This window comes from Rhinoraja longicauda, chromosome 22 (genome assembly GCF_053455715.1).
Source record: "Rhinoraja longicauda isolate Sanriku21f chromosome 22, sRhiLon1.1, whole genome shotgun sequence".
Taxonomy (NCBI): Eukaryota; Metazoa; Chordata; class Chondrichthyes; order Rajiformes; family Arhynchobatidae; genus Rhinoraja; species Rhinoraja longicauda.
The window spans coordinates 16,630,468-16,702,556 of NC_135974.1; the positions used below are offsets into that span (position 1 = coordinate 16,630,468).

Below are 72,089 nucleotides of genomic sequence, written 5' to 3' on the forward strand. Positions count from 1 at the left end.
GTCCCGTCCCGTCCCGTCCCGCCCCCCTCCGAGCGGCAACCCTCCCCCAATTGCACACGCGCGGATCCGGCGGCCATCTTATGTAAGTATTAAATCAAAAGGTCCCACTGCGCGTGCGCGGACGCGGACCGCTGGGTTCCTATTGTGACATCAAAGACGGACAGACGGAGGTAGCCAATCAGGACGGGCCGGACCCCACGTGGGGGGAGGTGGTAGAGGCAATCAAATTTATTAAAGTTTAAAAAGTGTTTTTTTTTTAAGTTTAAAAAGCCCCCAAAAATTAAAATATAACAATCATTTGAACCGCAGGCCAATGGTAAGTAAGGCGGGCCTAAAATTGTCACGGTATAGTGTACCGTTTTGGCTGTATTTCGAAAACAAATATATCCACAATCCACAAACATATTGGGAGTTTCAGTAATATAATAAAAAGATAATTGACCCGCCCCATCATTAATATTAAACAAACCCCTCCCGTCATTAACATTGAAATCCACTCCTTCCCCCTGTATTTATATTCTGGAATCAGCCATTAATGTTGAACGTTCATTAATATTCAGTAGTGCGGGTCACGTGGCAGGCGAGGAGGCGGGAACTCCAGCCCCGAGGAGAGCGCAGAGGGGATGCGCAGATTCAGTCGACGTCAGTGGAGTCCGCCGATCACGTCATGGGTTTTGTGGAGTCACGGCGTGAGTTGAGCGTTTAAATGTAAACAAGAGGCCTCGGGGGTTATCACAGACAGTGGCGGTAACGGGGGCGGGCCCGCCTCCCCCTCCCCCTCACGGTAAAGGCCCTGACTGCCCGGTCTGGCGTGTGAGGGGGGCGAAGGCAGGCGCCCTTCTCGTCCCTGCCCTTCGTAGGCCCCAGGCCCCGCGCCTCCGGACACCCCGGACTGTCGGGCCCGTTTGCCCAGCGCTCGGCCGCTGTCGCACGCCCGAGGAGACGGAAGGTAAGGCGGCAGCCCTGGCTGCAGGGAGGGGGGGTGTCACTGCCTTCGCGTGATCGGTGGTTCTCGGCCCTGTTCCTGCCCGGGAATCCTGACTCCGCGCGCTTGGCGGCGAGGGTAGGCGGGTGTGTGGGCGAGGGTAGGCGGGTGTGTGGGCGAGGGTAGGCGGGTGTGTGGGCGAGGGTAGGCGGGTGTGTGGGCGAGGGTAGGCGGGTGTGTGGGCGAGGGTAGGCGGGTGTGTGGGCGAGGGTAGGCGGGTGTGTGGACGAGGGTAGGAGGATGTGTGGGCGAGGGGTATGTGGGTGAGGGTGGTCCTGTTGGTGGGGTGGGCTAATGTGTGGGCAAGAATGTTTGGGTGAAGGCCTGGTGCGTGGATCAGTGTGGGCTAGTGTGTGGGTGAGGGGGTGTTTGGGCGAAGGTGGATTGGAGTGTGGTTGAGGGGTGTGTGAGCGAGCCCCGGCTGATGAAGGGTCCCGGCCCACATTCTCCAATGTTGCCTGACCCGCTGAGTTGCTCCAGCACTTTGTGTCCGTTTTGCTAACAGATTCCAACATCTACTTCATTGCTGTGTTGTTTATTTCTGTTCTGGCTTTGATTATTCATGCCCTCTTTCTGATAAAAAATTTTTTTGGGGGGGGGGGGGGGGGGTTCAATCAACTTATTTCAGCATTTTATAGAAACAAGGAACTGTTGATACTGGTTACAAAAATGACACAAAACTTCATGTTCTCTGGAGATGCTGCCTGATCGGTTGACTCCAGCACTTTGTGTCCTTGCTTCTGTATTTTCTCAGCTCTGATGAAAGTTTAGGGTTTTTATTGTCATGTGTTCTGAGGTACAGTGAAAAGCTTTATCTTGCATGTTATCCAATCAAATCAGAATTGCAATACATATACAATCAGGCCAAACTTGTGTATAATGGGTAGAGTAAAGGGGAAGACACAGAGTGCAGAATATGGTTCTCAGCATTCATATCATCATCATATATATACAGCCGGAAACAGGCCTTTTCGGCCCTCCAAGTCCGTGCCGCCCAGCGATTCCCGTACATTAACACTATCCTACACCCACTAGGGACAATTTTTTTATTTTTTTTACATTTACCCAGCCAATTAACCTACATACCTGTACGTCTTTGGAGTGTGGGAGGAAACCGAAGATCTCGGAGAAAACCCACGCAGGTCACGGGGAGAACGTACAAACTCCTTACAGTGCAGCACCCGTAGTCAGGATCGAACCTGAGTCTCCGGCGCTGCATTCGCTGTAAAGCAGCAACTCTACCGCTGCGCTACCGTGCCGCCCTTCAGCATTGTAGTTGCTGAAGACACACAGTACTCAAGTAACTGGAGAATCTCTGGAGATCATGGATAGGTGACGTTTTGGGTTGGGATCCTTTAGACAGCATCAGCAGTTCCTTGTTCTCCAGGGCCAGAGAATCTGTGTATTAAATGAAATGATGCTAACATCTCCACTTTTCATCTCTATCTAGTGATTTGGAGAAACTGGCCATTCAGAAGCAATAAATATATATTTTTTCTTTTTATCATTCTCATCTATTCAAATAGTTTGATATATAAGGACTTCAGATGGGCTGTAAAGCTCTTCCCACCACAACAATTGAATTGCAGGAACAACAAAAAGAGCTGGAAAAACTCAGCAGGTCAAGGGTTTCCACAGATCACGATTCCAGCATCTGTAGTTTCTCGTGTCTGCTTTCTCAGATGCTTCCTGACCTCCAGAATGTTTCCAGCACCTTTATTCTGTGGGTTGCTTTTCCTCCCAGTTAATCCAGCAATTCTGGTCAGAGTTGAACTTTGACAGGCTGGGTGATTGTGGACACAAGAGACTGAAATCTGGATTAAAGAACAAACTCCTGGAGTGACTCAGCGGGTCAGGCAGCATCTGTGCTGGCGGGGTGCTTGACCATCTCTGTGCCAACTGCCTGGTCCCCTTGTTTTAACATTTTGTCAGCTCTGATGAAGTGTCTTTGATATAAAATGTTTCCATTTCCACAGATGCTGTCTAATCTCCAGAGTGTTTCCAGCTCTTTTTTGTTCATTTTTATTCTGTGGCCATCCAATTGCTTGTGCCACTTAATCTGGCAGTACTGGCTGGATTTGAGAGTTGACAGACTGATTGTGGAAACATTAGAGGCTGGAATCTGGGGCAAAGAACTAAGTACTTGAGGAACTTGGCGAGTCAGCAAACATCTGTGAAACGAAACGGCCAAGTGTGCGTTGGAACCTTTCAAGGCTGGAGTAGAGAGGAGATAGCCGGTTGAAAGAGGTGAGAAGAAAGGGTGAACTGCTGAATTCCTTCACCAATTTTGATAAAATGATTTTTTGATTTTTTTTGCTGCAATTCAATTGAAGTGGTGGAAGGGATCTGCATCCCATTTGAAAACTTTGTCCATCAAGCTATCTGGTTAGGCGAGGTGGCTGGGGAAAGAAATTGTTCATTGCTTCTCAATGGCCATCCAGTTCCCACAGATTACTAGAAGAGAAGTTAGCACTTGAAATGACCTATTGGTAATTGTTCTCAGAGTGGTGGATTCTGAACCATAATCCTCCAGATATTATAAAATGGATAAATACACCTTTTTAAGGTTTCTTATAGAGTAGCACAGTTTAATTTGATTGGTATCATTTATTATTGCTTGATTATTGTAAGTCCCCATCGGGGACATGTGATTAATTTCTGGAAAAAATTTGAGCTGGTAGCTTTTCTCACTTCCATTTACCAGACAGCATTTGTCCTCAATTGGAGAACTATCGCTTTGAGCTTCATTTTAGAGGTTAGCATGAATCATCTAGTATTGATGTTAGTTTGTTATTGTCCGTGTACTGACATACAGTGGAAGAAATATAATGCATCATGTCGTGCAAAATAGAAAAAGGCAATGTGACTGTAGATGGAGTCGATGGGGGGAGCATTGGTTTGTGTGATGAACTGGGCTGCGTTTTCTATTCTCTAATTTCTAGAAGCCTTGGGCAGAGCATTTGGTGTGACACATGTGGATAGGATGTTTTCTGTGGCACAGCTGTATAAATTGATAAGTCTTTGGAGGCATGCGGACTTTATTTAGCCTTCTGAGGAATTGGAGGCCTATACTTTCTTGGCCTTAGCGTCAATGTGGTTGTATCAGGACAAATTGATGATATTTACACCTGGGAACTTGATGCTCTCGACTGCCTTCATTTGTTGACTGAGCGAGTACTCCACCCTGCTTCCTGAAGTCGATGACTGGCTCCTTCATCTTACTGACATTGAGGGAGGGATTGTAGTCTGGACACCATGTTGCTAAACTCTATAATCCTTCCTGTGCCCTGTTCATTATTCAAGATCTGGCCAGTTGCAGTGGTGTCCTCTGCAAACTAGTAAATGGATTAACACAGCCTTGAGTGTATGGGGAGGATACTAAGAAGCTGAGGAGGCGGCCTTGTGATGCACTAATGTTGAGAATTCTCATGAAGGATTTTTGTTGCCTCACTGATTATGGTCTATAGGTCAGGCAGTTATGGATCCAATTACAGAGGGTATGTTGAGACCTAAGTCCAAAAGTTTAGAGATGGATGGAATTATGGTGTTGAGGTGGAGCAATCTCAATAATAGGAGTCTGACGTAGGTGTCTTTGTTATCCAGATGTTTTGAGGGTGAGTAGTGCCAGGGAGATGCCATCTGCCATGGACCTCGCGGTGGTAGGCCGTGGATTAAAGCTGTTTTTTAAGGCTGGATCTGATGTGTGGCATGACCGAGATGGGTGGCACAGCTAGTAGAGCCTCACAGTGCCAGAGACCATGTTCGATCTAACCTCGGATGCTGATTGTGCGATGTTTGCACATTCTGTAACCCTGATATCCCCCCACATCCCAAGATGTGCAAGTTTGTAGGTTAATTGGCCCTTTAAGGTGACCCTGGTATGTAGTCGGAAAGTGAGATAGCAGAACTAGTGTGAATGGCTAGTCTACAGTCGACGTGGGCTGTAGGGCCTGTTTCCATGCTTTATCTCTAAGCTAAACTAAACCAAACCTGCCTCACAAAGCTCATGATGGTGTATGCCAGAGCCATTGGCCATGTCATTGAGGCATGCTGCCACATTTCTTTTGATAATGAGATGGCAGTAGTCTTAAAGCAGATGGGTACCTCAGATTGTAGGTTAAATATGTCCATGAATATTCCTGCCAGCTGGTCAGAGTGGTTTCCGAGGACACGACTAGGGGCTCCATCCGGGTCGGTCATCTTCTGCAGGTTCGCACTCACAATGTCCAATCTGATGTCTGTGACGGTGATACTGGGTGCAGGTCTGCCAGAAGCTGTCAGAGTGAGAAACAACCATTCACTGAATGAAATGAATAAGTTTATTGGCGAGGTATGTGCATATACACGGAATGTGCCTGACTTACTGTTCTGAACAAGCACAGAATGCATTGGGCTCTAAATAGGTGCTGCTGGTCGGTGGTACTTTTTGAGATGATTCATTTATACCACAGCCACATTTTTTGTCTCTTGGGTGAGTGAAGATTGCCTGGGATTATTTGAAGACAAACGGGAGTTCTTTCTGTGTTTATCCTTGCGTGGCCAAAAAAAGTTGTTTGATTAGGGAGGGAGCAATCCTTTTGCATCAGTTAATGAATGTAAGCACGTATGCAGGTAAGAAGAAAAACCCTATGTTTTTAAGCTTATTTTTGTACAATCCAGCAATTTCTGCAGCAAAGAAAATGCCTCTACTTCCTCAAGAGACTTGGGAAGTTTGATACATCTGCCTGCATGCACAGATGCATTGTAGAAAGTACCTGATCAGGATACATCACAGCTTGGTTTGGTAATGGCTCTGCCCAAGCCAGCAAGGAATTGCTAGAGTTGTGGATATAGCCCAGTCTATCACATAAGCCAGCCTCCGTACTGTTGCCTCCTTCTGCACCACGCTGCCTCAGGAGAGCAGCTAACATAATCAAGAACCATTTTCATTATCTCTTCTCCCTGTCCCATCAGATAGAAGACACAAAGGCTTGAAAGCATGCCCCATCAGATTTGGGAACAGCTTCTTCCCTGCTTCTATCAGACTACTCGACAGTCCTCCCATAAACTAGGGTGTAGTCCCAATCTTCCAATCTACCTCATTCTGGACTGTGCACTTTTGAAATTGTACTTTCTCTAACTATAATGCAACAATGCTCTGGCACTATATTCTGCATTCTGGGTTTTGTTTCTTTGTACCTGTTGTCCTTGTGATTGACTTAAGTATACTCGTGTTTAGTATGATTTGCCTGGATAGCACCAAACAGCCTTTCTCTGTATCTCGGTACACATATCTATAATATACCAATACCAACAAATATATCCATCACTAATGAAATGGCACAACATTGAGTTTTCAATTTTTTTTTGTCTTTGTCTTCCTATAATTAATTGGCTTATGTAAGGTCTGCATGGGCTATTTTAAGTGGTTGTACCAATAGATAAGCAATGATTTGATTTCCTTGCATTATAGTTTTGCAATTAAATCGGTTGCATCATGAAAAATATGGCAAATGTAGAAATTGAAAGTGGGCATAGAGTCACAGTGTGAAACAGGCCCTTTGGCTCAACTTGCTTACACTGGCCAACATCTTCTCTTTGATATTCTGTATTCACTATTAGTGCTAATGTGCTGTATTTAAATTTTTTTGTTTTGTGTTCTTTCTGTAAGTCTTCCAGTCTGCCATGTTCATAATTCATGTAAACTTGAGGCAAGGTCCATGTTTGATGTATTTATAGTATAATTGCATCCCTGTCTAGACTTAATTGAAGGGCTGTATTAAGCACATTCTATGTAAATTAAGATCATCATCATCATCATCATCATATATCTACAGCCGGAAACAGGCCTTTTCGGCCCTCCAAGTCCGTGCCGCCCTGTGATCCCCGTACATTAACACTATCCTACACCCACTAGGGACAATTTTTACATTTACCCAGCCAATTAACCTACATACCTGTACGTCTTTGGAGTGTGGGAGGAAACCGAAGATCTCGGAGAAAACCCACGCAGGTCACGGGGAGAACGTACAAACTCCTTACAGTGCAGCACCCGTAGTCAGGATCGAACCTGTGTCTCCGGCGCTGCATTCGCTGTAAAGCAGCAACTCTACCGCTGCGCTACCGTGCCGCCCATGTAATGGAAATTTGAATTTAGTATGGTCAACATTTTTTTCAGTCATTTGTGAAATGAATGGTTGAAGGAATATGAGATGGGAACAGGTGGCAGAGTAATCGATGAGATTGGAGGAATACTGGTAAGATTAGAACTGCTAACTGCTTTCAAAGGAAATGGCTCCATACTATCTTCAAAGGTTCATCGTTGTTGTTGTTAGTGGGATCCTGGTGTATCAATAGCAGCAGCAAAAGTCAGGAGATCGACACCTCCAATCGTTGGTCACGAGGAAATTATGAGATGGTAAAAATTAAAAATATAACAAAATGATGTGGATTGAGTGGGTAAGTGGAGCCATGGTTTTGAATGGTGGGTTATGATCCATGAGTTGTATGGATGACTCCTGCTTCAAGTTGTGTTCTAATTAATGTTGTGGAGGTTATGGTCTCTCTTGTGGAAAATGTCATTGCTGTTTACCAGCATGGTGTCATTATTACTCTCAGATTGAGTCTGTGCTGTCTAGGCCTTGCTGTGCATAGGCACAGATTGCTTCATTAGCTAAAATTTAAAATATGTTGAGAAATACATAAGACATGTAGAGGGAGAAAACAGCTAATATTTCGCAGTGTCTTTTCCTCAGAAATGAAAGTTAAAATGAAATATGCTTCAGTATAATTTCTGTGCATCCTATTTGAAAAGGTAGGAATGGAAAAGAATGTCATGTACTTATCAACAAACATCCTGCTTCTGGTTTTATGATTGAGGATTTGTCATTGAAGTAGTGTCATTGGTAAAGGAACTGAAACAGTATGGCATGGGATAGTACCTTGCAGAATGTGACTGGGTTTAGTTTAGAGATACAGCGTGGAAGCATGTCCTTTGGCCCACCCAGCCCACACCAACCATTGATTATTATACATATATATGTGTGTATATATATGTGTGTATACACGTATGTATATGTGTGTATATTTGTGAGTATGTACACACACTGAACAATTTTTTCCCTCTAGTTTATTATATTATTTATAATGTACTATGTTACATATTCTGTTGTGTTGCTGAAAGTAAGAATTTCATTGTTCTATCTGTGACATATGACAATAAAACGCTTGACTCTCTTGACTTGATCACCTGCACTCTAGTTCCATGTTATTATTTTGAGAGGGCTTATACAAAAACAGAGTGGATGTGGAGAGGATGTTTTCACTAGTGGGAGAGTGTGGGACTAGAGGTCATAGCCTCAAAATGAAAGGACATTCTTATAGGAAGATGAGGAGGAATATCTTTAGTCAGAGGGTGGTGAATCTGTGGAATTCTGCCACAGAGGGCTGGAGGCAATATCAGTGGATATATTTAAGGCAGATATAGATAGTATGGGTGTGAGAGGTTAGGGGGAGAAGGCAGCAGATGGGGTTAGGAGTGAGATCAGTCATGATTGAATGGCAGGGTAGACTTGATGGGCTAAATGGCCTAATTCTACTCCTATCTCTTGTGATCCCATTTTCACATCCTACACACTATGGGCAATTTACAGAAGCAAATTAACCTACAAACCTGCGTGTCTTTGGAATGTGGGAGGAAACTGGAGCACATGGAGAAAAGCGTTTTTGGCAGCACTGGGCCTGTGCTCGCTGGAGTTTTGAAGGATGAGGGGGGACCTCATTGCAACTTACCAAATAGTGAAAGGCCTGGTTAGAGTGAATGTGGAGAGGATATTTCCATTAGTGGGAGAGTCTAGGACCAGAGGTCATAGCCTCAGAATACCTTTACAAAGCAGATGAGAAGGAATTTCTTTAGTCAGAGGGTGGTGAATCTGTAGAATTTGTTGCCACAGGTGACTATGGAAGCTAAGTTGATGGACATTTTTAAGGTGGAGATGAACAGATTGGTGATTAGTAAGGTGTCGGGCGTTATGGGGAGAAGGCAGGAGAATGGATTTGAGATGGAAAGATAGATCAGTCGTGATTGAACGATGGAGTAGAATTGATGGGCCAAATGGTCTAATTCTTCTCCTGGAACATGAAATATAGAACCCACATGGTCACGGGGAGAATGTACAGTTTCCACACATGTAGCACCAGTAGTCAGGGTTGAATCTGGCGCTGTGAGGCAGCAGCTCTACCACTGTGCCGCCCAGTTATTGGATTATCTATTTACACTAATATCATGGCGGTGCAATGCAAGTCAATAGAGAGTTTTGTTTAGCAAGATGTACTGAGTGGACAGTTCAACTTGGCTTCCTCGTGAGATTCAATGACAGAAGCCAGTCTTCAGCAAATTGCATTTGCTTCGATCTAAATCAAAAAGTGGTCTACTGAGAGCACTAAAAATAGCAGCAGTAATCAGACCAGACAAGAACCTCTGTGGTACTGAAGAGAAATACTCCCGAATTAACCATGATTCTAAGTACAATCTCAAAGTTGATATCTGCCTGATAAAGTGGAAAGTTGCTTCTGTCGATCCTAACTCAAAAGCAAGATAAATCCAGTCTGACTGATTTCTGTGCAGTCAATCTAGACTCAATCATAAGCAAAGTGATGGAAGGTGCAATTAAGAGTACTGACGGGCAGTATCTGCTGTCCAATATCCTGCTTACTACTTTATTTTCTTGTGCTCCTTGTGTTAATTATGTGAGAAATCTAAGAAATAAAGGATGATGAAGAACTAACACAGTAGGGCAATCGAGGCCAAACATAAATCAGCCATGTTTATAATGAATGACAGGGCAGGCTGAAGGCCCAGAGGCCTATTCCTGCCTTTGCTTGTTGAGGCTATTCTAACAGTAGCTCTCAAAAACCAAGACCAAAAAGAGAAGCTCAGCAGGCAAAAGATCACCCTGACCTGTGCTGAATGCCTTGCCTTTGCCTGCACATTCACCAAGTCTCGCAAGAGTTAAGAGAGTTTAATGGTTTTGCATACCGGCAATGGAACCATGACGTTCTTGCTGCAGCTTTGCAGGCCCATAACACAAGCACAATACAAGCATCTTGAAGCGGGACACGAGTGTCAACCAAAGCCAATGAAGCGGGACACGTGTCAAGCAAAGTTTTCTTTATTCCTCAAGCACCACACAGCTCCCCAAACCCCCAATCAGTTCAAATCCTCCTGGAGCTCCACTACCAACTGCCACTCCTCCCCATGCCAAGTTCCGTGAGCCCCCCCCCCCCCCCCCGAGCTGAGGGTTTGCACCACGCGTGACTCATCATCAGGGACTGCCACAGAACCCCCCCCCCCCCCAAGAACCAGAGGCACGGAACCGAACGGGAAGATGAACGAGGTGGCCGGACCTCATGCATACGTCCCCACTCACAGGGGTCACGCCTGGTACGGACGAATTTGGGAGCATCCGGGACGGAGGGCGTCCCTGACAACGAGGCTGGGCCACTCGCACTGGCTCGCTAAGGTCCAAATCGGATGGCTTCAAACGAGCCACAGACAGTCTCCCGCCGACCACCCATGTCCAAAACAAAAGTAATGGGCCCATGCTGCAGCACCTGAAAGCGACCCTCATATGGGCGCTGCAAAGGCGACCTGTGGGCGTCGCGGAGGAGAAAAAAATCCGAAAAGTTCATGAGAGCCGGGGGCAGGTGGGTAGGGTGCCGACCTTCTCCCGCAAACGGACCAACACAGATGACGGCTGCTCCCGGGACGCACCAGCGGCCAGAATAAATTCCCCGGGAACAGTGAGCGGGGTGCCATAGACTAATTTGGCTGCGGACAAAGCCAAATCCTCCTTTGGGGTGGTCCAAATACCCAGCAAAACCCACGGCAACTCATCCATCCATTCTGGGCCTGTGAGGCATGCCTTCAAAGCGGCTTGAGATGGCGGTGGAACCGCTCCACCAACCCATTAGACTGGGGATGATACGCCATCATGTGGTGAAGCTGTGTGCCCAACAGATGAGCCATTGCGGGCCACAGGCAACTCAGACATGAACTGGGCACCCCGGTCTGAGGAAATGTCCAGCGGCATCCCGAAACTGGCAATTCAGTGGGCCACGAGGGTGCGAGCACACGACAGGGCAGAAGTGTCTACGAACGGAATGGCCTCCGGCTACCGCGTAAAATGGTCCTCCACCGTCAGAAGATGCGAGGCACCCCGGGATGGAGTTAGCAGCCCCACGATATCCATGTGAACATGGTCAAAGCGCTGGCGAGGCACGTGCACTGGCGCCCGGACGTGCCACTGCACCGTTGATGTTTGGCACGGAATGCACGCCTGGGCTCAACGACCAACTTGCTTCCGCAACCCATGCCACATGAAACGTGCAGCCACCATCGTGACCGTCGGAAAGGAAAGATGGGTGGGCCAACCCATGAATGACGTTGAAAATCCGGCGATCGAGCGAACTTCCGCCCTGCCACCTGGTCAGCCACAGCTCGTGCAACCACGTTTTGTTGGGCCTGGTTGGCGGCAACGGCGGGCCGAGCGCTGGCGGCGTCCATTATTGTGATTGCCTATTTCAGACCGTCGGGTCACTAATGAAGCGGTACACGAGTGTCAAACAAAGCCAATGAAGCGGGACACATGTCAAGCGAAGTATTCTTTATTCCTCAAGCACCACACAGTTCCCCAAACCCCCAGCCAGTTCAAATCCTCGTGGAACTCCACTAGCAACCGTCACTCCTCTCCATTCCAAGTTCCGTGACCCCAACCCCCGAGCCGAGGGTTCGTACAATGGGTGGCTCACCACCAGGGACTGCCACATCCTCGTGTAGTTAGCGTGTTTGATTTAAGCCTTTTGGAATAATCCGCTTGTTCTTTTAGTACCAAAGCTTGATTTATCCGTTGGTATTTTTGGAATAATATGTTCAAATTTACTGCTGGCAGCATATTTGCGTGTATATTTAATTTGCACGTTTTTGAATCACACATTGCTTTTCAAGCGCATAATCACCACATAAAACACGAGGTGCTTGTAAATATACAATTATCAATACTACAATAAATTAATCAGTAAAACGAGATAACCAAATCATAATAGTGCAAAACCAAAGTCTAGTGCAACCAAAACAAAGTTCATAGTTGCAGGAGCCTGGTGATTGCTGGGATGAAGCTGTTCTTGAACCTGGTGGCCATGTTTTTTGGCTCCAGCACCACCATCCCCATGTAGTGGCATGATGGTGGACAGGGTGATTATGGGTCCTTGCTATAAGCTGCTGCGTTAAGGCAGTGCTTCGTGTACATCCCTTGCAAAAATATTGTGCTGTCTGCATTATTTTGTCGATATCTTTACTAGAAAGGCTGTCCAGTTAAAGTTGTGGCTCACCACTCCCACCTTGAGGGCAGTATGGGGTGGACAATGAACATTGGCTTTGCCAGTGCTGCTTGCATCCTTGTAATGAATGAATAAACGGGGACTTAATTGTGAATATGCGCTGGTTGCCTTTTGCCACCATGTGGTCGTTTTGCACTCTATCTGGAGCTGTGGGCCAGACATCTGCCTCTTGAAATTGGACGGCTACTGGTGAAGTACTGACGATGAAATATCACTCTCAGTTCACGCACTGGATGGCTTGCCTTGGCCGTCTTGTTTGTGCTGATCTTTCTTAAGGTATGCATTTCCTGCACTTGGTTGCTTCTATTGAGGCTCCTGCACCAGAGGTCTCTGGGGAACAAATGGTCAGTGGTTTACTAAAGCCATTCATGAGGGACCTGCTATTTGGGGCTCATGACGAGCCTAGCTTCTGATTATTTTTTTGCGCATGAAAATATTATTTGGGCGTTCTGGCTGAGTGCAAGCAGCATCCTTATCTTTGGCAACTAAGATCTATATTTTAAATATTGTATCGTTTGTAATTATTGAAAGCAAAATTTTAGATGTGTTTTTTTGGAACATGCATTTGAAATTCGTGTTTGACTGCTGGAGTTGGTTGAAGGGTTGCAGTGCTTAATGCCTTATTGATGCCTCCCAAATTTTATTGAGGTGACCTTTTTTTTAAAGTTAAGTACAAGGAATTGTAGATGCAGAAAATGACAAGTGCTGGAGTAACTCAGTGGGTCAGGCAGCATCTCTGGAGAATGTTGATAGGTGACCTTTTGGTTCGGGACCCTTCCAACCAGCTGAGTTAATCCAGCACTTTACTCCAGTCACCTTTTTAACATCCTTTATGAAATGATTTAGTCCCATTATAGATTATGTGGATACAAGGAACTGTAAATACTGGTTTACAAAAAATGACAGTGCTGGAGTAATGCAGTGGGTCAGGCAGCATCTCTGGAGAACATGAATAAGTGATGTTTCGTGGGTACTCTCAAGAAGGGTCCCAACCTGAAACGTCACCTATTCATGTCCTCCAGAGATTATGCATGACCTGCTGAGCTTCTCCAGCACTTTGTGCCTTCCGTTATAGATCATTAGATCATTCTGCACAAGCAATGCAAAGCAGAGGTATTTACACATTGGTTGTTTCTATTCTTCTTGGGGGTGAGGCTGAATTGCTTGAACTCCAATTTAAAACCCCCAAATGAAGCCTGCGTGGAACCTTCTTCCATCCTGCCCTGGCCACAGGTGGAACTGGAGATGCCTGATGGGGTAGGAGTGGTCTGATTCTTCCAGCATTCATGCTGAATTTCTGTGTGGTCCATGTGGACTTGGAAGTTCTCAGTACCGTGGGCCCTAAGCATGGACATGTATGCAGCTGAGGAAAAGATTGATGTGTAATACTGAGAAGGTTCTCTGCAATTTAAATAAAACTAAGGGCGGCACGGTAGCGCAGCGGTAGAGTTGCTGCTTTACAGCGAATGCAGTGTTGGAGACTCAGGTTCGATCCTGACTATGGGTGCTGTACTGTAAGGAGTTTGTACGTTCTCCCCGTGACCTGCGTGGGTTTTCTCCGAGATCTTCGGTTTCCTCCCACACTCCAAAGACGTACAGGTATGTAGGTTAATTGACTGGGTAAATGTAAAAGTTGTCCCTGGTGTGTGTAGAATAGTGTTAGTGTGCGGGGATCACTGGGCGGTGCGGACTTGGTGGGCCGAAAAGGCCTGTTGCCGCGCTGTATCTGAAATATGAAATAAAATATGAAATAAAGGTCCGGCACTTTGGTGCTGTGGTAGAGCTGCTGCCTCACAGCCACCAGAGGCACTGGCTTGATCCTGACTGCAGGTGTTGTCTATACAGAGTTTGCACATTCTCCCTGTGGTTATTATTCCAGTGTTCCGGTTTCCTTCCACATTCCAATGATGCACAGGTTTGTAGGTTAAGTGGCTTCTGTACATTACCCCGAGTGTATAGGATGTATATCTGGGATAACGCTAATGTGTAAGAAACAAGAATCCAACCCAAAACGTCACTATTCCTTTTTTCCAGAGATGCTGCCTGACCCGCTGAGTTACACCGGTAATTTCATGTCATATGTGATGGGAGCAGAATTAGGCCCTTCGGCCCATCAAGTCTAACCCGCCATTCAAACATGGCTGATCTATCTCTCCTAACCCCATTCTCCTGCCTTCTCCCCACAACCCCTGACACTTGTACTAATCTATTTCTGCTTTAAAAATATTACAAAAAAATTGTCTATCTTTGGTATAACACTAAAAGTAGTACATGGGTGATCATTGGTCGGCCAGAGGGCCTGTTTCTACATTGTGTCAGATAGAATTTGGCATTGGCTGAAAAATAACAAAGAAGTGAGGAGGAAAAAGGAGATATGTTATTGTGAAAAAACTTCAAACTTTTATTGGTTTTCTTTTGGTACGAGCTAGCAGGTGATTAGTTATGTTTGACTAATTATTGAACTTTGACGTAGTGAATATATCTAGGTCTGGTACGACTTCCATTAATTGCTTGTCATGTATTGAAAAAAATGGTAATCCTGCTGCCTTGCACTGCTACTATAGATTTCCAGGGTTTGGATGGCCACATATGGCTATCACCTCACATGATGGGTAGTAATTACTTCCATGTTCTGTAAAGTGGTGGAAGGATGGCACCACTTCTCAAACTACCAATCCTCCTGTCCCATTGAGCATTTACTGTTCTGTCTGGGGGCCCATGTGGATAGGGGGGTGGAGAGGAGGATGATGATATTTGCAAAATGTCAGTGGGCGTAGAATTAGTGGATCAGTCTGAAGAAGGGTCTTGACCTGCAACGTCGCCCATTCCTTCTCTCCAGAGATGCTGCCTGTCCTGCTGAGTTACTCCAGCATTTTGTGTCTACCTTCAAATTAAACCAGCATCTGCAGCTCTTTCCTACACATAGAATGAGTGGGGGATTCCTTTGTCCCTCATCATGGCAGAAACACTATGAATTTGCCAAGTCCTAAACAATAAAGCTACCAAACTAAGGGCTGCAATTAAATTTCCAAAGGGATTTTTTAATTGAGTTTGGGTTTTTTGATAGCAGATCGGTTTCATAATTAACATTACTGACAAAATGTTTAATTCCAGAATCAATTAACAAATAAGTACACTTGATTAGACATTTACTTCAGACACCATATTATTTTCATTGTTATTATATTTAGCTATAGTTGTTCCTGCTAAATTCTATGGTATTGCAGCAATCCTACATTATTTTCTTAGCGGTAAATGAGAAGGGTCATTCAATTGATTCCCATTAGAAGAACTGTTCTACCAGATGCTCTGGTGCAGTATCTAACACCTCACTCATGGAACCCAAACGGTCACAGGAAGAGAGTACATAGTAGTAATCTTAACTGCAATTAAACTTATACAATAATTATAATTTAGTATTTCCTGATTCTGTGCTGCATGCAAAGTGGTATTTATGTCTGCTTGTGAATACATCTTTTAAAATGTCAAATCATTTCTACACTTGTTTTTTGTATTCCCACATGCAAGAAATACTGACCAGCGTTTCACAAGGCTGCATAGAAAATGAAAGCAAGAGAAAGATTAAGATCACCGACTTCAAGAAACTAAATGAGGGAAATTCCAGTTGCTTGTATGACTATTTAAAGGTAAGAATTGCTATGGGGAAGGGCTGAAATGAAAAAATGGTTATGTGATTGGAAAATGTATTGATGTCATTACAATATAATTATAAATATATTGAGGAAAGTAATGTGCTTTACTGTTTTTTGGAATAAAAATTGAATATTTGCTGGTTGGGTTTAAAAAATACCTGAATTTTGATACTTTCAATTTCTAAATTTACCTGGCCGATCTGATAAATTGAGTCTGCAGATCCTGAAAAGGGCACTATGTAGGTTGTGCATGTCCAAGTTTGTTACATTAAGACTAACCACAGGTTGCATAAGGAGTAGTCAGACTGTCAGCTGAATGTCTCTACTTCAAAACTGTATAATCTGGTTATGTAAGTTTTATAGAGGGAAAATTATTATAAATAAATCTAAATGGAAAATCTGTTTTCAGCGCAGGATTTTGGAAACTGTCAAAGCTGACTGTGACCTTTGCAGAGATGTCGCTCTGATCAGGGATAAATTAATTATAAGCAGTTACTTCCATTTGGAAATAGCAGTATGCTTGGGAGTTCATTCCAGCACAATTTTTGGGGTGGGGATCGAGAAAACTCCTTGGGATATATAGGGTGAGTGTATCCCAAGCGTAGGTAGGGGAATCAAGAACCAGAGGACACAAGTTTAAGGTGAGAGGGGAAGATTTAGTAGGAACGTGAGGGGCAGCTTTTCACTACAAGAAAGGTGGGTATATGGAACAACCTGCCAGAAGAAAGATAGATAGATGGATATATTAATTACTAAATCTCTCATCTTGTATGTTTGTGTATTTGTTTGATCCAGAAATGGTACAGCCAAAATGGTACACGATAGCGCAACAGTTTTAGGCCCACCTTACTCACCATTGGTCTGCTGTGTGCTGGAGGAAGTTTTATTCAAATCATTATTATATTTTAAAAGATATGGGCCAAACACAGGCCAATGGGACTAGCTTAGATGGGGCATCTTGGTCAGCACGGAAGATATGACTCGTCTAATTGCCATATCAAATTCAGTGTTTTACCCACTAATTATAGAACCTGCTTACTTGTTTCATTTAAATGAAGATTGCTTGCCTGTTGTAGAACCTGTGATGTTTACTCAGAGTTTACTGGTCAAATCGGTGGAAATGAGTACCTGGATGTAGGTTCTGAAACAGGTGAAAGGACCTATTGGGAATTGTATTTGAGTTTAATTTTAAAGTATGACTGTGAATGGTAATTTCTTTAGCAATTATACTTTATTTTGAAACAATTATGAAACTACAATTTACAACCGAAGCATAAAACGTAATAGTTATTAAGCAATGATCTTATCCTGCTTCGGTGACTGTTTCAATTTGGGATTTTCCCCAATACGTGTCATTTTCTGATCTGCCATGGTTTGGAATTTCCAGCAGCAGATCAGATTTCCTGTGTGTAAATTCCTTTGCTGGTTATAATTAATTTCCAATTGTGCACTTGCATATTTATTTGAGAATGTGTGCAATTTCCCTGAGGTTCTGCCTCACAACGGCTGGGACCCGGATTCAATCCTGACCTCAGCTGCTGTCTGTGCGGAGTTTGTATGTTCTCCCTGTGACAACGTGGATTTCCTTCAGGTGTTCTGATTTCCTCCCACAGTCCAAAAACACATGCAGGTTTGTGCATTAATTAGCTTTTGTGAAATATGTGTAGGAAAATACCTTTGATTTGTACCAGTATCTGCAGTTATCACAAAATGCTGGAGTAACTCAGCAGGTCAGGCAGCATCTAGGAGAGAGGGAATGGGTGACATTTCGGGTCGAGACCCTTCTTCAGTCTGAAGAAGGGTCTCGACCCGAAACGTCACCCATTCCCTCTCTCCTAGATGCTGCCTGATCTGCTGAGTTACTCCAGCATTTTGTAATACCTCAGCGTTTGTGAAATTGTCCCTAATGTGTAGGATGCAAAAGAGGGATGACGTCAAACTAGTGTTTGGCTGATCGATGGTCGACGTCGACATTGTATCTCCAATAAAAGCTTTTTACCCCGTTGTGTTTAATTGTGTTGTACTGACAATGGAACAATGACGTACATACAGCAGCATAATAGGCTTGTAAACACAATACACATAAGTAATACACAAATTCAATAAACTAATAAGTCTAACAAGAGTGCATAAAAAGTCCTGAAGCCACAAACAAGAGAACTCCAAAAAATGCCAGAGATCGGAGGAATAAAATTTAAATATATATGTCCCTACCTTATACAAGAGTCTTAGAATATAGAGAGACAGTGTAGAAACAGGCCCTTCGGCCCACCGAGTCTGCGCCGGCCATTGATCATCCGTGTACACTAGCATTACCCTGCGCACTAGGAACAATTTACAAACTCCAATTAACCTACAAGCTTTTTTGGAAAATGGAATGTCTTTGGAATGTGGGATGAAACCAGAGCACCCAGAGAAAACCCATGCAGTCACAGGGAGAACGTACAAACTCGTTACAGAAAGCACCCGTAGTCGTGATCAAACCCAGGTCTCTGGTGCTGTAAGGCAGCAATTCTACTGCTGCGCTACTCTACTGCCATTAGTGCAACTAAAGACAGTTCATTGTTCATTTCCCAAAGCAGAATTAATGTCTAAACATTGGTCATAATTATGTTAAATAGAAGATGCAACACAATTAAATATCTTTTTGTGAAAACTTTTCATTTTGAGCTGATCTCCAGCAAAACACATTTTTGAAAGTCCGTTTTATCTCTTGTAAAAGGCTCATGTAAAAGCCGTCACAGCTGCGGCTTGCCTGCAGTCCGTCTGTCTTTGTGTTTTTTGTTGTTTTTGTATGAATTGTAGTTTTAATATGGTGTAGTGTTTGTATGTTATGTTGGGGGGGGGGAGGGAACGGGAACTGTAACATTGTCTCTCCCGAGCGGAGACGCGACCTTTGTTTCTGTGTCGTGTCTCCGTTCCCGCTGCGGCCTACCACCGGCCAGGCACCTGGGACTACCTGGGGCTCTGGTTCACCACCTGCGGCGCTGGCTGCCTTCAGATGCTGCGGGAGCGGCTGTGACTCTTCTCCGGAGGCTTCGGCGCGGGCCGCGTGGACGTCGGAAGCCCACAGGCCCTTGGGTGGGGGCCGACATCGGGAGCTCCGGCAGCGGCGACGTCTTCGCCCGCCCCGAATCGAAGGGCTTGGGTCAGCCCGCCGCGGGCCTGAAATAGGCCGCGGGGTTTTTCTCTGTCCGGCGGGGGCTTCAATGTCGGGAGCACCGACCGCCCCGACGTGGCAACTTCAACAGCCTGACCGGGAGAAGACGGCAGGGGAAGTGAAAAGACATTCTGGACAGGAGGAGACTCACTGTGATGGATGTTTCTTTTGTTTGGTGTTAGTTTATGACTGTGTTATTGCATTGCATTTTTATTGATATTCTTATTGGTCTTATTGTTGAACTGTGGGTAATGTTTCATTTCACTACACATGTGTATGTGACAAATAAACGACTATTGACCATTGTTAAGGTATTATGTGAACAATGTGAATTATTGGGAAATCAACTATCTTTAGCTTCCAGTTTAGTCTTGTGATTGGCTTTCATTTATAACCATTACTTTGAAAAACCAAATGCAAAAAGTTTCACCCATTTTGCATGTTTATGGCAAGCTTTACTTAAAAAGCAGTATTTGATCAGGGATGCTAAGACCAGTGGCGTTGGCGTGGATGATTTACTCATCAGAGTGGTGCATGGTAGAGCTACTGCCTCATTGCGCCAGAGACCCAAGTTGGATCCTAACCTGTGTGGAGTTTGCACGTTCTCCCTGTGAGTTTCCTCCAGGGTCTCTGGTTTCCCCCTGCTTCCCAAAGACAAGCGGGTTTGTAGGTTAATTGGCCTTTGTAAAATTGTTGGGAGAGGATGAATAAGTGGGATAACAAAGAACTAGTGTGAACTGATATTTGATGATCAGTGTGGGACGGAAGGCCTGTTTTCATGCCAAATCTTTTGATCAGTCGATGAGTGAGGTTCATTTCTCTGCCATGTACACTAGTAAATGGTGCACTAGTAATTATATGTAGGAAAATAACTGCAGATGCTGATTGTAGGTGTTATGTGTTGTCTTTCCGCTGACTGGTAAGTATGCAACAAAAGCTTTTCACTGTACCTTGGTACATGTGACAATAAATTAAACTAACTAACTGGTAGGGACACTTATTTTAATTTTATCCCTCCAATCACTGGCAGTCAGTGCATCTTTTGGAGTTGCCTTGCTACATCTATGTTTGTAGCATCTTCTACAAACTAATCCTTGTAAATATCTCTCTTTTCTCACTTGATCATTAATTCTTATTTTTTGTAATACAATTTGAGGTATATTTCTGAGGCAGCCTATAACCGATACAAAATGCAGGGTTTAGTGGGATTTCCTCACCGGCCGTGTGATCTTTTAAGCTGCATTCCAGTACATTATTTATGATTTTTGAGAGGAGGGTGAATGAATGATTAATCCGACTCATTGTTTCCACGGGAGGCTTTCTGTTTGAATCTGTTAGATTCAGTCTTTGATCAGCTCTTGCTGAAACTGCACCATGTGATATACTGTGCAGTTGAATGCCAAATTTTATGCATGTTATATGGATGGAGCATAATACAATCTTGTCTCCCAGTGACCCGTCACTTGCCTCAGCGAAGAGGAGAGCAACATTATAGCCCCCCTCTTCCACTAAAATGTTGTTAACTAGCTCTACACCACAGCTATGTATCTATCTTGGGATCACACCTGTTTCTGTCTCCAGCAACCTGCCTATCAAGGAACCCCCCTTGCCTGAGGTCACCTGTTGCCTGCTGCGATTTGTTGTGCCTCTTTTCACTTCCAGTTTATTTTACCTGCTCCCCACTGTCGTTTGAAGAAGGATTCTGACCTGAAATATCACCTATCTGTGTTCTCCAGGGATGTTGCCTGACCCGCTGAACATTTTGTTTCTATCTAAAATTAAAGCCTTTTTTAATTTTTCCCCTTTTGTTTAGTTCAGTGGTAATGTTGTTGCAAGATTGAGAACATAAATCTGCTGAAGATTTGTGCTGTTTATTGAGAGGTCCTTTAAAAAGTCGTGTTAAAACAACAACCATAATTCTGTCAGAACAGTTTTCCCAAGGTAGAAATATCAAAAACTAGAGGGCACTAAAGACTAGTGGAAGGCACAGTGGCATAGTGGCTGAGACCTAGGTTCGATCCTGACCACGGGTGCTGTCTGTATGGAGTTTGTAAGTTCTCTCTCCTGGTGCTATGGGTTTTCTACCATAATCCCAAAGACCTGCAGATTTTTAGGTTAATTGGCTTCTGTAAATTGTCTCTAGATGTGTAGATAGAATAATGTTGCAGCGGGGACTTGGTGGCCAAGGAAACCTGTGCTGAACTTTTCTGACTCTATGCCTCACCTCAGTAGAGAATTTACTAAAAGTTAGGGAATCTATCAGGGGCCTGTAGGAGGTAAGGAAGAGATCTACTGAATGCAGTAATGTGGTTGAGAGCTTTCAGCTATGTAGAGGTATTTAACAGCAGTAAGTGGAGTTAGTAGAATGCTTGTTCACTGCTGCAGGGTCTCGACCTAAATGACAGTCATCCCTCTGCCTCCACAGGGAATGGGCTGCCAGGAGTGTGTAGGAGGCTGATATGTTAGTTGTGTTTAAGAGGCTTTTAGATGGGCACATGGGTATGCTAGCAATGCAGGGATATGGATCTTGTATGGGCAGATAAAATTAATCTTGGCATTATGTTCCAACACTGACATTATGGGCTGGAAGGCCTGTTTCTGTGCTGTATTTTTCTATGTTCCAAATGTTTTGTGTAGGGACCCTTGCACCAGTTTACTGAGTATCAGTGTTGATGTGGGGTCTCTACCTGAAATGGCCACCATTTTCCACCCTCTCGCCTCCACAACGGACACTACTTGACCTGCTGAGTTTCTTTAGCAGTTTGTTTTGGTTTTGCTCGTGATGAATTTTAAGACTGTTTTTCCACTTGCCAGTTGGTGGAGCTGTAATCAATGTTTAATGTAGTCAAGCTTTTACAGTACCACTCGGTGGCTGCATAAGTACTGTGTAAACTGCATAAGATGGCTAAATGTCGGAGTTCTATCCAGGAGCCTCTCATGCACGTTATGATTTTATCCTACGTTGGCTCAAACAAATAAAGAGGAACTTTTTTATTTTGAGCTATAAAATTAAAATGAGCAGGATAGGACTCCCATTACTTGGAGCACAGGAGGATGAGGGGTGATCCTTTGAGGTGTACAGAATCATGAGAGGAATAGGTCAGATAAACAGTCTCTTGCCCAGAGTAGGGAAAGTGAGATCCAAGGTTTAAGATGAGGGGGAAAAGATTTAATAGGAACCTAAGGGGCAACATTTTTTATACAAAGGGTGGTGGGTGTATGGAACGAGCTGCCGGAGGAACTAGTTGAGGCAAGTACTTTTCCATTGTTTAAGAAACATTTAAACACGTACATGGATAGGATGGGTTTGGAGGGATACAGGCTAACACAGGCAGTTGGGTCTAGTCTCGATGGGACATGTTGGTTGGCATGGACAAATTGGGCTAAAGGGCCTGTTTCCACACAGTATGACTCTGACTCTATTAGAATATTGTTATAATATCAATCTTCTGTGTAATATTTCAATTTACAAGACATTGATGGAGAGTAGAGGATGCACGTTAAGTAATAGCTATCAAAATGAAATGGACAAATATTGGAAAAGCTGTGGGAAAGAAGATTAACGGACCCAATGTATCTGTGCAAAGAACATTAATTCCACTATGTTACTGGGGAACAACTCGGCAGATTGGATTGCTCACTGAATACTGTTAACCAGTGTGAATACAATTCGACAACTTATCAGTAAAAGTAAAAAAGAAGTGAATTTTCCATCAGAACTGTACTGAAATTGTAAATTAAAATGGCTTTGCTGATGAGCAGGGAGCTGTGCATTTTTTTAAATGGAGAGGGAATAAGGTTTTCTGCACAGCTAACCACAATCTGAAACTTAACTCTGTTTATCAATACTAGGATTTTCCTGAATTATTTCTATTCACCTTCACTTTCCTTGAATCTGTTTCTATAGTAATTTAGTCTAGATCCGGCTAAGTTAATTTGCGTGCTATTCTTTAACAATTAATGGCAGCTGTTTTTGCATGACCTGTTTCTCAAAGGCTTCTGTTTAGGAATGAACTCAACGGCCCCATAACTATTAATCAGCCATAGTGCAATTAAACCAAGAAACTTTGTTTGCCCACACAACTGTCCTCATTGTCTATTGTTTAGTCTCTGGGAGAAAAATATTTACTTGGAAATAAATAGTTTGTTTCGGTGGCTGAATCATTCCTTATTTTCAGTTTGTTAAATCCCTGTAATATAGTAACTTTTATCTTTGCATGGTATTACTTTTATCAGAATTTAATAATGGCTGTAGCTGTCACTGCATCAGAGCATAATGGTTTAGTTTTATGATTGGAAAATTTCAACCATCAAAGTTTTGTACTGTGGTTTTTTGTAACTTTTATCCCATTACAGAACTAATGGGGATGGATGATCAATGGTCAGCGTAGACTCAGTGGGCTGGAGGCCTTTTTCCCCATGCTGTATCTCTAAACTAATATAATGACAAGTATTTCAATTACAGGCACTCCCCGACTTGCGCAAAAGACGACTTGCATAAACGTGCACTTTAGCGATTCTTTAAGCCCACTGCTTTATTTCCGAGTTGCATATCTCGGTAGCAGTGCATTACTGCACATGCGGCTGTTTTTGCAAGCCCTGTTAGAGGTTCTCGTGTATGATCCCACGTAGTCTCCGCATTGAATCGTAAATTTACACATGCGCAGTGGCAATTCCGTTTCTGACTTGCGAAACATCTGACTTACACAAGGGTCCACAGGACGTAATCCTCACGTAAGTTGGGGAGCACAAGTACTACTAGTCCTGTCAGTAAGAGTGCTTTCCCACCATCTTCCCATGTACCCCCTTACTCCCATTGGCATCAACTGTTTCTTGTGATTCCAGGATTTTTACCTCCACAGCCCTCTGAATCAACTTCAACTCAATTCTGTGCAGTACTTTGAGATATTCTTTATAATGACTGCTCAAAGCCTTGCAACGCTGTACTTTCTCATGGTTGCATCTGTTTTTTATAAAGCTGCTTATACAACACTATCAACAGTGACATCTCCCACCATTCCCTGTATGCTTTGGTTTATGCTCTGTTGCTAGCATAAGACCAGGATAGACCTCTCATCATTTCATCGTAAGACCAAGCTTTGTTTTCTCCATCAGCGATCAAGCTAACGTTTGTTCAATTGGCTTAAACCATCTTGGATAAACAATATTTTGTAGTTCAGTATTGTTGAGATGTGATCCACTCTCACTTAATCCTTGAACTGTTACGTGAGACTGAACCTGTATGTGCACACCCTATGTTGTCCTCTTTAATTTCCAAACTGAGCTGCAAATCCCATATTCAGTTGCCACTCAAGACTTTCACATTAAGACTCGTATTACATATGTCTTATTTTCTTTATCTATTTCCCCAGGCGCAGTATAGCTAAATTCTCTCAAAGTCTGTGCTTTGCCATCTCCATGGTGGAACTGTGTCATCACACTGATCGTCTGCTACCTTTGCAGGCAGTTTGCTAGTATTTTCCATTGTTGCCCTCTCTCTGATCTACCATCAATGGAGAGCTCACAGCTTACTCTTACACAGCAGAATATTTTCTGTTCAACCTCAATCAAGTGTTTTATTGTCATACGTACCGAAATGGAACAGCAGAATTCTTACTTGCAGCAACAGCACACCAGGTTTGTATTCAATGGGTAATATAATAAACAAAAAATAACTTAATGACTTAAAAATAAAGTCCAAAAAAAGCCTAGGGCACTAGTGCAATCAAGACAGTTCAAAGTTTAGTTGGGGTTCATAGCATTCAATAGCTGTATGGATTGTTGGGAAGAAGCCGTTCTTGAACCTGGATATTAGTTTTCAGGCTCCTATACCTTCTTCCCGATGGCACAAGACATGCCTCCTTGCAAATTTGTTTAGCTACCACCTTCATCACATTGGTCTGAAGAACGGTCCTGACCCGAAACACCATTTATCAAGGTTCTCCAGAGGTGTTTAGTTTAGTTTAGAGATACAGTGCGGAAACAGGCCCTTCGGTCCACAAGGTCTGTGCCGACCAGCGATCCCCGCACATTAACACTATCCTACACACACTAGGGACAATTTTTACATTTACCAAGCCAATTAACCTACAAACCTGTATGTCTGGAGTGTGGGAGGAAACCGAAGATCTCGGAGAAAACACACGCAGGTCACAGGGAGAACGTACAAACTCTGCAGACAGCCCCCGTAGTCGGGATCAAACCCGGTCCTCCGGCGCTGCATGCGCTGTAAGGCAGCAACTCTACTGCTGCGCCACCATGCCGCCACTGTTGCCAGACCCGCTGAGTTACTCCAGCACTTTGCTGTTTTTACTTAACTAGCATTTGCAGTTTTTTGTTTCTCCACTCTATTCATGTAATGGCCTAAACTCTCTACTTCCACTCCCCTCTTCAACTTGGCTCTTTGGATTTAGTTTAAAGATGGAGCTTGGAAACGGGCCCCTTCTTTCTACTGAGTCCACACTGACCATTGCTCGCCCGTTCACACTAGTTCTATGTTATGCCACTTTCTCATCCACTCCCTACACACTTCGGGCAATTTCGAAGCCAAATTACCTATAAACCCATACGTCTCTGGGATGTGGGAAGAAACCCCATCCAGTCGCAGGGAGAACGTGCAAACTCTGCAGACAACTCGCACTTTGTTTCAAAAGTTATTGTAGTGAAAGGATGTTTCATTTGATGGAGGAAGGCTTGATGACAAAGCGCGAATCCAAACACCTGAGCCAGCATACAAGAAAGTTGCAGCAGAAATAATGGTAGAAGGCAGGAACATTATCTGGCTAGTACCAATGTGTAAATACAAAGTTCTAGAGTAATTCAGTGGATCAGGCACCATCTGTGGATGGGAATGGATGGGGACATTTTGGAGCCGAACACTTAAGTCTGAGCTAAATCTGTGACTGAACATCCACTGGACTGAAGTAGGGTCCCAACTCGAGACATCGCACCCATCTACTTCGCAGATGCTGCTGGATCCGCTGAGTTCCTCCAGCACTTTGCGTTTTGCTCAAGATTCCAGCATCTGCAGTTGTTTATCTTCAAGATGTAGATAGCTGGTGTTCATTTAATTGACCACATGATGGCACCAAAACTTTGAAGAGCATCACTTGGTTCTTCATTTCAGATTTGCTCTACTTTTTTGTGCCCTTGATCGCGAGGCGCCTTGACAATTTGCATGAAACGGAAGAGTGGCAACTAGAATGTTAAGAATCTTTAAAAATATTTCAAAGATTTCAAGGGAGGATGAAGGATTCGGTTAAGTCAGCAAGCTGAAATGTTCAAAAAAGCAAAAATTACTGATGCTGTAAATCTGTTAATGCTTCAACAGTAAAGCACAGGAATAGGCCCTTTGGCCCACAATGTCTGTGCCTAACATGATACCAAGACAAACTCTTATCTGCCTGCACATGATGTATATCCCTCCATTCCCTGAAGAAGTCTCTTAAATGCGACTGTAGTATCTGCCTTGACCACACTTGAAACAATAACTGTTTCTCTCTCTGCAGATGTCTCCTGAATTTTTTCAGTATGTTCTGTTCTTAAAGGAGGTGATTGATCTGGGTGGGTGGGAAGAGGAAATAGTATAACAGAATGTAGGAACTGGGCATGACATGACACTAGTGGTGGTATAGTGAACGGGAACCATGTGAGTCCAGGTTTGATGGATCAGAGTTCCTGGAGTTTGTCGTAGTACAATTTATATAGCTAATAAATAGGAAATGCAGATGTTGGTTTATACCAAAGATAGACATAAAATGCTAAGTAGCCACCCACTCATTCTGAGACAACTTGATAAACTGAACTACTGATGGGAAGAGGACATTTTTCCCCCCTATTATTGGCACTTAGTTATGAGTAAATGACTAATGTTTTAATGAGTGTCAGTTTTTGAAGATTTGATTCAAACCAAAAATTGCTACTTTGACCACATATTAAACAAAGTGCTTTCGGTAAAATATATATTTAAACAATGTTATTTGACATTTTATATGTGATAAATATACCTAAACCTAAAATCTCTGCTGTAGTGGGATTTTTCTTTTAGAAAGACACAATGTTGGAGCAACTCAGCAGGTTAGGAAGCATCTCTGGAGAAAATGGATAGGTGATGTTTTGGGTTGGGCCACTTCTTCAGAATGAAGTGAGTTAATTCTTTCGATTGAGTCTGTAGAAGGGTCCCAACCCAAAACGTCACCTATCCATTTTCTCCAGAGATGCTGCCTGACCCACTGAGTTACTCCAACATTTTATGACTATCAATCCAAGCAGCTTTTGGATGTATTTTGAAAATCCAAAACTTTCAATGTAAACTTCCAGTTTTGTAACTCTTCAACTTGCAATCTCTGTTCCAGATAACATCTAGCCAGGCTGTTTTCCCCAACATGGAACCGGAGGGAAAAGGTGGTGAGGATGAGGAGAGCCTGCAGATGGCATTCAAAAAGCTTAAAGTGGATTCTGAACGGTAAGTCTAGTCAATCATTTAGTGTGAATATCACTGGTACACATCCAGCCCTTCAGGGGAAGCAATAATTCTGGGAGACCCTACATCCAGCCTGCAGCACTTCATGTGTCATGGTGCGGAAAAAAGTGATGGATGCTGCCCAGTCGGTCACAGGTACTGACCTCAAAAAGGCAGCAAGCATCATCAATGACCCACACCACCCTTGCCATGCTCTCATTTCACTCCTGCCATCGGAAAGAAGGTGCAGGAGCCTGATGACCATGAACTCGAGGTTCAGGAACAGCTTCTTCCCAACAGCCATCAGGCTCTTGAACCCTACAAATACCAAATGAACTGCGAACTGCCATGCTACTAGGTACTGTGGGCTTTTTGTACCAATATTGCTTTTTTAAACATTGAACTTTTTTAAATCTATTGTGTTTTCTCTGCGAATTGTGTTTACAGACTTGTTATACTGCTTCAAGTAAGAATTTCATTGTTACATTTTCAGAACAAATGACAATTAAACACTCTTTACCCTTAAGCTGATTAAAGGTGGTTCTGAATGCTCGTCAGGTATTGGGGGCCACGGCCACAGGAGGAAAGACTGAGATCAGCTGCACTAGCAGAATACAAAGTTTGACTGTTTAAATCCAATGGCAGCACCGGAGGTAATAGACAGCTTGGATAGCAAGGAAACCAAAACAGTCTGAAGCCACAGATTATGACAGTGCACATGAGCGGTGAGCTGTTTGAGGCCAGTTGCTAGCGATCCATTAGGGAAACAGCAGCTAAAGTTTACACATTCTCTCTGACCATGTGGGTTTCCTCTCTCATCCCAAAGACATGCCGATTCACAGATTAATTGGCCTCTGTAAATTGCCCTGAATGTGTAGGGAATAATACTTGTATGAACGGGTGATCGATGGTCAGTGTGAACCCGTTGGGCCAAAGGGCCTGTTTCTATGTTGTATCTCTAAACTAAACCACCTCTCGGGTGCCATTTTGTGTCATTGTCTTGGTGTCCATTTTTCGTTCAATCTCCCACCCCACCACTTAAAACATCATAATTTCAAACTTTTTTCTGAATTCAGACAAAAGATGATCAACCTGAAACGTTAATTGAGTAACTGCTATACAGCTGCAGCCTGGCATAATTTTCAACACGTTGCATTTCTCTTTATTTTATCATATAGCTACACCCTGATTTATTTCACATTCTGCACTGAGTTTTCCTGTTGGCTCCTTCGAATGTCTGCAAGGTTAATGCTAAAAGTCACCTCAAGATCCCATGGTGATTACATAGCTTGTGAAAGCCCTCTGATTATAATCACTTCCATCTAGAGCACAGCCCAGTGTTATGGACAATCTTGCTCTGTCCTTTTTGCTGCAAATTATAAATAACTTTCCAAAGTAGTATCTATGAAAGGTGCCTTTTAAATCTTCCTCTATATTAGTGCAAGTATTAAAACTGCAGAGGTATTTAAATGCGCGTAGTATAAAAAATAAAGTGGATGAGCTTGAGGCTCAGTTAGTCATGGGCAAGTATGATGTTGTAGGGATCACTGAGACATGGCTACAAGAGGACCAGGGCTGGGAACTGAATATTCAGGGGTACACAACGTATAGAAAAGACAGACAGGTGGGCAGAGGGGGTGGGGTTGCTCTGATGGTAAGGAATGATATTCATTCCCTTGCAAGGGGTGACATAGAATCAGGAGATGTTGAATCAGTATGGATAGAAATGAGAAATTGTAAGGGTAAAAAGACCCTAATGGGAGTTATCTATAGGCCCCCAAACAGTAGCCTCGACTTAGGGTGCAAGTTAAATCAAGAGATAAAATTGGCGTGTCAAAAATGTAATGCTACGGTGGTTATGGGAGATTTCAACATGCAGGTAGACTGGGAAAATCAGGTTGGAAATGGACCCCAGGAAAGAGAGTTTGTAGAGTGCCTTCGAGATGGATTCTTAGAACAGCTTGTACTGGAGCCTACCAGGGAGAAGGCAATTCTGGATTTAGTGTTGTGTAATGATCCTGATCTGATAAGGGGACTAGAGGTAAAAGAGCCATTAGGAGGCAGTGATCACAACATGATAAGTTTTACTCTGCAAATGGAAAGGCAGAAGGGAAAATCGGAAATGTCGGTATTACAGTATAGCAAAGGGGATTACAGAGGCATGAGGCGGGAGCTGGCCAAAATTGATTGGAAGGAGGCCCTAGCAGGGAAGACGGTAGAACAGCAATGGCAGGTATTCCTGGGAATAATGCAGAGGTTGCAGGATCAATTTATTCCAAAGAGGTGGAAAGACTCTAAGGGGAGTAAGAGACACCTGTGGCTGACAAGGGAAGTCAGGGACAGCATAAAAATTAAGGAGAGGAAGTATAACATAGCAAAGAAGAGTGGGAAGACAGAGGATTGGGACTCTTTTAAAGAGCAACAAAAGTTAACTAAAAAGGCAATACGAGGAGAAAAGATGAGGTACGAGGGTAAACTAGCCAATAATATAAAGGAGGATAGCAAAAGTTTTTTTAGGTACGTGAAGAGGAAAAAAATAGTCAAGGCAAATGTGGGTCCCTTGAAGACAGAAGCAGGGGAATTTATTATGGGGAACAAAGAAATGGCAGACGAGTTAAACCGTTACTTTGGATCTGTCTTCACTGAGGAAGATACACACAATCTCCCAAATGTTCTAGGGGCTGGAGAACCTAGGGAGATGGAGGAACTGAAGGAAATCCACATTAGGCAGGAAATGGTTTTGGGTAGACTGATGGGACTGAAGGCTGATAAATCCCCAGGGCCTGATGGTCTGCATCCCAGAGTACTTAAGGAGGTGGCTCTAGAAATAGTGGAAGCATTGGAGATCATTTTTCAATGTTCTATAGATTCAGGATCAGTTCCTGTGGATTGGAGAATAGCAAATGTTATCCCACTTTTTAAGAAAGGAGGGAGAGAGAAAACGGGTAATTATAGACCAGTTAGTCTGACATCAGTGGTGGGGAAAATGCTGGAGTCAATTATAAAAGACGAAATTGCTGAGCATTTGGATAGCAGTAACGGGATCGTTCCGAGTCAGCATGGATTTACGAAGGGGAAATCATGCTTGACAAATCTACTGGAATTTTTTGAGGATGTAACTAGGAAAATTGACAAGGGAGAGTCAGTGGATGTGGTGTACCTCGACTTTCAGAAAGCCTTCGACAAGGTCCCACATAGGAGATTAGTGGGCAAAATTAGGGCACATGGTATTGGGGGTAGGGTACTGACATGGATAGAAAATTGGTTAACAGACAGAAAGCAAAGAGTGGGGATAAATGGGTCCCTTTCGGAATGGCAGGCAGTGACCAGTGGGGTACCGCAAGGTTCGGTGCTGGGACCCCAGCTATTTACGATATACATTAATGACTTAGACGAAGGGATTAAAAGTACCATTAGCAAATTTGCAGATGATACTAAGTTGGGGGGTAGTGTGAATTGTGAGGAAGATGCAATAAGGCTGCAGGGTGACCTGGACAGGTTGTGTGAGTGGGCGGATACATGGCAGATGCAGTTTAATGTAGATAAGTGTGAGGTTATTCACTTTGGAAGTAAGAATAGAAAGGCAGATTATTATCTGAATGGTGTCAAGTTAGGAGGAGGGGGAGTTCAACGAGATCTGGGTGTCCTAGTGCATCAGTCAATGAAAGGAAGCATGCAGGTTCAGCAGGCAGTGAAGAAAGCCAATGGAATGTTGGCCTTCGTAACAAGAGGAGTTGAGTATAGGAGCAAAGAGGTCCTTCTACAGTTGTACCGGGCCCTGGTGAGACCGCACCTGGAGTACTGTGTGCAGTTTTGGTCTCCAAATTTGAGGAAGGCTATTCTTGCTATGGAGGGCGTGCAGCGTAGGTTCACTAGATTAATTCCCGGAATGGCGGGACTGTCGTATGTTGAAAGACTGGAGCGATTGGGCTTGTATACACTGGAATTTAGAAGGATGAGGGGGGATCTTATTGAAACATATAAGATAATTAGGGGATTGGACACATTAGAGGCAGATAACATGTTCCCAATGTTGGGGGAGTCCAGAACAAGGGGCCACAGTTTGAGAATAAGGGGTAGGCCATTTAGAACGGAGATGAGGAAGAACTTTTTCAGTCAGAGGGTGGTGAAGGTGTGGAATTCTCTGCCTCAGAAGGCAGTGGAGGCCAGTTCGTTGGATGCTTTCAAGAGAGAGCTGGATAGAGCTCTTAAGGATAGCGGAGTGAGGGGGTATGGGGAGAAGGCAGGAACGGGGTACTGATTGATAGTGATCAGCCATGATCGCATTGAATGGCGGTGCTGGCTCGAAGGGCTGAATGGCCTACTCCTGCACCTATTGTCTATTGTCTATTGTCTATTACAGCAGCAAGTGATTTATTTTTAAATGTATTCATAATTTCTAGTGACCTGTCAATCTAAGAATTACAAAGCATCTTGCTATTAAACCTCTCAATCAGTTATTTGTTATAAGTTGGGTGTTGTTATTTTAGAGATCTGTCAGTTCATGCTGAAAGAAAAATTGCAAGTTAACAGCTGTAATGTAGTGACAACCATTATTTGTTGTTACTTTAAATTTTGCATCATTTCAAGTTTTAGTGTTAATGTTTTGGGTACATTTGTTCCTTGTGGTGGGCTTCTCACTTGATGCATTTTGGATTGGTCAAGAAAGAATCAAGAGTTGGAACCCTTCTTCAGACCGAAACATCACCCATCCTTTTTCTTCAGAGATGCTGCCTAACCCGCTGAGTTACTCCAGTATAAACCAATATCTGCAGTTCCTTCCTACACAAAGAATCAAGTGTTTAATTGTCACATGTACCGACAACGGAACAATGGAATTCTTACTTGCAACAGCATTACAGGCCTGTAATCACAATACACATCGACACTATATAATAAACAAAAATTCAATAAATTAATCGCCCCAATACTAGTGCAAAAAAATCCAAGTCCTTAGTGCAACCAAAGACAGTCCATGGTTCATAGTTGCCTGAGCTAAGAACTTCAGAGCGAGTTGTAGGGGTTTGGACTGGTGGAAGCTAACAACATCGCCTGGCCAACCCCTGTAACACTGACCCAGGGCAATGGGCCTTCAAGGGTAAGACTCCACATTTTTAACAACTTTGCATTGCAATCCTACAAGATGGTGCCAGAAACATGGTGACTATTGTGTACTGTCTCAGTGTAATCTACTAATCCTACACTTGAGCATGATTTTGAGCTTGAGTATGGTAAGATTTTTACTGACCTGTGAGCAAAAAATTAATTTCACTCCACCCAAGTACATCTGACAGTAAAGTACCATCATACAATTGAACTGTTGAAGTTAGTGTGTAGTGTTCAAGAGCCTGGTGGTTGTTGGGAAGAAGCTATTCTTGACCCTTTCTTGAAGGTTCAAGAAACATTTTGAAGGACATACTTTTAGAAAAGAGATGAGTAATTTCTTGGGCCATAGAGTGATGAATCTGTGGAATTCATTGCCACAGACAGCAGTAGAGGCCAAGTCATTGGGTATTTTTAAATTGAAGATTCACTTTTTTGATTAGTAAGTGTGTCAAAGGTTACAGGGAGAAGGCAGGAGAATGGGATTGAGAGGGAAATATAAACCAGACACGATTCAATGGCAGAGTAGACACGATGGACCGAAATACCTACTTCTGCTCTTATGACTCATGTTATGAACCTAGTCTTCTCGGTTTTCAAACGTACACGTCCACCACTGATTTTCCAGCACCGTTGGTTCCAGAGCCTTGCTGTATTATCCGCTTTGCCCAACCAATGGAGGTCACGGCATTTTCTTGGGGGGACTTCCAGCTGTGATTTCAAGTGCAAACTCGTAATTTTGTCTGAATTAAAGGTGTCGGACCACCATTTGCTGGAAATCAGTGGTGTACCATTTTCCTGATGGCCGCAGTGTGCACACAGCCAGGGCGGTGTATATTGGGAGGCCGGATTGGCGCCTGCTGCCTGAGATCATTTTGTTTAGTTCCCATCCATAGTTTGTGATCAAAGCAGGTATCAAGTCAGTGTCTTTCTATGGGGCTGATGGATTGGGCACAAGTGAGAAAACTAATGTTGACTGTTGTTTGCTTCTGTTTACAGTGCTGCGCCTGCATCTGTCCACATAAACACTGAAGCAACTACTTCAAGGACATCAATGCGAGGCAGCCCTGACGGAGCTAAGGCCAGGACAGTATGTTCTTCCAAAGAGAGCTGGCACGGGTAAGCAGCTGACACTCGGCAATGACTTTTGAAGTTTGCATCAAGTCAGCATTGTGTAAACCTAAACCAGCTCTAATCGATACTTGTATAATGTTATAAATGCACAATATAAAGGTTTTATAGAATTGAATCAATAATTGTGCTAAGATTTATCTTCTCTAGAACAGCCCAGTAGTATCTAAACTGGATTCCAGTTTCATTGGAATCCTGGGCTTGGTCAACCCATGCACAGATATTCAAGAGTAGCAAACCTTTTAAAAGCTCTGTGCAAAAAGGGAGAAGGTGAAGAAGTGTCGGCAGTGCCACATTTTACTTGGCCCAGAAGTTGGTTGTGTCGGCAGTGCCACATTTTACTAGGCCCAGAAGTTGGTTGAATGCATCAACCTTTTGACATGTTTGATCAGTATGAAAAAAGGTTCTGACCCGAAATGTTACCTATTCCTTTTCTCACTGTTACTCCAGCATATTGTATCAACCTTTTGACTTTGCTGTCAAAGCGATCTCATGCTCCCCCCCACCCCATCTACCTCGGAGCTACCTTTCTACTGTATGCTCCTTCCCCACCCCAGAATTACCTTTCCCAAGTTTGTTCCAACATGTCAAAGTTTTATTCAATATTATTGCTTTGCGACTAAAGTTCGTCTTTCCTGATGTAAATTATCAGTGTTTTTTTTACTATTAATGGCTCACAAGCAATTGAGAAAGTGAATATTTGCCCTGAGTTGAAAACTCTGCATCTGGTCCTACTTTTTGTGGAATTTTCTAACGCCACCCCCACCCCTGTGTGCACCCAGTTCTCCCACTATCCTGTCCCTCTTTGCCATCCCCATGTCCCCTTCCACCAATGTCCCTCCATCTACATTTCAATCCTTATCTGACACCTTTTTCCTCCATTTCATCTCTGGCCTTTGTCACTTGCTCCACCTATCTGCTGTTCAGACATCTCCGACCCCCTCACCTGCATCCACCTATCACTTTGTCTCACACCCACCCTTTCCAATTTTAACCCCAAGACAACATTCAGTTTGAAGAAGGCTTTTATTGCATTGATGTTTGTGGGCACTTGCGTGTCACATGACACTACAAGGTGGCTTTACCTCAGAAACACTGGATTGTTGTGAAGCACCTTGTCCTGAGTGGTGCTATAAAAACACGTCTTTGCATCTGTTCCTCCCCTCTTCTCTCAATCCTTTTAACAAAGTAGCATGCAGTGTTTGTGGAAAGACCTTTTCTGAGTTGTGGTAAGACCTTTCTGGTTTGTGATAAGCCCTCTTTACCGTATGTCCTTAATTGGTGGAAAGTCCCAATTCACAAATTATGCACAATGTAGACTGCAGGGTGTGTTGCAACTGGAAAGTGGTATTTTGTAGAAAATGTTCTAACAGTCAGAACATTGTTCCCAGGGTGGAAATGTCCAACACTAGAGGACATAGCTATAATGTGAGAGGGGGAAAGCTTAATGAAGATGTGCAGGGCAAGGTGCCTGGAATGCACTGCCAGTGATGGTGGTGGAGGCTGATGGGACAGTGGCATTTAAGAGGCTTTTGGAAAAGACACATGAACATGCAGGAAATAGAGTGATACGGATCATGTGCAGGCAGAAGAGATCAGTCAGCTGGGCCAAAAGGCCTGTTCTTGTGCTGCAGCGTTCTATTTTAACAATGTGAGCAAAACAGTGCTGGAAGAACTCAGCGGGACAGGCAGCAACTGTGGAAGGAATGGACAGGTGATGCTTTGGGTTGGGACCTTTCTTCAGACTCTAGTCTTGACTCAACGTCGCCTATCCCTACCTGAAGAAGGATTCCGACCCAAAACAACATTGCCTGTCCATTCCCTCCACATATGCTGCCTGACTTGCTGAGTTCCGCCAGCACTTTATGTTTTGCTCAACATACCAGGATTTGCAGTGCCTTGAATCTCTCAAGTTAACAATGGTTTCTCTTTTGTGCCCTCTTGCCGACATGGGGAAAAAAAACATACAGCTCCACCAGAAAGCCATCGCGTGGTGCCATCAGAACTCAGCGGAGAAGACGTTCCAAATCGCCCATTCTTCATCCTCCTAAATTTACTTACTGCAGTTCCGCAGTGCCCTCAGCCAGCTCGCAAGTGAAGCACAGCAACCAAACGGAGCCTTACCAGGGCCTTGCAGTCCAGCCTCCCAAAGAGTGCTGTAAGGCCGGGCAGCCTGAAGCTGTGTTTGGCGCTAAAGTCCCCACCGTCTTCTCGCTGGAGCCATCGGAAGAACCCGCAGTTGTAAATGGCACCGAATCACGCACTGATTCCCCTTCCGAGACCCCGAAACTAGCGGCCCTGAAGTCCAGGCCGTCCTCCGACTTCCGGTCCCTGTCGAAGCTTCACCGGACCGACCCCTGCCGCTGCTCGCGAGAGAAAGAGTGCCGCTGCAAGCGGTGGCAAGATGTCGAGGTGTACTCCTTCACCGGGCTTCGCAGCGTGATATCGGAGTGCGAGAGGGATGCAGCCGAGACCAGTCGAAGAACTCAGCCAGGCACTGGGGCTGCGGGTTCCCCACGCTCTTGCTCTGAAGAGGCCAGGGCATTTGTTGAAGACATCACCATCGAAGACCTGTCGGGATACATGGAATATTACCTGTATATCCCCAAAAAAATGTCACACATGGCCGAAATGATGTACACTTAAAAGAAGGATCACTCCTTCAATGGGTGATTTATTTTCAAGCTGACGTGACAGGTGTGAAAACAAAAGTTGGAAGGAATACTGGCTTAGTTAAATTATGCAAGAACTGATTTTTTTCTTTTGATTTGATTTTTCAATGCAATTTCTTTTCTCCACCGCTCCCTGTGGTTTTACTTTGGGGCCCTTGGTGTAGTTTGGAACCTTCATGAGTGTCACATGTGAAAACATGAAGCTGTTGGGCTAACATGTGTGTTTTGGGACACAGGCTTAAAATGTCCGAAGTTCACTGTTTGCATAATAAAAGTCAGCAGTCAAATTAATCAGCAAGATTTCTTGCATTCGCACTACATCTACAACGGAGAGAGATGTATTTTTTTATTTGCACAAATAGAATAACCTGGTGGCTTTGAAAGAAACTGTCGGGTACGTCTTTGGCTGATTGCGGGCTGTGACGTGTGTACGTACTCCTCTGACAGAAAATAGTCTTAACCTCTGATTTGGAATGTTAAATCTGCATTGCGTAGTAATTTTAAACCTGGTAAAACCAAGGGATGTCTTTAATGTGACAGTCATTTCTGATAATGCAAATGTAAAATCCAGTCTCGCCCAAATCCTGTGCTCTCCTCTTCTGTGAATGGATTTGAGGTGGGGGTTGATGATTGTGTATTGGCCTTCGATTTCTTTTGAGGCATACTCTGTCTTCAGTGGAGTGGATCACAAGTGCTTTCTGAATTGGAAGACCATGGATAGAAATTCCCATTATGCTAAATGAGCAGAAAAAGTAGTGGTTACACATTGTACCAAAACGTGGGCTTAAGAACTAGAATGGAATTGAATTTTGGAAGTAGATGGCACAAAGCCATCTTATTTATGTATTTTGGCCTAAGCAGTTGCTTCCACTTTTCAGAATTAATTTTTGTACACCACTAATTTATTGGCGTATTGGTCCATTTTGAAGGAAACTTTGCTGGTGTGAGTTGGAATTGACACACATTTAATAATCCAAAAGAAAAATGCTGGAAATGTGTAAAGGAACTATTGAATGTGCATTGGCAGACCTGGCAGTGTCTGGAGTGATGCAAATAACTGGTTTTCTCCCTCGGTAGAATCTCCCTGACCAGCTGAGCATTTCAAGCTCTGTCTTGGTAGCCAACTGATCCTTGACTTGTTGCTCTACCAGTTGTCCACATTAGCTGGGTACGATGACTTGGAATTACCTGATTATGTAACCCAAACTAATTTGTGCCCTCCAAATTTTTTATTTTTTTTTAAAAGCTTGAAATAATTGTTTACTGCACTAACTTGTTAAACCAGCAAGAGGCTTGCGTATATAGATCTATTGCTGATCCATTAAGATAAATGATCTTAAATGGGAAATGGAGAAGGTGCTGCAACTAGCCCTTGCACTCCTGGGTTTTATGTGCACACTTGTCGATGTGAATAGAGGAGGAGTGAGGAGAAATCCACCTTCAGGTAATAATTCACCTGGATTGTGAAATATCAATTTTGAGGATGTTTACTGGTAATCTATTTGGATGAAAATAAAATTATAAAATGTCTGCTTGAGTGCTTTTGAAGTGACATAAACACAGATGACGCCATATCTGAATTGAATTATTTCTGATTTCCTTCCTTCAACAGAGGATAAAGTGCTTCAAGTGTTAATACCGTCCTTCTGATAGGACGACGGTAGAGTTAATCTTAGAAGTTCTGAAGTAGGATGAGTTCTCTGTGCATCTTTATCTTGTTTACTGTAGTTATTTTGCACAAAAACCCCCCCCTTTTTTTTTAATCAACAATTCAGATTAGGAAAGGATGGGGGTATTCTATGTCTCCAGAGATTGAACCTCATAAAATCTTATCGAACTTGGATTCAAATTTACTTTTAATTAGCAACAATAGTCAAATAGGGCAGCCTGTTGGAATAAATTTTGAGGCAATGCAGGTTTAATGCTTTCCAATTTACTTCTGGGAAGTGATGTGTGCAAAGCCAACTCCAAGCTGCACTGATTATGAGTTGGGTAATTTGATTAATGCAATTTATTGGACGTTCTTCTACAGCAGAGGAGTTGCGTCCAACATGGATTCTCCCAAGTTCCAAAATTGAAAAAACTGGGTTACCAATTGTAATATTTGAAAGTTGTACAGCTATACATGCTCAGTACCATTCTGTTCCTTCTCGTCTGAAAGCCACTAGTTATTTAAAAACAGCCTTTCGCATGGTTAACACTATTATATTAACTATTGTGCCAAAACATACACTCAATTCACAAAGTAACTATTTTCACAGGCAGGTGTGCTGAAATTAGGCTTCAAATCCAAAATTAATTAGACATTGATCAGGGATGAAAATAAGGCATAGTAATTAATGATGCTGCCATTTTTGAGATCAGTTTACACAACTGTTTAATGTATACTACCTATTCCTGTGATCTGCTGCAATATGGCATCGCATCCATCTCTTGGTGTATTGAAACTATTGCATTAAATAAAAATGTTGCAGTTTGATGCCAGCCAGTTCCATCCCTGGGTAATGCAATTTTCACATGCATGACTTGTTTCTTTCAGCAGATCCCAGAAACTTATGTTTGGCCAGAAATACGAAAAATCCAGATCGTGCAAAAAAAGTGCTCATAACTAAGTGTCATGGCATGGTCTATTCCTTTGCAGTAATAGTGAAACTTTGTGATATCCTTTTTAACACCACAAAATGCATAAATGCTTCCTGAATTATAAAAATTGCTGCTTAATGTTAAATGTTTGGGGATTTTTGTGAGTTGTGTCATCAGTTCCCCAGCCCTCTCCATCCCAACACCGCGTACAAACTTGTACATTGACCCACAGATTGAAGTGTACAACCGAGTGGAGATGCCTGCTTGTATTGTGGGCTGTTGGACCTTTTTAAAGTCCATCCCTGTTGACAGTTACCTTTCCAAGTCCGAGCTAGAACATGCATTAGTTATCACACGCTTGCATCCAGAGTTGTGTGGATCCTACCCCCAACACAAGAACTGAGCATGTAGTAGCTTCACTATCGTGATGCCCCAAGTGAATGATGCTGTTCCAAAATTGGTGTTGGGAAGTTGTTTGGGATATATGCAAAGGATGGATGCCAAAATGAACGGAGAAAACTTAATTCCATCTAATTATATTAGTTTCAAAGAAAAAGAAACACATTGCGGCAGGTTATATGGTGACAACCTCTGTGGCCAAATGAGAGAAAAAAGCTGCATGTATGTATTGTACCATTCTTAACTGTTTCACAGTAGGGTCACATTGGATTACTGTATTGTCTAGGTTCTTAGTTTTTGACATAATTGGACGTGCCAGGATTCTACAGACTGTCAATCCCTGTTTTGAATGTTAGCAAAATCTCGTTCTAATACTGTGTTCCCATGCAGTGAGTATTTTATGCATCAAAATCCTGGATGTTCTTTCCAATAAAGCCAAGTGTAAATAGGTGATTGGGTTGTGTCTTTGTACTGGGAAGGTTTCCATTGTGTGGGAGTCTTTCTGCATTATTGAAACAGGCTCAAGGGGGCTTGTTTTAAAGGGGGTCGGGGGGAGACGCGTGCCATTATGACGGTTTAGAACATAGAACAGCACAGGAACAGTATCTTTGGCCCACAATGTCTGCTGAACATGATGCTAAATTTGGGCAGTGTGGTGACGGGTGGTATTTAATGCAGGCAAGTGTGAGGGTCAGATAACACACTTCAAGGTTTAAATGGCCACCTTAATCCTGTAACTATTTCCCGTTGATAGAGATTCTCCACCTGGTGAGAATGTCTTTGTCACACTCCCTCAGTACCTTGCATGTGTCAGTCAGATCATTTCTCCCCAGCCATACTGATCTAATGGCATCTGCTACTCCAAATAAGAAAGAGCTCTCAATCCAGAAATTAGTCTAATTAATCTCTTTTGGACTACCTCCAATGTCAGCGTGCCTTTTCTTAAATAAGGAAACCCAAATGGCACAGCATTCCAGGTGTAGCCACAAAGGCATCCTTTACGATTGTAGCGGTGCTTCCCTATTTCTGGACTCAAACCCTCTTGCAATAAGAGGTCAATGTGCCATTTACATTTCAAACCACTTGCTGCAGCTGCCCACTTACATTTGTGGCCTAAAGGCCACTCAGACCTCACTGTACTTCTCACACCTGCAAACTTTCTCCATTTAGATGAGATTCTGCCTTTCAATTCCTCATACTTGAGAGTCTCCCTCGTCCCACTTTTTAAAAAAAAGGGCAGCACACTGACACAGCGGTAGAGTTGCTGCCTCACAGCGCCAGAGAGCTGGGTTCGATCCTGACTACAGGTGAGATATGTATGGAGTTTGCACATTCTCCCTGTGACCGCGTGGGTTTCCTCTGGTTTCCTCCCACATCCCAATATGTGTGGATTTGTAAGTTAATTGGCTTTGATAAAATTGTAAATTTCCCTTGTGTAGGATAGAACTTAGTGTGTGGGGGTGATAGTTAGACTCAGTGGGCTGAATGGCCTGCTTCCACACTGTATCTCTAAATTAAACTTAGACCTATGTTCTTTGCACATCTGCAAACTCTTCATTTTGGATGAGTCTGCCTTTCAATTCCTCTTGCTCATGTGTGTAGCCTCACACTTTACCACCTTAAATTCCCTTTGCCAAATTTTAACCCACTCACTCAGCCTATCTATATCCAGTTGCAGAGTTCTAATCTCATTTTAGCATGCTCCCTACCTACTTTTGTCACATTGGCATGTTTTAATGTTAAAATCTTGTCACCCTCTGTTTTCTACTACATTGTGTTGCTACAATTTTACTGCATCAAGATAGTAGAGTTAAATTTGGACAGGTACATGGACAGGAACGGTTCACAGGGATATATGCCAGGCGTCAGCAGATGGGATTATCTTAGAGGGGGCATCTTGGGCGACAGTGACGAGTTGGGCCGAAAGGCCTGTTTCTGTGCTATATAACTCAAAGTCATAACGGCAGGGAAAGGAGCTATTCAGCACACTAACCTTGTGCTGATTCTGTGAAACTACTCTGTTGCACACTTCTGTTTTCTATGTACCCATACAAATGTTTCCCTTGATATGCTTTTGAAAATTACTGCCAAATTTGTGTTGGCGGGAGTCCATAAGTTAGAGGAGCAGAATTAGGACATTTGGCCCTTCGAGTCTACTCTTCCATTCACTCATGGCTGATCTATCTTTCCCTCTCAACTCATTGCTCTGCCTTCCCCATAAACCCTGACACCCTTACTAATCAAGAATCTGCCTTAAAAATATCCATTGACGGCCTCCACAGCCATCTGAGGCATTGGTCTCCATGGATTCGCCACCCACTGACAAAAGAATTTTATCCTCGTCTCCTTTCTAAAGCACATCCTTTTTTTCTGATGTATGGTCTCTGGTCTGAGACTCTCTCCCACCAGTGGAAACATCCTCTCCACATCCACTCTAACTAGGCCTTTCACTGTTCGGTAAGTTTCAATGAGGTCCCCCCTCATCCTTCAAAACTCCAGCATTTTCCTCTCTTGATTACCAAATTGCACTTGGTTTGCTGCATTAAATGATAAATTTCTGAATAACTTCCCTAGTCTAAAGAAGGATCTTGACCCAAAACGTCACCCACTCCTGCTCTCTGGAGACGCTGCCTGTGTGTAGGTAGAATCTGGGGGGTGGGGTGCTGATAGAAATATAGGAAGATTTTTTTAAATGGGATTAGTATAGGATCAGTGTAAATGGGTGATTGGCATAGACTCGGTGGGCTGAAAGGCTTGAGTTAGTGCTGTTTGATTCTATAGGTCTATTACAACCGTACACACCACTCTCTCCCTGCTCTTTTGTTGCATATTATGCTGATATGCTTGCCTTCATCAATCAGGGGATTGAGTATGGGATGGTTCAGTTACCTGATAACAGCTGGGGAAAAGCTGGTCCTGAATCTGGAGGTATATATATTTGCACTTCTGGATCTCTTGCCTGATGGGAGAGGGGATGAACCATCCTTTTGCCAACTAGAGAGTGGTCCTGACATACCATCTATCTCATTGGACACCTTTGGACTATTTTTAATCGGACTTTACTGGAGTTTATCTTGCATTAAACATTATTCCTTTTATCCTGTATCTGTCCAATGTGGACGGCTTGATAGTAATCGTGTATGGTCTTTCCGCTGACTGTATAGCACGCACCAGAAAAGCTCTTTTGCTCTAACTTGATGCACGTGATGCTAAGCTAAACTATGAGTCAGGAAGTCATGTTTCAGCTTTATAGGACTTTGGTTATGCTGCATATGGAATTCTCTGCAGATCTGGTCACCCTATTGCAAGAAGGATGTGGAAACTTTGGAGATGGTGCCATTCTGATTAGAGGGTTTTGGATATAAGGAGAGGTTGGACAGACTTGGATTGTTTTCTCTGGAGCGTCAGAGGCCGAGGGGAGAACCAATAGTATATAAAATTTTGAGAAGCATAAATAGGGTGGAGAGACAATCTTTTTCCCAGGGTGGAAATGACAACAGCTATAGTTTAAGGTGAGAGGGGTGAAGTTTAAAGGAGAGGTGCAGGGCAGATTTTCTTGCACACGGTGGTGGGTGCCTGGAAGGAGCTGGTGGTGGAGCCAGATACAAAATTGGTATTTAAGAGGTGTTTGGATAGGTACATGGATATGCAGTAAGCCAAGAGATATGGATCAAGTGCAAGCACAGGAGATTAGTTCAACTTGGCATCATGATGAGCACATGTGGGTTGAGGGCTGTTCCTGTGCTGTGCTGTTGTAAGTTCTGTGACTACGGCAATCGGATATGTGTGTTCCTCCAGTCCAAAGACAAAGCTGAGAATCCATGAATCTTCATCAGCAGGATGGCATTGGAAAGAGTCAACAGCTTAAAGTTCCTGGGTGTACATATATCTAAAGATCTGTCCTTGGCCCAGCACATTGATGTAATCACAAAGAAAACATCACTACCTCTACTTCCTCAATTTTTTTGAGATTCAACATGTGGCTGAAAACACTTGAACTTCTCCAGGTGTATGGTAAAGAGCATGCTGATTTGTTGCATCACTGCCTGGTTCGGTAATTTAAATGCCCAAGAGTGAAGAGGCTCATAGTAGCAACTAACATCGTCGAAGACCTGCCACCAGCTCCAGTCTCATCTCACTGCTGCCATCGGGAAGAAGGTACAGGAGCCTGAGAACCGTGACAGCCAAGTTCATAAACAACTTCTTCCCATCCATTATCATGTTCTTGAACTACAGTACACAACCTGAACCCCAACCCTACCTCAGCAACAAACTACAATGCACTTTGTACAAAGTTGCACGACACACCTTGGCTTGCACTTGTATGGTCTGGTCACCCTCATAGCTTAAAATTTATTGCGAGCTAAAGGGAGAGGTTAGGCAGGCTCGGATTTTATTCTTTTGAGCGCAAGAGGAAGATGAATGATCTTATTAAGGTGTGTAACATCATAATCATATTTTATTAGCCCAGTATGTTTTACAACATACGAGGAATTTGATTTGCCATACAGTCATACCAATAAAAAGTACCAAAATCCATTTTAACATAAACATGCAAGCTCCTTAATGTTGAAATCTGCAGGCTGCAGTTGACGCGTCGATCCCAGGCAAAGGACCGCAGGCTCCAATGGTAAGTCCATGGCCCTGCGGTGGGGCTCAAAGTCAGTCTCGCGCATGGCCGCCAGCTCCATAATGTTAGGCTGCAGAATGACTGGTGGTACGATCCGGAAAAAAATTGCATCTCCGGCAAGGTATGAGATTGAGAAAGTTTCTCCTGACCCCTCTCCCTCCTCCACCCCCACATAAAACAAACCAGAGAACATTAACGCATACCTTTTAAAGCACACTAAAAATAACAAAAAACGATGAAAAGACAGACCGTTGGTGAGGCTGCCATTGCTGATGGCGCCACCAGGTGGAGATCATGAGGCAAATAGATAAGGTAAATGCACAGAGTTTACCCAGGGTAGGGGAATCAGAGGAAATAGGTTTAATTTGAGGTGAAAAGATTTAATAGCCTGTGGGGCAACTTTTTCACACAATGGGTGGTGGGTGTATGTAACCAGCTGCCAGAGAAGGTAGTTAAGGCAGGTACCATCACAACATTTAAAAGACATTTTGGCAGATACATGGATAGGAAAGGTTTAGAGGGATATGGTCCAAACGCAGGCAGGTGGGACTAGTACAGATGTGGCATTTTAGTTGGCATAGGTACGTTGGGTCGAAGGGCGTTTCCTCACTGTTATCAGGATGAAGCTATAGTCTCAGTCATTTTTATATTATCCTCTTGTGGTTTTCATTTTGGTATTACTTCCCTATTTCATGACACTCATGTAATATTTTGTAGTTTCAGTGAGCACATCAAAAGCATCATGTGTGTTTCATTGCCAGGTGTTCACAAAGGAACAATTACATTTTTCCATGTCGCAGCATAACAGGCCCGTAAATGCAGTACACATATATAACATCATAAACAAACAAAAAAAATCTATATTAAAAATCCTAATACTAGTGCAAAAAGCCTGAAGTCCTTAGTACAACCAAGACCATTTATAGTGCAGATAGACACAAAGTTCAGGAGTAACTAAACGGGTCAAGCAGCATCTCTAGGGAAAATGGATGGGTGATGTTTTGGCATTGGGACCCTTCAGACTGAAACATCACCCATCCTTTTTCTTCAGAGATGCTGCCTGACACACTGAGTTACTCCAGCACATTGTGTTTATCTTCGGTATAAACCAGCATCTACAGTTTCTTCCTACACAAGACCATTTATAGTTTCGTTTAATTTATTGTCACGTGCAGTGAAAAGTTTGTTTTTCTAGTGTTCAAGAGCCTTATGGAGGTTGGGAAGAAGCTGTTCCTGAACCTGGTTGTCATGGTTTTCAAACACCTGTACCTTCTTCCCGATGGTAGGAGTGAAGTGAGAGTGGCCAGGGTGGTGTGGGTCTTTGACACGGGCTGCCTTTTTAAAACATGCTTTGAAAACCGGGTTCTTAATAGCCACTGTGTCACATGTCAAGCTGAAAGCAGTCGGCATTAGATCATTAACTTTTCAGCGCTTTCTCATTTCTTGCAGATAAGCCTCTAGCTTTCTGACATCTTATGCGCTCCTAATTAAATTAAACTGTTATAGTACTTCATTACCAAGCTGCCTTTGAATGGCACCTTACCCATCCCCTATACAATGTCTAGTCATTGTCTTTTTAATTTATAGAAGGACGGTTATTACAGAAGATAAACACAAAATGCTGGAGTAACTCAGCAGGTTAGGCAGTATCTCGAGAAAATAGATGGGTGACGTTTCGGGTCAGGACCCTTCTTCAAACTCGACCCAAAAACGTCACCTATCCATTTTCTCCAGAGATGCTGCCATACCCGCTGAATTACCCCCCATTTTGTGCCTATCTTTGATATAAACCAGCATCTGCAGTTCATTTTTATTACATTAAAGTTTATTGCAGTTTCAAAAGTACTATTTTTGAATAGGATTTTTGAATATAAATCTGGAAAAATAAGAATAAGCAAGAAATAAGCACATATCAAAGCAAAATGTTATTACTCTTATCTAAAGATGCACTCAAGCCCCTGCGGTGCCCACTGGCCCCATAAGTGGCCAAGGTGCCCGTGGACACCATGTGCTTCCTCTCCAGAGTCAGCCGGGACATTGACATAAGTCTGGCAGACCCCTCAGCTGCCTTCAGTCAAGACCCACGACAGGCCAGATTGGCCAGACCCAGCTGCAAACTGACCAGGACGTATCTCAACTGACCCACTTCCCCTACAGTGCAGAGTTATGGTCTTGAAGTACTGTATGCAGTTCTGATCGCTTGGAGGATGTGTGCAGTTCTGGTCATCCAGCTACGGGAAGGATGCCATGAAGGCGGGGAAAAAGATGCTGAAGAGATTCACCAGGATTGAACCTGGAATTGGGGGCTTGAGTGAAAGGGAGAGGTTGTATAGGCTGGGCCTTTTTTCCTTGGAGTGTAGGAAGCAGAGCGGTGACCTTATTGAGGTGCACACAATCATGAGGTGCAGAAGATTATGTGAATATTCAGTCTTTTTCCCAGGGTAGGGGATTCTAAACTGGAGAACAGGGGCTTAAGGACAAATGGAAAAGATTTAAGAAGTGCCTAAGAGGCACTTTTTTCACTTGTATTATCTGAAATGAGCTGCTAGAGGAAACTATGGAAGCAGATATGGTTACTGTATAACTTTTAAAAGACATTTGGACAGATATATGGATATGAGGGATTTAGTGGGCCAAATGTAGGCTAATGGGACTAGTTTAGTCAGACATCTTGGTCAGCCTGGACAAATTGGGCCGAAGAGCCTGTTTCCATCTCTAGGACCGGGAATGGATTGGATTCCTAATGTTTTAATTTTGTTTGAGGGAATGAATGAAGCTAAATTAATTCTTCACTGCAAATTTCATTTGACTGCCAAATCTCTGATGTCAAGAGCACAGCGGCGCAGCGGGTAGAGCTGCTGCGTCACAGTGCTGGAGACCCAAGTTCGATCCTGACCTCGGGTGTTATCTGTCTGTGTGTGGAGTTTGCACGTGCTCCCTGTGACCATGTGGATTTCCTCCTGGTACTCCGGTTTCCTCCCACATCCCAAAGACATGCAGGTTAATTGGTCGCTATAAATGACACAGTGTGCAGGGAGTGGATGCAAAAGTGGGATAACATAGAACTTGTGTGAAGGGGTGAGTGATGGTTGGTGTGGACTTGGTGGGCCGAAGGGCCTGTTTCCATGCTGTATCTCTGAACTGATCTAAAGAATGTCAAGAACGTTTATCATATGTACTGACAACAGAACAATGAGGTGCCTCTGAATAAGAATGTTATGTGGTTTATTTTGGAGATACAGTGTGGAAACGGGCACTTCAGCCGAATGAATCCATGCCGGACAACGTTCACCTGTATATTAGTTCTATCCTACAGACAAAGGCCAATTCATCTCCAAACCCGCACGTCTTTGGAATGTTAGTTTTGTTTATTGTGGGAGTGGGAGGAAATCGGAGCACCCAGAGAAGCCCCACGCAGTCACAAGGAAACATACAAACTGTATGGACAGCATGTGTAGTCAGGATCGAGCATGGGTCTCTAGCACTGTGAGGCAGCAGCTCTACCCGCTGCAACACTGTGCCGCCTGTGCCATTTGTCAGTCAGCATCACAGGAGCATGCAAATGGAACAGGCATGGATAACCTACAACCCAGCGGTATGAATATTGATTTCTCTAACTTCAAGTAACACTTGCATCCCCTCTCCGTCCCTTTCCCCAACCTAGTCATCCTAATAGTTTCACTGTCTTCCTGTTGAGTTTCACTGTCTGTATCACTCGTTATCATCTTACCCACAGCCAACAAAATTGTGAGCTCCACCGTTCCTTGATCATTATTGCTGGCTTTGATCTGTTTTGCATATCTTTCATTAATTTGTTCCATGTACCTATTCATGGCTCTGTTCACTCCCCCCTCTCAGTCCGAAGAAGGGGCTCGACCCGAAACGTCACCTATTCCTTTTCTCCAGAAATGCTGCCTGACCCACTGAGTTACTCCAGCTTTTGTGTCCATTTTCGGTATAAATCAGCATCTGCAGTTCCTTCCTACACAGTCATGAAGGGCAGATCTGTTCTGGGAACCCCTTGCACTTGCTCCTGATGTGGAACTACTGGAACTGCAAAGCATGTCTGTACCTGTCCATAGAGCATATTATTATCTGTTTGTGATTTCGGGCATTTGATTATATAAAACACCCATTAAACAAAGCTGCTTGCCGATGAGTCAAGTTGGACCTGGTCCAGAGCAATTGAAAGGCTGCAGAGCAAACCTGAATTAGCGACTTGTTATGTTCCTTGCTTGAATGCTTCAACTGATGCCAATTCTCAGAATTATAGTTGGGTGCAAGTCCAAATATTATAACACAAAAGAGTTTAGTTTCGTTTAGAGATACAGCGTGGAAACTGCTCCTTCACCCACCAAGTCTGCACTGACCAGCGATCCCCTTACACTAATACTATCCGACACACTAGGGACAATTTATTACTTTTACAGAAGCCAATTAACTTACAAACCTGCATGCCTTTGGAATGTAGGAGGAAACCGGAGCACCTGGAGAAAACCTGTGCAGACATAGGGAGAACGCACAAACTCTGTACAGACAGCAACTGTAGTCAGGATCGGTCTGAGTCTCTGGGGCTGTGAGGCAGCAACTCTACCGCTGGAGGAACTCAGCGGGGTTTTCACCAAATTGATGATCAGCAGCACTTGATATCCGTCTCCGAGTGTGTCACTGGGAATCTGAACATCGAGAGTCCTCTGTTAGGCAGCTGTCGGGATCAGCTTGTGACAAGGAGCAGAGAGCATCCTTCGCCAGACCCTCTTTGCAAATCCACACTCTGGAAAGAGGTGGGCAACTGCCTCCTTTCCATCACAATCATCCCAAACCAGCATGGATTAGATCTGTGTTTATTATTGGCACTGTGTACCAAGATACGTTAAAAGCTTTGTTTTGTATGCTATCCAAACATAACATAACGGTATACGTACAGTGCATTCGGAAAGTATTCAGACCCCTTCACCTTTTCCACATTTTGCTACGTTACAGCCTTATTTAAAAATGGATTAAATTCATTTTTTTAATCATCAATCTACACACGATACCCCATAATAAAAACGCAAAAACAGGTTTTTAGAAATTTTTGCAAAGTAATTAAAAAGAAATAACTGAAATATCACATTTACATAAGTATTCAGACTCTTTGCTATGACACTCAAAATTGAACTTGCGTTCATCCTGTTTCCATTGATTATCATTGAGATGTTTCTACAACTTGATTGGAGTCCACCAGTGGTAAATTGATTGGACATGATATGGAAAGGCACATACCTGTCTATATAATGTGCCACAGTTGACAGTGCATGTCAGAGCAAAAACCAAGCCATGAAGACAAAGGAATTGCCCGTAGACCTCCGAGACAGGATTGTGTCGAGACACAGATCTGGGGAAGGTTTTAAAACAATTTCTGCAGCATTGCAGGTCCCTAAGAGCACAGAGGCCTCCGTCATTCTAAAATGGAAGAACTTTGAAACCACCAGACTCTTCATAGAGCTGGCCGCCCGGCCAAACTGAGCAATCAGGGGAGAAGAGCCTTAGTCAGGGAGGTGACCAAGAACCCGATGGTCACTCTGACAGAGCTCCAGAGTTCCTCTGTGAAGATGGGAGAACCTTCCAGAAGGACAACTATATCTGCAGCACCCCACCAATCAGGCCTTTATGGTAGAGTGGTCAGACGGAAGCCACTCCTCAGTAAAAGGCGCATGACAGCCCGCTTAGAGTTTGCCAAAAGGCACCTAAAGGACTATCAGACAATGAGAAACAAGATTCTCTGGTCTGATGAAACCAAGATTGAACTCTTTGGCCTGAATGCCAAGCGGCACCACTCATCACCTGGGCACTACCATACCTACAGTGAAGCATAGTGGTGGCAGCATCATGCTGTGGGGATGTTTTTCAGCGGTAGGAACTGGGAGACTAGTCAGGATCGAGAGAAAGGTGAACGGAGCAAAGTACAGAGAGATCCTTGATGAAAACCTGCTCCAGAGCGTTCTGGACCTTAGACTGGGGCGGAGGTTCACCTTCCAACAGGACAACAACCCTAAACACATAGCCAAGACAACGCAGGAGTGGCTTTGTGACAAGTCTGAATGTCCTTGAGTGGCCCAGCCAGAGCCCGGACTTGAACCCGATCGAACATCTCTGGAGGAACCTGAAAATAGCTGTGCATCAACGCTCCTCATCCAACCTGACAGACCTTGAGAGGATCTGCAGAGAAGAATGGGAAAAATTACCCAAATACAGGTGTGCCAAGCTTGTAGCGTCATACCCAAGAAGACTTGAGGCTGTAATCGTTGCCAAAGGTGCCTCAACAAATACTGAGTGAAGGGTCTGAATACTTTTGCAAATGTGATATTTCAGTTATTTTTAATTACTTTGCAAACATTTCTAAACACTTGTTTTCACTTTTTTATTATGGGGTATTGTGTGTAGATTGATGATTAAAAAAAAGAATTGAATCAATTTTAAAATAAGGCTGTAACGTAACAAAATGTGGAAATAGTGAAGGGGTCTGAATACTTTCTGAATGCACTGTAAATACAATCAAGTCAAACTCAAGTACAATAAGTGGAGCAAAGGAGAAGATACAGTGCAGAATATACAGTGAGTGGCACAAACTCTACCCCTCCTCTTTATTCTCCATTTCTTCCAATCCCTCGTGCCCCACCTGGACTCGTGCCTATTTCACCCCTTCCCCTTCACCTACCATCCTTCCTCTGGCTTCACAATTTGCAACTCTTCAATCCTTTTATCTCTCACCTGTGTTTTTATCTCTGGCCTTTGATCAGCCATCTGCCTATCAAAAGCCTTCCCTGCCCGTGATCACCTATTACCTGCCATGCGTTATCCTGCCCCTCCTCTCTTGCAGCTTTCTTTTTGCCTCCCCCCCCCCCCAAGAGTCTAAAGAAGGGTCCCGATCCAAAACGTCACCTGACCCATTGAGTTACTCCAGTACTTTTTGTCTTTTTTATAGCAGTTCCTTGTTTCAACTTCTTCATTACAATGGCACTTATCTTTGTTTATTCAGCAGTCAGGATAGGGCTGCCAGTTCCTCTTTTTGGAAATAAATCTAATTTAAAACAGTGAACTCATCTCAGCCAAATACCAATGATTAAAAGTATTTGCCAAATTTTCAGTTCCCTTTTCATTTCCACCTCAGTTCATAATTTTATTTTGCTGACTATATATGATTTTTGTGCTGAAGAACTGCTGAATTGGTTTCTTTTTTTTGTCTGAGTCAGATTGGGGTTTTTTTTTGCGGATAAAAGATTTTCCCCAGCACTGTCATTTCTTTACGTCATTTCTGCTCACATTTTGCCCACTGAATCCTGGCCCTGTTTAGGTGCTGGAATGAAAGATGGGTGAAAGGAGCTCTGTGTTATGTCGGAAACCCCTTGGGCAAAAGATACAGAAGCTTGAAAGCACATACCTCCAAACATGGGGACAATTTAGCAAGACCAACAGCATAATCAAGGACCAGTCTCACCCAGGTCACTCCCTCTTCTCCCCTCTCCCATCAGGCAAGAGGTACAGAAATGTGAAAACGCACACCTCCAGATTCAGAGATAGTTTTTTCCCAGCTATTATCAGGCAACTGAACTGTCCTCTCACCAGCTAGAGAGCAGTCCTGTCCTACACCTGCCTCATTTGGAGACCTTTAATCTATCTTTAATTGGACGTTGGTGGACTTTATTCTGCACTAAATGTTATTACCTTTATCATGTATCTGTACACTGTTGATGGCATGATTATAAATCATGTATAGACTTTTTGTTGACTGGATAGCATGCACCAAAAATAGTTTTTCACTAACTGAGTACGTGTGACAATAATAAACTAAATTAAAGTTCTCTGTTATCAAGCTTCCGAATGGTCCTTTCATAATCTAGGGTATAGATTATATTTTCAGACCTACATTATTGCGGACATTGGACTTTTTCTCTGGAATTGTTATGTGATGTTGCTGAGAAACTATATTCTGCATTCTGGGATATTTCTCTTTGCTCTACCTGTTATTCTTTTGTTTCGCTTGATGGTACTCATCGAGGGTATTATCTGATTTGACACATACAAAAGTCTTTCACTGTAATTGGGTACACTTAGGGCAGCTGGTAGAGTTGCGCTGTCTCATGGCGTCAGAGACCCGTGTTCGATCCCAACTTCGGGTACTGTCTGTGTGGAGTTTGCACGGTTTTTCTTTTTTGCTCCTTTCCCTTCGACGATGGGGAGGTCAGTAGCTGTGATGGATAAGACAGTGTCTGCTGTAATCTCCTTCGTTCTTGTGTTGGAGTTGCACCTTAAGGCCATGATGCAACCAGTCAGAATGCTCTCTTCAATTTGAGTCCTGATCCGAAATGTCATCTGTCCATTCCCTCCACAGATGTTGCCTGACCTGCTGAGTTCCTCCAGCACATTGCGTTTTGCTTGAGGTCAATGTGGATTGGCCCACAAGAGATTATGATCATCCCTCAGCCTCCTGTGCTCTAGGAATAAAGTCCTACCGTGTTCATTCTATCCATATAGTTCATGCCCTCGAGTCCCAGCAACATCCTTGTAAATCTTCCCTGCACTCTATCCAGCTTAATGGCATTTCTCCTGGCAGGGTGATCAAAACTGTGCACAAAACTACAAGTGTGGCCTCACCTACACCTTGTACGACTGTAACATAATGTCTTTTTTTTTATTTTTATTTTTTTATCAAAAAATACTTTATTCAAGTTATAAATATCATTTACAAACCATCATTTTTAAAACAAACCCATCCGACATTCCCGGAGGTTACATATTCAATACAGGCATTTGCTTAGACCTTTACATACATTTACATACATATCCCTTATTTGGAGGGGCGTCTCTCTCCACCACACCCTGCCCCCCATGTCCAGCAGCGGAAGGACCCTAGACTGTGGTCCTCCCCCACAGGGCCTTGGCGTTGGCTGCACCGAGCTTCAGAGCGTCCCTCAGCACGTACTCCTGCAGTCTGCAGTGGGCCAGTCGGCAACATTCCTTGACGGACAGCTCGCTCCGCTGGGAGGTCAACAAGGATCGGGCAGACCAAAGGGCGTCTTTCACCGAGTTGATGACCTTCCAGCAGCACTCGATGTCAGTCTCGGAATGCGTCCCTGGGAACAGTCCGTAGAGCACAGAGTCCTCTGTGACGGAGCTGCTCGGAATGAATCGTGACAGGGACCCCTGCAGACCTCTCCAGACTCTCCTGGCAAATCCACACTCTTTGAAGAGGTGGGCCACCGTTTCCTCTCCGTAGCAGCCGTCCCGAGGGCAGCGTGCGCTGGTAGTGAGGTTCCGGCGGTGCAGGAAGGATCTGACTGGGAGGGCTCCCCTCACCGCCAGCCAAGCCAGGTCTTGGTGCTTGTTGGTGAGTACTGGCGATGAGGCATTTTGCCAGACAAGCTGGGCTGTCTGTTCTGGGAACCACGCCACAGGATCCATGGAGTCATTCCCCTGCAGTGCCTGCAGGACGTTCCGTGCTGACCACTGCCCGATGGACTTGTGGTCAAAGGTGTTGGTCCGGAAGAACCTGTCCACAAACGACAGATGGTTTGGCAATGTCCAGCTGACTGGCACATTGCGTGGCATCTGCGCCAGGCCCATCCTTCGCAACACCGGGGACAGGTAGAACCTCAGCAGGTAGTGGCATTTGGTGCCCACGTGCCTTGGCTCTATGCTCCGCCTGATGCAGCCACACACGAAAGTGGCCATCAGAATGAGGGCGACGTTGGGCACGTCTTTACCCCCGTTGTCTGCCGACTTGTGCATTGTGGCTCGTCGCACCCGGTCCATCGCCGACCCCCAGATGAAACGGAAGACGGCCCGGGTGATCCCCGTGGCGTAGGAGGGAGGGACGGGCCACACTTGCGCCAAGTACAGCAGCCCCGAGAGCACCTCACACCTGATGACCAGGTTTTTCCCCGTGATGGAGAGGGAGCGCTGCTTCCACAGCTCCAGCTTCTTCCCCACCTTGGCTATCCACTCCAGCCAATTTTTGTTACATGCCCCAGCCTTCCCGAACCAGATCCCCAGCACCTTCAGGAAGTCAGGCTTGATGGTGAAGGGGATGGAAGATCGGTCGGGCCAGTTGCCAAAGAGCATGGCCTCGCTCTTCCTGCGGTTTACCCTGGCCCCCGTGGCCAACTCAAACTGGTCGCAGACGCTGATCAGTCTGCGGACCGACCCTGGATCCGAGCAGAAGACGGCGACATCGTCCATGTACAGGGAGGCCTTGACCTGAGTGCCCCCACTGCCTGGCAGTGTCACTCCTCTTATGCTCGCATCCTTCCTGATGGATTCGGCAAAGGGTTCAATGCAACAGACGAACAAGACAGGGGAAAGAGGGCAACCCTGCCTGACTCCAGACCTGACGGGGAAGTTGTCTGATTCCCACCCATTAATTTGTACTGCACTACAGATATCAGAGTAGAGCAGTTGTATCCACTTCCTGATTCCCTCCCCAAAGCCCATTTTGGAGAGCACGTCCCTCATGTACGTGTGCGATATCCTGTCGAAGGCCTTCTCCTGGTCTAAGCTGACCAGGCAGGCATCCACCCGTCTGTCCTGCACGTAGGCAATGGTATCTCTCAGCAGCACCAGGCTGTCTGAGATTTTCCTGCCAGGTACAGCACAGGTTTGGTCCGGGTGGATCACCTGTCCCAGAGCAGACTTGACCCGGTTGGCGATGGCCTTAGACAGGATCTTGTAGTCTACATTCAACAATGTGATGGGTCTCCAATTCCTTAAGTCATTCATCTCCCCCTTCTGCTTGTAGATCAGGGTGATGTTGCCCTTCCTCATAGAGTCTGACATGCTGCCTGCTAGGAGTATATCGTTGTACACTTCCAGCAGGTCCGGGCCCACCCAGTCCCACAGAGCCGAGTACAACTCTGCCGGTAAGCCATCGCCTCCGGGAGTTTTACTCGAGTCAAAGGAATGGATGGAGCCAGTCAGCTCCTCCAGGGTCAGTGGTTGGTCCAGACTCTCCCGCTTGCTGTCGTCCAAGACTTCCGTGATGGAGGACAGGAAGTTCTGGGAGGCGGTGCTGTCTGTGGTCTTTACATCGTACAGATCCTTATAAAAGGATCTGCAGATCTTGAGCATGTCTGTCTGCGAGGATGTTACCGAGCCGTCCTCCTCCCTAAGGCTTTTGATCACAGAGCTCCCCCTGTGAACCTTATGGAAGAAGTAACGTGAGCACGTCTCATCCTGCTCAACATGGCGGACCCTGGACCGGAAGATGATCTTGGAGGATTCAGAGGTAAAGAGCCGAGCTTGCTGGCCCTTCAACTCTCTCAGTTCCTCCCTCACATCCACCCCTCTCCTCTGCAGAAGGAGTAGCTGCTGCAAATCTGTCTGGAGTTGACACAGTTCCCTCTTACCCTGTCTTGCTCTCTGAACACCTTTGGAGACGAAGAACTTCTTGATGTTCTCCTTCGTTGCCTCCCACCAGAGTGTCTGGGAGTCAAAGAGGGGCCTCACAGTTCTCCAACATGCGTAGTCCCTCTTTAGCTCCTTAACGTTCTCCGGGGTCAACAGCTCCACGTTTAGCTTCCACGTCCCTCTGCCCGCCTTCCGGTCCTCCTGTAGGTGACAGGTGGCCTGAAGGAGGCAGTGGTCAGAGAAGAACACCGGGGCGAGGTCGGTGTGTCTGACCGTGACGGCCCTCGATGTGAAGAGGAAGTCTATCCGGGACTGGGCTGAACCGTTTGGTCCTGACCAGGTGAACCGTGGCTGGACTCCGCCTGCAGGGTCACTGAAGGCGTCGCGCAGCTTTGCATCTTTGACCGTTTCCACCAGGAGTTTGGAGGTGCCGTCCAGTCTGTGGTTGGCACTGCCGGATCGTCCAGCCGCATCGATGATGCAGTTGAAGTCACCGGCCAGAACGAGCGGTCTAGACGTGGCCAGCAGCGGTGGGAGCTGCTGGAGGACGGCCACCCGCTCGCTCCACCTGGGTGAGGCATACACATTTATCAGCCGGAGCGGAGAACCACGGTACATTACATCCACCACCAAGAGACGACCCCCCACCACCTCCCTTACCTCAGTGATGGTGAAGCCCCCTCCCCGCAGCAAGATCCCCAGACCGGACGCACGACAATCATTTCCCCCCGACCATACCGACAGTCCGTGGGGCCACCATCGCGACCACCTCCGATAGCAGCGAAGGTGTGGCAGCCCGCACTCCTGTAAAAAAGTCACATCCGCCTTTACCTTGGCCAGGTACTGCAAGGCGGATACACATCGCACAGTGCTCTTCACACTGCGCACGTTTAAGGATGCCAGTTTCAGCTCCATTGTCCTTTATTGTCCCAGGCGATCCTCCCGCATGCCAATCATCTGGCTCAGTTCCTGCACATTTTTGTCGCACAGGTAGTGGTACAGGTTGGTGGCTTCCTCAGCACAGGGTGTATTTTCTGGCGAAGCCACTGCGCTGCTCCCAGTGTCCTGGAGCTGGGGCCCATTGGCCACTGCACTGCTCCCGGTCTCCCGGAGCTGGGGCCCATTGGCCACTGCACTGCTCCCGGTCTCCCGGAGCTGGGGCCCATTGACCATTGTGCCGCTCCCGGTCTCCCGGAGCAGGGGCCCATTGGCCGTTGTGCCGCTCACGGTCTCCCGGAGCAGGGGCCCATTTGCCGTTGTGCCGCTCACGGTCTCCTGGGGCTGGGGCCCATTGGCACTGCTCCCAGTCTCCTGGGGCTGGGGGGCAACAGACACGTTCTTTCTCTTACCTTCCTCCTCCCCCGTTTCCTTCCTCTGCCTCTGCCTCCGTTGTCGGCTCCTCCCGGTCGTCTCATCCTCCGATGCGGAGAGGCTGCTGGCCTCGTCCTGGGAGAGGACTCTTTTTTGGGACTTGCTTGCCCCCTCCGCCTTTTTCTCCGTGCGCACAGCCTTCAATGTTTTCCTCGACTGTACCACCTTCCATTCCTCCTCTTCCTGTTCCCCCTCTTCCATCGACTCACCCTCGTGGGGAGGGGCCTGGGGTGCTCTGTCCTGCGGTTGGGGGCTCCTGGTGGTCGCGTTGTCCTCGCCCCTGCTCTCCTTTCCTTTTTGGGCTTTTTCCGTGGTAGGAGGCGTCTCGTCCACCCTGGGGGTGCTGGCAGCGGCCCCTCTTATCGCCTGTGCATAAGTGCTTGCTCTTTTAGGGCAGGCCCTGTAAAGGTGGCCTGCCTCCCCACACAGGTTGCAGCTCTTACTCTCTTTACAATCCCTTGTCTCGTGGCCTTCTAACTTGCAGTTTCTGCAGACGACTGTCCTGCATTCTGCCGCCACGTGCCCAGGTTTGTTGCATTTCCTGCACACCCTGGGCTGCCCCACGTACGTCATGTAGCCCCGGTTCCCTCCGATAGCAAACACCGAGGGAGGGTGGACAATGAATCCCTTCCCGTCCACCCTCAGCTTCACCTTTACCTGCCTCTTGCTCGTCCAGATCCCGAACACGTCCTTTATATCCACGCAGTTCCCGGCCCCTTCGACGTAGCGCGCAAGGAAGGTGAGGACATCCACGACGGGCACATGTGGGTTAAACATGTGCACCGTGATCATCCGTTCCCTCTGGGTGGGGAGGGTGAAGAGCGGCTGCACCTTCAGGAGCGACAGCGGGGCTTCATCCCCCTTCTCCCGGAAGTCCTGCAGCAACTTCTGCCATCCCGCCGGGTTCTGGAAGGTAACGTCGAAGTATCCGTTACCTGGGAAGTCCTGGAGGCAGAAGATGTCCCCGACCTTGAATCCACAGGCCTCCAGCAGCACCTTCTTGATGAAGAGATCCCTTGAGAGAGGGTTCCCCTCCTTGAGGTCCTTCACCGATACTCGCAGGGTATTCCGGATACCCTGCCCTCCAGCTCCACTTGCTACTGCCATCCCACCTGGATAAGGGTGTTAGGTTGGTTACCCAACCAGCATGGATCCACCCCTAAACCAGACACGTGCTCCTGACCTCCGCTCCTCGTCGATGATCTAATGCAAATACTGCTCTTATACTTACCCTGTTCTTATAAGAACATTAGATTGTGCCAGAACAGATACTACACTTGATCTTAGCCAAAAGGCCGAGAAGCGATCCTGCTGGACAAGTAGTAAAAGAGCTACAAGGTATCTCCCCTGTCTCAAATTCTAAACTCAATTCCCTGACTGATGAAGGCCGGCGTACCTAAAGCTTTCTTCACCGCCTTATCCACCTGTGACACCCCTTTGAGAGAACAATGTACTTATAGACCTCGTTGCCGTACAGCATTTCACTCAGAGTGAATGTCCTTCCCTGGTTTGACTTTCCAAAATAAAGCTCCTCACCCTTCTTGGAATTAAACTCCATTTGCCATTCTTCTGCACACTTTTAGTTTTTTGAATTTTTAGTTTAGTTTATTGTCACGTGTACAATGAAAAGCCTTGGTCCCGTGCTAACCAGTCAACAGAAAGACTATATACATCATTACAATCGAGCCATCCACAGTGTACAGATAAAGGATAAAGGGAATAACGTACATTGAGTAGGAAATGTTAAATGCCAAGACCCTCTAGAGGCCAATGAGTACAGTGATGGCAAGGAAGCAGAATAACATTTAGTTCAGCCTCAGACAACAGGTCCCTTCATGTTGCCTGCTTGGATCAGACCACCATATAGAATTCTATAAAAGCAGCACTGTTGGTGGTCTCAGCAGACTTTTGACACATCCTGAAGCAATCTTGAAGAAAATAACTTCCACTCCTGTGTTTTCAGGAAAAGCATTGTGGTTTTGCAATGGTTAATCTTCAAAGTTCTGCAAAACACTCGCGAAGTCTGGGCTCCAGTTCCTGAAGCAGCCAGGGAACTGTTCTGCAGCTGTTTTGCTTGCAATATTGCTCTGAGGACACCTGATTAAGTACAACGTGTGAGTCCCAGTATCTCCTGATACAATGAACCTTATCCAAGGTGGAAAGCCATCCGAGTGTTAACGAACACCCAAGAATAAAGGAGCTGCAGAGTGGTGAACATTGCCCGGTCCATCATGGTTACTCTACACATCTCCCCACCATCTACAGGAAGCACTGCCTCAAGAAGGCAGCCAATATCATCCAAAACTTTACTTTAGAACTTAGAGATGTAGCACGGAAATAGGCCCAGCGATCATTCCGTGCACTAGTAGTTTTCTCCACACTAGGGACAATTTACAGATGCCAATTCACCTACAAACCTGTACATCTTTGGAGTGTGGGAGGAAACCGGAACACCCGGTGCAAACCCATGCCGTCTCAGGGAGAACGTACACCACCCTGGCCATGATCTCATCTTACTTCTACCATCTTGGAGAATGTACAGGGGCCTAAGAACCATAACCTAAGGGTTCAAGAACAGCTTCTTCACATCAACTATCAGGCTCTAGACTTTACTTTAAAGACACAATGTGGATACAGGCCCTACGGTCCACCGAAACGGCGCCAACCAACAATCACCCCATTAATTAACGCTATCCCACACGCTATGAATAATTTACAAAAAGCAAATGAACTTACAAACCTGTACATCCTTGGAGTGTGGAAGAAAACCAGAGCACCCGGTGGAAATCCACACTGGCACAAGGAGGATGTACAAACTCCATATTGACAACAACTGTAGTCAGGATCGAACCCGGGTCTCTGGCATGCACCACTGTGCAGCCACTCTCGAACCACCCTGCGCAACCCTAACCACAATCCTACCTCAGCACCAAACTGCAGGTCTTTGGGATGTGGGAGAAAACCCAGTGGTCACAGGGAGAACGTGCAAACTCCATGCAGACAGCACGTAGTACGGGTCCCTGGCACTGTGAAGCAGTGACTCTACCGCTGCGGCACTGTGCCACCCCTATTGTTTCTGGTTGCTGTCTGACTGTTGAATCTGATAGTGCCAAACCTGTGCCTGTTTGTGCATTGTTTGTTTTGCCTGATTAGTCAAATGCAAACACAATGTCAATAATTTTTCAGTATCTTGAAATACACAATCCAAATATTGGCTTTGTTCACAGCTCCTCCTCCCCCAGCTCCTAGAGATGCATACAGAGAGCAGGGAGTAAGCTGCACAGATCAGCCACGTTGTTAAAACAACAGCGGCACGATGGCGCAGCGGCAGAGTTGCTGCCTTGTAGTGCCAGAGACACGGGCTTGATCCAGACTACAGGTGCTGTCTGTACAGAGTTTGTACGTTCTCCCCATGGGTTTTCTGTGGCATCTCCAGTTTCCTCCCACACTCCAAAGACATACAGATTTGTAGGTTAATTGGCTTTGGTAAAATTGTAAATTGTCCCCCATCTGTGTTGAATAGTGTTAGTATGGCGGATCACTGGTCAGCGCAGACTCGATGGGCCGAAGGGCCTGTTTCCGCATTGTATCTCTAAACTAAACTAAATTAAATTTATTGCGTATTATCCGATGGACCCAAATGTTCCTTGGAATGCAAAAGTGCAAGCCCACATCCCCAACCACCTGCCTGGTCTATCATTCAGAAAGACCACAGTTGATCTTCTATGGTTCAAAGGTACTTTATTGTCACATGTACCTAGGTACAATGAAATCCCTTTTTCATACACAGTTCAGTAAGAATCTCACTCTACATAGCACAAACATACTAAGTACAAGAGTGGAAATTAGTAGATTACTATTATTTGCAGAGCGGCGCAATGGTGTAGCGGTACTGCCTTACAACGCCAGAGACTCAGGTTCCATACTGGATATGGGTGCTATCTATTCTCTCTGTGACCACATTGGTTTTCTCCGGGTGCTCTGGTTTCCTCCCACACTTCAAAGATGTACGGGTTTGCACGTTAATTGGCCTGGGTAAAATTGTAAATTATGCCTAGAGTGTAGTGCCAGTGTATTATGGCGAGTCTGAAGGCTTGTACTTTGTTAAAGAAGTTTATTGCGGTAGCAATATTCAATTACAAAGGATAACAACCGAGATCGCAGACGACCATTAACTCAAACTATTCACATCGAAGTTCTCTCCCCTCTGACTGGTTTTGGGCGCCAAAACCACCACGTGACCTTGCTGGCCAATCCGAGGGTTCGACTCTCAGGACCAATCCCTATGGTTGCTACATGACCCCCCCCCCCCCCCCCCCCCCCCAGAACCCAAGGTACGGAACCTAGCAGGGAGCCGGATTTCGCGACCAGAACGAATAAGGAGAGGGGCTGCAGGAACCACAGGAGCAGGAGGTCCCGGGTCAGAGGGAATTGCAGGAGGACGGCCCCGTCGAGGCGGTTGACTGACCAGGACAGGGCGGTCCTGATCCAAGTGTGCAGGTTTGAGCCTGGACACAGAGACGAGCTCACTCCTTCCCCCAACATCCAAAGTGAAAGTGACCGTTCCTTTACGCAACACGCGGAACGGTCCTTCATAGACCCTCTGCAACGGGGAACGATGGGCATCCCTATGTAGAAACACAAATTTCTTCAAGGTAGGCGGTTCATGCACCATGGAACACCCGTGACGTGAAGTAGGAACCGGAGCCAGGGAACCCACTCACGCCCGGAGTGATGCTAAAACCGACGGAACCGAGGGCTGCTGACCAGAGGACTCCAGAAGGAAATCCCCGGGCACTCTGAGTGGCGAGCCATATACCAGTTCCGCAGATTAAGTTCCGAGATCCTGCTTAGGAGCAATACGGATGCCCAAAAGAACCCAGGGCAGCTGATCCACCCAATCAGGGCCGTCCAGCCGCGCACTGAGTGCAGCCTTAAGTTGTCGGTGAAACCTCTCCACGAGCCCATTAGCCTGTGGGTGATACGCCATGATCTGCTGCAACCGGGAACCGTACAGCTCCGCTAGCGTAGCCCAAAGGGTAGAGGTGAACTGGGACCCCCGGTCAGTGGTAATGACGGACGGAACACCGAAACGGGCCACCCAATGGAGGGCCAGGGCCCGGGCACAAGAGGCGGCGGAGGTGTCGGACAACGGGAAGGCCTCCGGCCAACGGGCAAATCGGTCAACCACCGTGAGTAGGTGAGTGTAGCCCCTAGAGGAAGGTAAAGGCCCAACTAAATCAACATGAATGTGGAAAAAACGGACCGCAGGGACCGCAAACTCCTGCACCGGAGGTTGGACATGCCGGTGAACTTTAGAGGTCTGGCAGGGACCACAGGATCGGGCCCAAGCGGCTACTTGCTTCCGCAGGCCATGCCACACAAACCTAGCGGCCACTAATGCGGAGGTGGAGCGAATGGACGGGTGCGCCAGCCCATGAATGGCATCAAACACCCGGCGCTGAAGGGCGGCCGGCACCACCGGCCTGGGACGGGGAAAGGAAACATCACACCAGACTTTTGTACCCGCAGGCCTGCAAGCCACTTGGGCCAACTTCAACCCCGAAGTGGTGGATTGATATGCTGAGGCAGTGTCTGCCAGGCGCTGTGCCTCCGCAAGCTCCTGGAAATCTACCTCGCATTCCACCGCTGAAATTGGGGAAACGGCTGGCCCGGACAGGGCATCAGCAACGGCATTAAGCTTACCCGCGACGTGGCGGACATCTGTGGTAAACTCTGAGATGGCAGTCAGGAGCCGCTGCTGGCGGGCCGACCATGGGTCCGACACTTTAGAAAAAGCAAAAGTCAGTGGTTTGTGATCAGTAAAGGCCACGAACGGGCGGCCTTCTAGAAAATACCTAAAGTGGCGGACAGCTAAATAGAGAGCCAGAAGCTCCCGGTCAAAGGCGCTATGTTTCAGCTCAGCCGGATTAAGCTGTCGGCTGAAAAACGCCAAGGGCTGCCAACTGCCATCAACATGCTGTTCCAAGGCCCCTCCCATCGCCACGTCCGACGCATCGACCGTCAGAGCCGATGACACTTTGAGGGGTGAATGATGAGCCCGTGGTCTTGAAGCCGCCCGAACACGGTCCGTAAATGGACCAGATGTTCTTGCTCCGAGCGACTGGCGACCAGGATATCTTCCAAATAAATAAAAACAAAAGACAATTCCCGACCGACATGGTCCATAAGCCGCTGGAAAGCCTACGCCGCGTTTTTCAAACCGAAAGGCATACGCAACCATTTGAACAACCCGAACGGAGTGATCGTGGCAGTCTTCGGCACGTCTTCCGGATGCACAGGAATCTGGAGGTACCCCCGCACCAAATCAATTTTGGAAAACACCGTAGCACCTTCCAGCCTAGACGAGACGTCCTGGATGTGTGGTATGGGGTAGCGGTCTGCAGTGGTGATGGCGTTAAGACGCTGGTAATCTCCACATGGTCTCCAGCCCCCAGATGCTTTGGAGACCATATGTAACGGAGAGGCCCACGGGCTGTCGGAACGACGGACAATGCCCATTTGTTCCATCTTCTGAAATTCTTCACGCGCTACCATTAGTTTGTCCGGTGGCAATCTCCGGGCCCGAGCGAAAACGGGGGGCCCCTCAGTGGGAATGTGATGGACAACGCCATGCTTTGCAGAAGGAGCGTCAAAACGCTGAACGAGCAGCTCTGGAAACTCAGCCAGGACCGCAGCATACGGGTCGGAGGCCGCGACTACGGCCTGGACAGTCGGGCTGGGCGGGGTGGCCGGTGGTGGAGCAGCGGGCTCATCGCTGCTAGCGGAGGGTCGAAGGCCTTTACCTCGGACATCAGCTACTAGCGAAAAGGCCCAGAGAAAATCTGCGCCCAGGATCGCCTGACCGACTTCCGCGATGATAAACGACCATTCGTACGTGCAGGTACCGAAAGGCAGAGACATTGCCCACGTACCATGCGTGCGGATGAGGCTACCGTTGACCGCGATGAGGGTAGGCCCTCTCTTACCCGATCGGGCTTCGAGGTCGGTCGGCGGTACGATGCTTACTATGGCTCCCATATCGACTAAGAACTCTGTGTCTGTGAATCGATCCACGACGTAGCGGCGTCGGTTCTGGCCAATCGCAACTGCCTCTATGTACGATCGGCCGAGGCATTTCCCGAGAAAGTGCAAGGTGAGCGGCAGTTGCGGGCTTCTCCACCCCATCTCAGATGGTAATAACACCAGCCGCGCTTGTGCGGATCCTTTTGGCGGGGTTTCGGAGAAATGGCAGGAGTCGCGGTGCCATCTTGGTGTCGCTGCGGGCTGCCCGATGGTGCCGAGACCCTGTTGATCGAACTGTACTTTTTCGATTTCGACGCCATGAGCGCATCGGCTTTCTCCGCGTATGCCACGGGGTCCTTGAAAGAACAATCCGTGAGCATAAGCCTAACGTTTTCTGGAAGTTGCTCCCGGAATGCCTGCTCAAACATGAGGCAATCCTTGTGCTCGCTTGCCAGCGCCAACATTTCGGCCATGAGGGCGGACGGCAGCCGATCTCCGAGATCTGGTAGGTGCATAAGCCTCTCGGCTCGATCATGCCTACTGAATCCGAAGGTTCGAAGCATGAGTACCTTCAGCGCCTCGTACTTGCCATCTGCAGGAGGGGAGGTGATGAACTGCATCACCCGCGCGGACGTCTCAGGCGGTAGGGCACTGACCAGGTAATAATATTTCGTCTCATCCACCGAGATGTTTCTCAGGTGGAACTGCACTTCAGCATGGGCAAACCAAAGGTGTGGTTGATGCGCCCAAAATGGAGGAAGATGAACGCTGACCGCGTTTAGCTGCGGTACGCCGGGCGTTAGAACCGAAGCAGGGGCGCCTTGTCCCTGCACGGTAGATGATCGACTAGATCACGTCGGGGTCACCAATATGGCGAGTCTGAAGGCTTGTACTTTGTTAAAGAAGTTTATTGCGGTAGCAATATTCAATTACAAAGGATAACAACCGAGATCGCAGACGACCATTAACTCAAACTATTCACATCGAAGTTCTCTTCCCTCTGACTGGTTTTGGGCGCCAAAACCACCACGTGACCTTGCTGGCCAATCCGAGGGTTCGACTCTCAGGACCAATCCCTATGGTCGCTACAGTATCTACAATCTACTATCCAGGGTCTAGGCTGGTTTGTGTGGACACGGTTGGTGAAGGGCCTGTTTCGGTGCTGTATCACTAAAGTCTAAAGTTGTATGTCAGGGTCTAAAGTGCAGGTACTATCGCAACGTTTAACAAACATTTAGACATACATTTAGACATATAGGGAAGGTTTAGAGGGATATGAGCCAAAGGCAGTCACGTGTGACTGGTGTAGATTGTGTGTCTTGGTCGCATAGGCCGAAGGGCCTGTTTCCACACTGTGACTCTGACTATGGTGGGACTGAGAGGAGGAGTTGTAAATAGGGGGAGATGAGTAATGATTGTAATTACCAGAAAAGAACTGTGAATGCTATAACTGACGAGGCAGGAATTGCTGAGTATCTGAGCTTAATGTTAAATCTGGAAATGTTAATGGCTCTACTGGGGAAAAGTGTAGGAGGCCAACTGTAGTATTCATATTTGTCGAAGAAACTATTTGGTGACTGATCAAAGCTGAGTGTGTTAGTAGCAGACACAAACTCTAAGGCAACAGTTCCCCACTGGGGAAGCTTTGCTGTAGACTCACTCCTGGTTCCACTCGACACTGCTTGTCATGCCCATACACTTGTCTGTTTCTGCAGTGGGTCATGAACCTGCAGGTTGGTGTGAGGAAAATTCCCGACCCAAAATGTCCATTCCCTCCACAGATGCTGCCTTGCCCGCTGAGTTACTCTAGCACTTTGCATTTTGCTCAGACAAAAGTAGTGAGACATTAACGTGTGTGTGTGTCGGTATGTGTGTATGTGTGATGGTGTGTATGTATTGGTGTGTGTGTATTGGTGTGTGTGCGATGGTGTGTGTGTTGGTGTATATGTGTTTCTGTGTGTGTGATGGTTTGAACGTGTTGTATGTGACGGTGTGTGTGTGATGGTGTGCATGTTTGTGTGTATGTTTTGTTGTGTATACTTGGCGTGTGTGCGTGTGCATATGTTTCTGTGTGCGGCGTGTGTGTATACATGTGTATATATGCTCATTGTTTATGTTTGCATATAGATGTGTGCATATATGTGTGTGTGTGTGGTCTGTGCGTATGTGTGTGTATACATGTGCACATATGCTCATTATTTGTGTTTGCATATAGACGTGTGTGCATATATGTGTGTGTGTGTGTGGTCTGTGTGTGCGTGCATGTGTGCATGTGTTTGTCCTCGGGTGCATAGCAGGTTTAGGGGATTTCTAAGGCCACAGTTTATAAATGAGAGATGCCCCTCACAGTATATGAAACCCTGGAGTTGAAGACGGTTGCTTTGACTCACGATCATCCCAGGAGATAATCCACGGTCAAAACCATTTTACCAAATCACAGTATTCTTGTCGCTAATTACTGTCCCATTTTTACTTTGCAAATTGAAGATGATGGAGGTTCTTACTGATAACAAATATTTCCCTGTCCCCACTTTCAGGGGCTGTTGTTGGTTGCATTGGATACAAGCCATGATCCCCTTCCCATCTGTCTGTGGCTGAACTCCATTTCACCACCGCTCTCCTGTAAAGCTATTATTAATTCCGTTTGATGTTTTTAGGATCTGGGTGTCACTAAGTTATTGGAGACACAGGGAACTGCAGATATTGAAACCTTGAGCAAACACTGCAGAGAGTTAAAAATGTAGCCCGGTCCATCACATAGACCAGACTTCCCACCATTGACTCTTGTGTACTGCCTCAGTGTAATAGAGTCATACAACATGGGTGCTGCGGCGGTCCTGTTTCCTCCCACACTCCAAAGACGTACAGGTTTGTAGGTTAATTTGGCTTCTGTAATTTGTCCATGCTTCGGAGGATAGAATTAGTGTACAGGCGATCATTGGTTGACACGGACTCGGTGGGCCGTAGAGCCAGTTTCCACGCTGTATCTCTAAAAAACAACCTGATAGGGCAGGCAATCAGAAACTTTTTCCCAGGGTGGAAATGACAAAGATTAGAGGGTTATGGCTTGGAGGAGAGAGGGCAAAGTTAAAATGGGAGATGGGAGTTCAGGTAGATATTATAATAATATTTAAAAGACTTTCAAACAGGTACATGGATAGGAGAGGTTTAGAGGGATGCAGGTGAAACACGGGGAAATGGGTGATGGGAACGAGCAAACTATATGGGACATTTTGGTCAGCATGGGCAAGTTGGGCTGAAGGGCCTGTTTCTGTGATATGACTATGCGTAAGACATGTTTTGTTTATCCAACAGCATAGTTGTTACCTGGAACGCGATGATGGCGGAGGCAAATTCGATAGTGGCGTTTAAGAGGCTTTTAGATAGGCACCTGGTTTGGTCTGCTTTGGTTTAGTTTAGTTTAGTTTATTATTGTCACGGGTACCAAGGTACAATGAAAAGCTTTTTAATGCTTACTATTCAATCAGAGAAAACACTATACATGATTACAAACAAGCTGTCCACAAGCTGTCCGATTAAAGATAGCCCGAGGGTCTCCAATGAGGTAGATGGTAGGTCAAGGCTGCCCTCTAGTTGGTGAGAGGACGGTTCAGTTGCCTGATAACAGCTGATAATGGCTGGGATGGATATGGATCATGTGGAGGTAGGCGAGATGAGTCTGAAGAAGAATCTCGACCTGAAATGTCACCTGTCCACATTCTCCAGAGATGCTGCCTGTCTCGCTGGGACTTTGTGTCAATTTAGTTTAGTTTAGTTGAGAGATACAGGGTGGAAACAGGGCCGTGCCGACCAGCGATCCCCAAGCATAATCCTACACTATCCTACATCCAAGGGACAATTTACAATTATACCAAGCCAATTAGTCTACAAGCCTAAATGTCTGAAGTGTGGGAGGAAACTGGAGCTCCCACAGAAAACCCACATAGGTCATGGGGAGAAAGTACAAACTCTGTACAGACAGCACCCATAGTCACAGTCGAATCCGTGTCTCTGGCGCTGTAAGGCAGCAACTCTGCCGCTGCACCACCGTGCCCAAGAGATCAGCTTATCTTGGCATCATGTTCGGCGTGGAAATTGTGGGCCAAAAGGCCTGTTGCTGTGCTGTACATATGTGCTATGAAAGGAAGGGTGAAAACTGAAAAAAAGATGGTCATAAACATACCTGTACGATGAGGTTTTGTTTGAACAGCATTAATCTATAATTACATGTCATGTTCTGTCGGGCGAGGAAGCTGTTAAAGATCTATGACATTACTCTGGAACCTCTCCCTGGTCTAACAACTTCACAATAAAAGTTATCCCAGGTAGGTTGGAGAGCTGCCACACCTGGTGTAATGGGACTGCTAACTGCTTTAACAAACCGCTCAAATAAACAATGTTCTTCGGTCACAGTTCTTGCTTTGCACTTCAGCACTCCATTTTAGAATTTAGTTTAGAGATGCAGCATGCAATCAGGCCCGTCGGCCCACCGAGTCCATACCATCAGTCCTCACTAGTTTTATGTTGTCCAACTTTCTCATCGACTCTTTACACACTAGGGGCGATTTACAGAGGGCCAATTAACGTGCAAACCCGAAGATAGACACAAAAATGCTGGAGTAATTCAACGGGTCAGGGACCATCTCTGGAGAAAAGGAATAGGTGAAGTTTTAGGTCGAAACCCTTCTTCAGACTTTCGCAGCCTATCCAGAAACATCACCTATTCCTTTTCTCCAGAGATGCTGCCTGGCCCGATGAGTTGGGCATTTTGTGTCTATCTTCAGTATAAACCAGCATCCGCAGTTCCATCCTGCATATTAAACCTGCAAGCCCACACGTCTTTGGAACGTGGGAGGAAATTGGAGCACCTAGAGAAAACCCATGTGGTCACAGGGAGAATATGCACACTCTGTGAAGACAGCATCCGTAGTCAGGATTGATCCCAGGTTTCTGGCACTGTAAGGCAGCAGCTCTACCGCTGAACCACTGTGCCCCCCCACAGACCTGGCTCAAATGGCGTTCATGTCCCATTCCAGCGATCTTGAGGAGAGCAAAGGTTGTCTGTTGTAGAGTCAAGAGCAAAGAGTGTTTTATTGTCATGTGCCAAAAACGGAACAATGAAATTCTTACTTGCAGCAGCTGAACAGGCTAATAAACACAGAACTCATAGATAACATATACTGAACAAAATATTCAACTAGTTAATAACCCAATACTTGTGCAAAAAAAACAAAGTCCAGGCACCCACCAGTCTCTGTTTCAAAACCTTAACGACTTCAGGAAGCATGGTGGAGTATATGGTACTTAAAAGACACATGGACAGGTACAAGGATGGGAAAGACTTAGAGGGATGGTGGCCTTACATTGACTGGTGGGGCTAGCTTAGATAAGGCATCATGGTTGGCATGGTAGAGTTCGGATGGGGCTGTTTCCATGCTGTGTGACTCTGACTCTGTGACAAACATGGGCCCTTCCTAGGCTTTTTCTTCTCACAAGTCTATGGAGAGTCTCACATTATCTTTCTTGCTGTTCTACTCTCATCTGCTACGTTCTCCTTCATACAGAGCAGTACAGCACAGAATCAGTCCCTTTAGCCCACAATGTCCATGCCGAACATGACGCCAAGATAAATTATTCTCTCTGCCTGCACTTCATTCATATCCCTTCTTTCCCTGTGTATCTATGTGCCTATCTTCTTAAACACCATTATCATATCTGCCTACACCTCCACCCCTGGCAGCACCATCCTGGCACCCACCACCTTTTGTGTAAAATATTTGCATCGCACATCTCCTTTAAACTTTGCCCTTACATTAAAGCCATGCCCTCTAATCGTTGACATTTCCATCCTGGGAGGGAATGAAAGCTGTTCATAGTTTTATAGACTTCTATCAGGTCTCCCTCTGGCATTCCAGAAGTCTATCCAATCTCTCCTTATAGATAATATCCTCCGATCCAGGCATCATTCTGATGAAACTCTTCTGCTCCGTTTCCAAAGCCTCCACATCCTTCCTGTAATGGAGCGGCCGGAACTGCACGCAATACTCCAAATGGGGCCTGACCAAAGTTGCATCACAACTTCGTGACCCTTATACTCAATGCCTTGACCTACGAAGGCAAGCATACCATACGTATTTACAATTTCTCCGACAACCATTGACGTTCAATTCTAAAATGTACGTAAACTTCCGGCTTGTTGCTTTATTTGGAACTGGGTTTCCACTTTATTACACCATCTTCTGCATACAAAGGATTGGAATCACAAGTGAAGTGAAACCCAAGGACTCGTGCCTTGACGTAGGTGGTTCTGTAATAATAGTCGCACTTCCTTTCTGTGCTGTGGCTGTACACGGATCTATTGAGCTCCCTTCATCCTTTATTGATTTCCTCTCATCCCCCTCCACCATCCCCCTCCACCATCCCCCACTCTATTGCATGCAGTTCTGGTCACCCCATTAGTTTAGTTTATTGTTACGTATACTGAGGTTGCATGCAAACCAGTCAGTGGAAAGACTATACATGATAACAGTCAAGCTGTTCACCGTGTACAGGTACATGATAATGGAAATACCATTTGACACAAGATAAAGTCCAGTACAGTCCAATTAAAAATAGTCCACGAGTCTCCAATGAGGTAGATGGTAGGTCAGTATTGATCTCTCGATGTTGATAGGATGGTTCAGGTGCCTGACAACAGCTGGGAAGAAACTGGCTCTGAATCTGGAGATGTGCTATTTCACACTTCTGCACCTCTTGCCTGATGGGAGAGGGGAGAAGTGGGAGTGACCGGGGTGAGACTGGTCCTTGATTATGCTGGTGGCCTTGCCGAGGCAGTGTGAAGTGTAGATGAAGTCAATGGAAGGGAGGTCGGTTTGCATGGTCGTTTGGGCTGTGTCCACAGTTCTCTGCAATTTCTTGCGGTCTTGGATGGAGCTGTTCCCAAACTATGGCACATGTGCAGAAGTTGGTGAGAGTTGTTGGGAACATGCCAAACTTCCTAAACCTTCTAAGCAGGCGTTGGTGTGCTTTCTTGGCCATTGCTTCAATACGGCTAGCCCAGGACAAGTTGATGGTGATATTCACTCCTAGGATCTTGAAGCTTTCAACCATCTCTATTTCAGCGCCGTCAATGGAAACTGGAGTATGTTTAACGCTCCACTTCCTGAAGTCAATCACTATCTGCTTTGACTTGCTAACATTCAGAGAAAGGTTGTTGTCTTGACACCAGGTCATGAGTTCTCATTCATGTGGAGGCTTTGGAGAGGGTGCAGAGGGGATTTACCAGAATGCTGCCCGGATCGAAGGCCTAACCTATAAGGAGTGGTCGGACAAACGGATTGTTTTCTCTGGAGCGTTGGACGTGAGGGGGAAACCTAATAGAAGTATATATGAGAGTATATGAGAGGCACAGAAAGAGTAAACAGTCAGAAGCATTTTCCCAGGCAGAAATGTCAAAGACTAGAAAGCATAGCTTTAAGGTGAGAGGGGCAAAGTTTAAAGGAGATGTGTGGGGCAAGCTCTTTTATACAAAGGGTGGTGGGTGTCAGGAACACAGTGCCAAGGTTGGTGGTGGAGGCAGATATGATTGTGGTGTTTAAGAGGCTTTTAGACAGGCTCATGGATATGCAGGGAATGAAGAGATATGGAACACTTGCAGGCAGAGGAGATTTATTTATCTTTGCATCATGTTGGGACATTGTGGGCCAAAGGATTTGTTCCTGTGCTGTTCTGTTATATGTTCGTAACCCCAAATGGGCAAATCTAAGATAATCCTCTCTACCACACTCTAGTAAGAGACTACAGGACACACTGAAGCAGCAACACTGCTCAAGAAGACCAATGTGACCTCCTACTGAAAGGACAGAGCATGATGCTTATGTACTGGACTACACCTACATGGGGTAGGCCATTTTTGACTGAGATGGAGAAAAGCTTTTTCACCCAGAGAGTTGTGAATCTGTGGAATTCTCTCCGCAGAAGGCAGTGGAGGCCAATTCACTGGATGTTTTCAAGAGAGAGTTAGATTTAGCTCTTAGGGCTAATGGAATCAAGGGATATGGTGAAAAAGCAGGAACTGGGTACTGATTTTGGATGATCAGCCATGATCATATTGAATGGCAGTGCGGGCTCGGAGGGCCGAATGGCCTATCCTGC

General features: G+C 45.5%; 1 protein-coding gene and 1 pseudogene across 3 annotated transcripts; one reads left to right on the plus strand and one right to left on the minus strand.

Moving 5' to 3' along the window:
* The first annotated feature begins 637 nt into the window (after positions 1 to 637).
* Positions 638 to 39,967, plus strand: oser1 (oxidative stress responsive serine-rich 1). 3 transcript variants are annotated; one of them, XM_078418849.1, is made up of 6 exons: positions 638 to 949; positions 2,962 to 3,232; positions 15,890 to 16,008; positions 27,529 to 27,638; positions 33,738 to 33,857; positions 35,840 to 39,967. In XM_078418849.1, the coding sequence occupies exons 4-6, from the start codon at positions 27,559 to 27,561 to the stop codon at positions 36,513 to 36,515; spliced, it is 876 nt and encodes a 291-aa protein (XP_078274975.1). In that variant the 5' UTR covers positions 638 to 949; positions 2,962 to 3,232; positions 15,890 to 16,008; positions 27,529 to 27,558; the 3' UTR covers positions 36,516 to 39,967. The 3 variants fall into 3 exon arrangements, with proteins under 3 accessions (XP_078274975.1, XP_078274974.1, XP_078274973.1); XM_078418848.1 differs by lacking the exon at positions 2,962 to 3,232; XM_078418847.1 differs by lacking the exon at positions 2,962 to 3,232 and having other exon boundaries at positions 643 to 689.
* An 18,152-nt stretch (positions 39,968 to 58,119) lies between these two features.
* On the minus strand, positions 58,120 to 58,216 carry LOC144604732 (U2 spliceosomal RNA; annotated as a pseudogene).
* Positions 58,217 to 72,089: the final 13,873 nt, after the last annotated feature.

Bases quoted from the DNA above. Each gene is read 5' to 3' on its own strand.
- oser1 (XM_078418847.1), top strand. From the start codon at position 668: ATGGGTTTTGTGGAGTCACGGC. The intron at 690-15,889 runs GTGAGTTGAGCG...CCCACATGCAAG, and splicing joins GGGTTTTGTGGAGTCACGGC to AAATACTGACCAGCGTTTCA. The intron at 16,009-27,528 runs GTAAGAATTGCT...TCTCTGTTCCAG, and splicing joins GCTTGTATGACTATTTAAAG to ATAACATCTAGCCAGGCTGT.